Source organism: Saccostrea echinata, unplaced genomic scaffold (assembly GCF_033153115.1).
Source record: "Saccostrea echinata isolate AGI-Se365-2 ecotype Australia unplaced genomic scaffold, CSIRO_AGI_Sech_v1 ptg000034l, whole genome shotgun sequence".
Classification (NCBI taxonomy): Eukaryota; Metazoa; Mollusca; class Bivalvia; order Ostreida; family Ostreidae; genus Saccostrea; species Saccostrea echinata.
The window spans coordinates 4901880-4973968 of NW_026889783.1; the positions used below are offsets into that span (position 1 = coordinate 4901880).

General features: G+C 34.0%; 5 protein-coding genes across 7 annotated transcripts; 3 read left to right on the forward strand and 2 right to left on the reverse strand.

The window, feature by feature from the left end:
* Positions 1-945: 945 nt before the first annotated feature.
* Positions 946-13321, reverse strand: LOC133199712 (MAM and LDL-receptor class A domain-containing protein 1-like). Its single transcript, XM_061335581.1, has 18 exons — positions 13219-13321; positions 13021-13103; positions 12559-12661; positions 12347-12470; positions 12011-12189; positions 11569-11817; positions 10875-11078; positions 10607-10762; positions 10376-10481; positions 10081-10243; positions 9764-9875; positions 7198-7332; positions 6965-7041; positions 6691-6867; positions 4953-5040; positions 4396-4530; positions 1554-1816; positions 946-1029 (listed from the first exon to the last, which is right to left on the reverse strand). The coding sequence occupies exons 1-18, from the start codon at positions 13319-13321 to the stop codon at positions 946-948; spliced, it is 2541 nt and encodes an 846-aa protein (XP_061191565.1).
* An 11787-nt stretch (positions 13322-25108) lies between these two features.
* LOC133199420 (NFU1 iron-sulfur cluster scaffold homolog, mitochondrial-like) lies at positions 25109-39037 on the reverse strand. Its single transcript, XM_061335226.1, has 8 exons — positions 38956-39037; positions 38786-38868; positions 36323-36458; positions 27761-27827; positions 27569-27683; positions 26863-26966; positions 25813-25947; positions 25109-25618 (listed from the first exon to the last, which is right to left on the reverse strand). The coding sequence occupies exons 1-8, from the start codon at positions 39018-39020 to the stop codon at positions 25526-25528; spliced, it is 798 nt and encodes a 265-aa protein (XP_061191210.1). The 5' UTR covers positions 39021-39037; the 3' UTR covers positions 25109-25525.
* Positions 39038-39362: 325 nt separating this feature from the next.
* LOC133199421 (UPF0728 protein-like) lies at positions 39363-43010 on the forward strand. Its single transcript, XM_061335227.1, has 3 exons — positions 39363-39463; positions 40764-40883; positions 42811-43010. The coding sequence occupies exons 1-3, from the start codon at positions 39370-39372 to the stop codon at positions 42873-42875; spliced, it is 279 nt and encodes a 92-aa protein (XP_061191211.1). The 5' UTR covers positions 39363-39369; the 3' UTR covers positions 42876-43010.
* A 4039-nt stretch (positions 43011-47049) lies between these two features.
* Positions 47050-54503, forward strand: LOC133199422 (FAD-dependent oxidoreductase domain-containing protein 2-like). The gene is made up of 10 exons (XM_061335228.1): positions 47050-47484; positions 48055-48238; positions 49008-49145; positions 49232-49362; positions 49445-49565; positions 49881-50111; positions 50246-50406; positions 50500-50665; positions 50782-51023; positions 53992-54503. Exons 1-10 carry the CDS (start codon positions 47289-47291, stop codon positions 54228-54230), a joined length of 1809 nt encoding a protein of 602 aa, XP_061191212.1. The 5' UTR covers positions 47050-47288; the 3' UTR covers positions 54231-54503.
* A 4077-nt stretch (positions 54504-58580) lies between these two features.
* On the forward strand, positions 58581-70177 carry LOC133199609 (glucosidase 2 subunit beta-like). Of its 3 annotated transcripts, XM_061335453.1 has the most exons (17): positions 58581-58708; positions 61293-61415; positions 61797-61892; positions 61995-62052; positions 62192-62309; positions 62398-62461; positions 62936-63001; positions 64005-64089; positions 64181-64259; positions 64365-64538; positions 64853-64927; positions 65692-65766; positions 67528-67594; positions 68118-68187; positions 69239-69403; positions 69595-69685; positions 69848-70177. In XM_061335453.1, the coding sequence occupies exons 1-17, from the start codon at positions 58624-58626 to the stop codon at positions 69989-69991; spliced, it is 1635 nt and encodes a 544-aa protein (XP_061191437.1). In that variant the 5' UTR covers positions 58581-58623; the 3' UTR covers positions 69992-70177. The 3 variants fall into 3 exon arrangements, with proteins under 3 accessions (XP_061191437.1, XP_061191438.1, XP_061191439.1); XM_061335454.1 differs by lacking the exon at positions 65692-65766 and having other exon boundaries at positions 58582-58708; XM_061335455.1 differs by lacking the exons at positions 64853-64927; positions 65692-65766 and having other exon boundaries at positions 58582-58708.
* Positions 70178-72089: the final 1912 nt, after the last annotated feature.

Genomic DNA, 72089 nt, shown 5'->3' on the forward strand with positions numbered 1-72089 from the left:
CGTAACCTTCCTTATATTTCGATAAGGAAAAAGTTTAGAAAGCCTATACGGATCTCTTTTTTCTTACGAAAGTTACATAGTGATTTTGGGGAAAAAATTAAATCTTGGATTCCATGGGATATGAAGGATATATAGAATTTGATAAATCTAAGAATTTTTATGAGCAAAGTACGGTTTACAGAAAAAGATCCTAGTAACAATAGAGTTAAAACGGTTCATAATCTGACGCAAAAGTGTGGTCCTCTCAGTAAAATCTGGCCATTCTATTTCTTTTAATAATTTTTTAATATGTCAATGGGTTTTCTTGAAAAGGTCATTTAGATGGACTTCGAAGAAGCAAGTCCACTACATCCTTCTACTACAGATTACAGGCTAGTGTTTGTGATTTTGTGATTTAAGCCACCACATGTTACGGATAATAATTCCGGATCAACCCGTCGGTACAAGCATTATATTAACAAAATGTTCAGTCCTGCATTCCAATGTATTTTAAGTTGAAGTCTAAACGTGAACCTTGCATTTCCTACAGAAACTCCCCAAACCTGGCAGGCAATTTTCAATTATAAACAAGCCTTACATTTCCTAGATATTGAGCATCTAGAGCAACAAGAGGCCCATGACCATACCGCTCACCTGAGCACATTTGCTAAGAAATCAGTTCAGTATAGAAAAGATTAAATATATAAGTGGTTTAAAATATCCCCCTCCCCAACATATAGATGTGGGAAGCTGATTTAGGAAAGTTCTAAGAGTATTTGAAAAGAAAATCTTAACGAGGTTGAAATCTTAATTCTTGGGAGTAGTTGGGAAGGGTTCTGTCTTGAAAACCAAGGGGTTACAATCCCGTGGATCTGGATACTGGAACGTTTTTCCTCCAAGATATTCTTTGTTATGTTGGATTCAAAGATTATAAGAGAAATAAGTGTTTTCCGAAAAAGATATTCATTAAAAACAAGATTGGAACATTATAATGTCATCCACTGCAATATCACCGGTATAAGAATTACCAACGACACCCTCGATCACAATCTGAAACAGCAAAGACAAGAATTATTTGTAGGATATAGTAGTGCCATTACCATTCATGGAAGTACATGCAATTAGTTGAATTCAAAGTACTGTGTTCATATATGAGAAATGTAAGAAATACTAAAGCATGATCGTTGTGTATTTTGATTTTTTTTTTCTTTCACCAAGGTTAAAGCGATTTTGAAAGAAAACAAATTTGCCTTCCGTGTATAAAAAAAAAAAAAGATATGTGCAATTTGACATCTTCGACATCTACTAGAATCTAACTGAGTGTGCTTTAGAAGCTTGGTAAGGATAGAATGAAAAAAAGGTTCCATGCGGCACTAAAGAGTGTTCATAGCTAGTTTTCAACTCAACAACTCAAGTGTGGCCAAACTTTCTTCAGTCTTATTTTGAATTTGTATTACGTCAATAATGTGAAATATTGGCATCAGTTTTGTTGTTGCTTGTAAACTTTATCGTCCTACCATTTTACCAGATTTTCAGTGTACACAACCAGCTACGGAAACCTAAGTCTCGAGTACCTGATAATCTGTTTGCATTGGAGGAAGATGGACGGTGGCTTTGTGCCACACATCGCCATGATTTCCGAAAAGCTTCCATACACTTTGTTCATGCCCCTCAATGGTTACTAGGAGTACTTGTAAATGTGCCACGTGCTCTCCAAACATATGATAATGGAAGATCAGACAGGACACTGGGTTGTAGCTACTGATGAAGGGAGAGTAAATACGGGCTGTGTCCCCCATCACTCTAGGCGCCGAGCTCTCTATGTAAAGGTAATAACCTGTGGAAAAGAAATGAGACAAATGCTACAAACTCTTTTTTTTTTTCCAAAACCATGACAATAACAGCTAAATACATGTGTATGTTTATATAATGAAATGTGAAGATAACAAACAGTAATCAAGCTCAAAAGTCCAATAAAACAATATAAATAGTAAGCAGAACAAACCCTTATTCAGATTCCAGTTTTTCTGCAGTGTGCAATCTGACTCCCTGTGTATTCCGAAACAAATTTGTCTAGCTCCCAGTGCATGTCGGATTATACAGGTTTCACTGTATCATCGACTTATTTTTCAGTAGTATAAGTAAAAGGAGGGGGAGGGTAAATGTACTAATTTCCTATCTAGCTTGTAACACGAGATATGATTGGTTAGTAAGCCGGGTGTAAATTTCCGTAAACCAGGCTTGAGCCGGGTTTAGATAACATGAAAAGTTTCTCTATCACAAAAAGCAAATAATATGACGTCATGAAGCATTGTATCGTGTAATAATGAAGCACCATTGAGTTTACGAAGAATTTATTTGGTTACATAGGTCCAATCAAGGATGTACAGGGATTTATCCCAGGTTGTATTCCAGAGAAATAATGTGCAGTTTATTCATGAGAATCTGTGGTGTCTACTATTTAGAGTTCAATGGTATACAACGAATTAAGGAAGGAATAAAAATAAATGTTGTCAGTTGATAAAACGCGTCGTCGATATATCAATGTGTTGAATTGAAGACCACAGCAAAAGACTTCCTCTTTTCATGTAGAAGTTTTTGAATAAATTCTGCTTCATATGAATGCAAAAACATGTAGATTGCTAATAATTGGGACAAAATTAGTACCCATGGAAATTCCAAAAGAAGTTGTTGGAAGATCTGGTCTCCGAAATATGCATGGATATTGTCAATGAGAAACTCGAGCATCTTTTTAATATCAACCTCGGAGTACTTGTGTGTATAATCAGAATTATTTTAACAAATTAAGCAAGTCTGCACATGAACAATGACAATGTAAGCAAAGTTCCATTCTTATTGAAAAAGGTGTCTATGATGTCAAAAAGTCTAGTCTTTAATTTATCGTGGGGAATGGTTGTGCAAAGTCGTACCTTTTGATGTTTTTGATTATGGTAAATTTTTGTGCTTTCAGATTTTCCAAAAGTTCCTTGGAGTTTTTTTTTAAAATATCCACATCTGATTAACACCACGTCTTGAATATGTTGTTGTAAAGTACTCCTGAAGTTTCTCCTTCACTGTGTTAATATTTTCGTAAGGAGTAAAGGAGGTGGCTTCGTACCATTTATTTTTATTTTATTTATTTATTTATTTATTTTTTTATTTAGACTGGAAGTATAAAAAAAAATACATGAACAATATGTTAAGCTTCCACCTGACAAAGCTTGTAACAATTAAAAAGCTCGTTCACTGTTATGTTTTGGATCTAGTTCCACAGGCCCGTAGCAACAGTTTCAAAAGTGGGGGGAGGGGGGCAACTCCCCTTACCCCCCTCCCATTCTACGGGCCTGTTTCACACCTTTTAATATAACTTATACTCAACAGTTTCCTTTCAAAAGATGAAATTCTTCCAAATTACGTTTTCATTTGAAATACTTTAACATTTCAGTCAATAAGAAAGTGAATTTGATTTACCGTACCTATACTGAATTTCAAAACTTCAGGAATAACGATATACAAAGAAAGATCCACTGCAGGATCCAGTAAATGTTCTAAAAAGCCTTTTATCCACTCCTCACAAAAATATTAATCCTACATGTTGTGAAGGAGAAACTCCAGATGCATATTCAAAAAGAAGTGTAAATCATATGTGGATTTTTCGAATATTCCAAAGAATTTTTAGAAATTGGAAATCACATTTTTCCGAAAGTCAGAATATTATTATCATCACTCTGTACAACTATTCCTTATGATGAATTAACTTTAGATAAGGCTTTTCGATATTGTATAGACAACTGTTTCTTCAATAAAAATGGAACTCTGGAGTTTTAAAATTTTGTGATGGCCATGTACAAAATTAATTTGATAAATTCATTCTGATTCTATACAAAAGTACTTTGAAGACTATATTAAAAAGATTAAAAGGATGCTTGCGTTCCTCGCTGATAAACTGTTGGAAAGTCGACATGTTTCATATTTTTATGATTCAGAATTTATTTTAAAAAATTGTACATGAAGAAGTAGCATTGCAGCAATTACTGCCAAAAATGCAAGAATTTTCATCCACTATTAAGCCATTGTTTGCCAGCAGAAGACGTATGATCCGCCCTTAGTCCAGTGTTAGGATATACTATCACGCCATTGTTTACCTTCAAAGGATGTGTGATCCGCCCTTGGTCCAGTCTAGGGATGTACTATCACGCCATTATTTACCTTCAGAAGACGTGTGATCCGTTCTTGGTCCGGTGAATGGCCGTAGGAACCGTGGGGAGGGTGGGGGGGATAATTTAGCCTTCATAAGATGTGTGATTCGCCCTTGGTCCAGTGTTAGGATATACTATAACGCCATTGTTTACCTTCATAAAACGTGTGATTCGCCCTTGGTCCAGTGTTAGAATGTACTATCACGCCATTGTTTACCTTCAGAAGACGTGTGATCCGCCCTTGGTCCAGTGTTAGGAGTGGCAGTTGACCCTTTCATTCTTGACCAATCAAAGTCGTCAAACACATCGTTCTGCCATCCACAAAAATCGCTATCAAAGTCGCAGGAGGCATCTGAAAAAAAGTGTTCTAAAAGTCCAACAAAATATGTATTTAAAACTGAATCCAATCCCCTGGAGTCAATTGTATATGACACCATTTATTGATACCTTTATTTCCTTAATTATTTTTTTTCTTGGGGGGGGGGGGTCTTTTTGCTTTGAATATATTGCTTTTTTGTTGTTGTTTAATTTTTTTTTTTTTTTTTGGGGGGGGGTTACTTTGAATATACTTCTTTCACATCATAAATTTACCAAATATCAAAAAAAGATTCCACATGACACTATATTTATGAACTACTTTCATGTTTACTTAACTATCTGTGAGAATGCAGTTTATGAAATAATAACGTTTTATTCCTTCCTACATGTATCTATTCCATCGTACTCATTCCCTGAGTAACTGAGAATTGCTTTGAAAGCAATACAAGTACTCACCAACCTTGCATTCATTTTCTGTAATTGTGACGTCATCTATGGCAATGTCTCCTCGGTACCCAAAGCCTTTCATTCCCACAAATGTCACCTGATAAGTAAAAATAAATTTAAGACCTAGACAGAGATGAGGAATTTGGTATTGCTTTGACAAAGGGGATGCTCCTAAGAGCTGATGTATGTTGATCTAACTGTAAGCATGAGATTCAGACAACATTAAGGATCACATTCTTTTGGAAATAACGTTCATGTGTTATTTGTTGGAATTTCCATGGGTACTTATTGTGCTCCTTTATTAGTCAAGCCCTGATTAAATTCTTATGAAGAATAATTTATTTTAGAAATTCTGCACGAGAAGAACACTTGCTGCAACCTTCAATTTGACATTTAAATATATTGATGACGCTTTCTCAATTATAATAAAAGGTTTTGTTTTTTTTTTTATTTATACGTCGACTAGATATATCACTGTGAACTTTACTTAAAAGACACCAAAGAGTCTGCGACAACTGTTTTGTATTTCGATGATTTACTTACTATAGACGTTAATGGAAAACTTACAGCTAAACTACATGCATATGACAAACCACACTACTTCAACTTTTCCATTGTCGAATTCCCTTTATTTTTGTAGTACTAATATTCCACTTTCATCAACCTATCTCCCAACTGATTAAAAAAGGCATGTTCTGAGTACGATCGAGGCAAGCTATTGTTAAATAGATTGATGTTACATGACTTTCTTCAATCTCATTTAAACTCAACATTTAAGAGGGCTGGGTGGTTGTGGCCATTTTCAGACTATATTTATCTCCTTTAGAAGAACATATAAAGATATACAAAAATGATCAAATTTTAAAACTAAAATGAATGAAATTTTTCTTTGCCATATGATAGTTGACAGATTAAGATATCTTATCTAAAAAAAAAAAAAAAGTTATATCTGCTGGTTAATTTGTTGACCCCCAGCCTCCTTAATAAATTCTTTGGTCGTTAAAATGACATTTATTTGCAAATATAACCTAACCTTGGGTCGTATTTTGACTGACATATCCATACCAATTATTAGGCAATTGAATTATACTAATTTGACATGGATTACTCGGTTTACCTGATCAATACAGAGGGTTCACTGCTGGTGTGAAAGATCGATAGGGGATGCTTACCCCTCTTAGACACCTGATTCAATCTCTGGTGTTTCCAGAGTTTCGTGCTTTTTCCCTATTCCCAATTTGTATTATAAATAGGATTTATGAGATTGATTATGTACAGCCTTTTTCATTATGTACAAAACCCATAAGCCTTTTGTCACAAAGCAATGTTCGATTTCGTCAATTTCAAGATTACAAATACAGTGGACGTACTTTTTTCTGCGTGGGGTTAATTTAAACTTGTATGCGCCACATTCTTTCCGCAAAAATTTGTCACAGCGTATATAAAGTGCATTTAAGACATATAGGCAGTCCAAGAAGTCCCTGCGGATTGAATAGAAATTGTGATTCTATGGAATTATGACCCCATGGAAAAGTGTTACAGTTTTTAGTTATTTTGCAATAGCATCTCTATTGAAAATGAAGAATTTTTCATTCTGTTACATGTATACAATTGAATTTAAAAATGCAGGTTTTACTTGTTAACAACTAAGTGATTAGTTATCATTTCAACCAAAGTAATGAAGGAAATTCATCAAAATCCAAAGCGATTCCATGTGATAATAAGACGGACTGATTGAATGTCCTACCCAGAATGCTCCCTGACCAGATATTGGAACCATCGCACTGTGCCACCCGTTGCCCTGGTCACCCTGTTTCATCCACTGTATAGATTTGTTGACACCTTCTTCTAATTCTACTCTAAGCTCACCAACATCAGCCCCATACATACTGTAGAAAAAGGTAAGGCAGTAGTCTCCGCTCCTCTGTTGAAAATAGCGTATCATTTGAGAGAGTTCGAACATCAAAAGAGACGTGGCTTAATTAAAGCTGTGTTTTGGTACTCTTTGGGGGAGATTTTACCTGGAGTAAAGGGGATCTCAATGTTGCCTCACTTCCTGGTGCACTTGTACCAGACGTTTCTATATAAAGGTATGTTCCTGAAAAAAATTGTTATGCGTGTCATGTTCTTTTTTTCCCTTCACATAGAAAATTCAAATTTGGAATATTTAATTAAGTTAATGATGAATAAAGTAGAATTATTGATGTGTAATGGCATTGTTTCCCAAATTAGCTGAAATTGTTAAGTTTTATACCGTTCTGACAATCGGTGCGGTCACATTCCGGACCGGTAAGGATAGTGGGCGTATCTCCCGTGTTTTTTTGCCAGGCAATGTCCGTCGTCTCCTGTGACCAGCCACAGAACCCAGTGTTAAAATCACACTTGTATACTGTATAAAAATGGACTTTTTATTCATAATCAAGATTACTTAGAGCGATATACGCCAAATTTTGGGTGTAAATGCAATGGACTTTCTTGTGAAAAAAAAGTGTTGGTGATCGAGCGCTTGAAAAATTTCTTCGCAGACTTTTATGAATCTATACTCGGGTTACGGGAATTAACATTGATATATTTTGATTGAAGCACAAACATCAAGAATTTTCATTTTGCTAGTATTTGCTGAAAATTATTTTATGTCGAGAGGTGAATTTTGTGTCACAAGTATACAGAACTGGGTAAAATTTTACTTCTATGAAAAATTTCTATTAAAGAAAGTCCTCATAAGAATTGGCGTGTTAATTTTAAAAAAGAAATCCATAAATTACTATCTTAATTAAAAAAATATCTCAAGAAAAGGCAAATGCTTTGGAAAAAAGGCAAAAACAAATGCTTGTAATGCTCTTGAATAAATGTCATTTATCGTATGATGTTTAATATTAAACAGGGTTTTTTAAATTTCTTTATCTAAACGTTAAAAAAAAGCAATCGCATTTTTTCTCCTTTTGCTACTTTTTAGCAAATCCTTTTCAATTGCTAATGAAACATCAAAATATGAAATTCCTTGTTTTGATTGTTTTACTAGTACATGTATTTGCATTTTAAGGCAACGTTAAATATTACAAAATGTTAGTGAGCCGAGAGCCAAAAATTGAAACTACATATGGGTTTGTTGCATTAAGAAATAAATTGTGGTCGTATTAATTGTTCTTCATATTAATGTTATCATGTTTTAAATGTAATCATGTGACCACTGATGCTTTGAACCACTGTTGTAACAGCATTTTGATCCTTGTCTTTGAACAAACAAAAATGTATAAAATGCATATCAATGCGAATAGTTGTAGAATTTATCAAAGGTTTAATCATAAGATGATTTCTTTCTTTTAATCCCCGTAAGCTTTGGATTTTTACTGTGACTCTATCCGGAACTAGGTTCTGAATGAAGAGTTAATATTTATTTAATAACCGTAATTCGTAAAATTATTTTTTTTTCTTTCATCCTGTTATTCTACGGGCCCGGCTCTATCTTGCAGAAATGTCATGATTTCATCAAAATAGACCCATATATGAATAAACTCTAACCTTACAAAAAAATATTCAATTTTACAGCCATTAATTTGTCAATTTAAAAAGAAAGCAAAACCCAAAATGTTTTAAAGTCTATAATGCGCATGCTAATTGATACCCGACACAGGCCCTTAGATCGCTTTAAAAAAATTAAGGTGTTGTCTTTTATATACATCCAATTTTTTTAAAGTCGGATTTAAGCGATCCAAAGGCCTGTGATACCCGACATTCAGATTTTGGTTGGCTGTTGTAAATACTCCATAAAATGCATTTTGAAAATGGGGGGGGGGGGGTAAAATTAACAATCTACTAGCTTTGCCCACTAATGGCGCAAGTAAAATTAGAACCGTAAATGTAGGAAGGTCTGCTTTTCCGAATCTTGTATATAACAGAACTCCCTCCATAGGGGAAGATTTCATATGTACAGCAATTTATCCGGCAAGAATCTTTGTTATGGGGGGAAGTTTTGCTCTACCCCCTCACTTCTGTTACACTGACTAAGAGAGTCAAGATGGGAACAAACTGGCTTTTAAGCTACAATTTAGGTTATTTCTCGAATTCCCTGTATAGTTTTTGAGTAAAAAGACGCAAAACCAAGTTTTGTTGAAAATGATGTAAATACATGTAGTGCAAAGAAATGGCTGATATTTAAATTACTTGTGGATGTGTCCAAGAAACGAAATAAAACAATTCAAAATTTTTTGTCCTGATTCTAAGTACCTAAAAAGAGGGATGTAGTTCTCAATAAATGGTCGATTAGCAATCCTTGTAAGTAGGATCTCTATTTGCTAGAATCCCGTTATTGACTACCGACTTTTCATTTCACATACTGGAGGTAAGATAAACCCCACCCCCATCCTCACCCAACACATATAGATGTACGTGTTGATAGATAAAGAAAAAAGATAATTGATTTAAACTCACGAGGTCATACTAGCAAAGCGCTAATAAATTGGAGCGTAACTTAGAGATAGCTATTAAATTTTATTTGATAAAAAGTCAAAGCATAAAACAACAACAGCAACATCGGTAACAACAAAGCACATTATGTACAATATATAAACATGCAAGGCACTTATAGGCCAATAAAAATAATCTTAATTTGTAAAATGGAAATATGGCACCATGTAAAATATCAGCTTCAACAAACGCTTAGAAATATTTTCGAAAAATATTTTTTGTCTGAAATATCGGATGTAAAATCTTAAGTCCCGGATGGTAAGGATAATTGTAGATAGGATTTGGGCTCAAAATTTTTTGAAGTGCGGTTTTTCTTAAAGGATATTGATTAGGGAAAATTTGAATTTCTTGACCTCCTTGTTTCTCGGTTTGATCTCCTGGTCCAAGACTACAGTCCTTGATGATGACGTCATCAATCCCAATGTCACTCAGGAAGTTTGGTCCCACGACTCCCTCCAGTACAACCTGTCAAAAAAAAAGGATGGAATTTATTAGACACTGACCATCTAAGAGTTATCCCTTAAATGATTAGTACATTTACACAAACTCTTACGTACATCTCTATTACTGTAAACTTGAAGGACGGTATACAAAATTTTCTAACAATTCCAAGTTTTATTCAATAACGCCAGTGGTACAAATCAAGCGCTATTAGGTGGGGTTTATTTACTTTGAAAGGAACGTTTGGATTCGTGAAGTTCACTTCCAGGTGGTTCCACTGAGATCCGTGGTCTCCAGAGATCGGAAAAGTTTGGAACGTCTGGGTAAGCCCCTCATTTTGTATGAAAACATTGAGTGAACCCATCGTTTCTCCGTGCATATGGTAGTATAACCTGTAAAGTAGATGTCAAATTTATATTCCTTGGTTTCTCCATCACTAGTAAGAACAAAAATTTAGTTCAGATCGAGAGCTTGGCTTGAGCTTATGAGCAGGTGCTCGCCTTGGTATACAAAGTACAGCTTACTCTAAACACATGCGTCCTGTGCTGTTCATTATGTGGAAAAGTGGGGATAGTAATCTGGTCTTATCTCCCTTTGTTCTATAAGAGGACTCCATGTAAATGTAGTATCCTGAAAGATCAACCATTTATTAGAAGTAACTGTCTGTATTCTACACTGTTCTATATCGAAATAGCATAGAAACGATACACCTGCAATAAGATACGTTATTTGTCTACCCTAGTGTGTAAACTGACCTGTATGATCCTCTGACGTGTGGTCTAGATTCGGACCAGTATTTTCTGTGTCCGTCTCTTTGTTATTTAGAATCCAGTTTCCTACAACAGAGTTTTGTGGATCCTGTGTCCAGCCACAGAAATTTTTGGAATCAAAGGAGCAAAAATGTATGAAGCCTGCAATTAAAGTTTGATACTATTCACTAAAAAAAGAAAAAAAAAACAGACTCAATTTTGTCTCGGCAAAATAACATGTCGCAACTTTAATTTTAATTCTATATGATAATACCTTCTTTTGGGTTAAGACACTGGGGTTGAAATCCAGACCAATCACCGTCCATTTTACAAAATCTCTTCCGGGGCCCGACCAACATGGCGCCGGGATCGTTACAGGAGTAGGCAATGGTGACGCCAACCCCGGTGTTTCCGGTCTCTGCGAGGCCCACTATTTTACCATTTCTGAGTGGCCCGGGATTGCTGCACTGTTTGATACCTAGAGAGTAAAATGAGTTATCTATTTAGATAGACTTAGAGAATTACAGTTACAAATAGTTTATGAAAATTGATTGATTGTATGATGTTTTACGTCCCGTTCGAGAATTTTTCACGTCACCATATACCGGTGAAGGTCTTCAAATTTAGAGCTTTACTCGGCACTCAGGGCTATTGAGCAGTGAGGGTTCTATATCGTGCCACGGCCTACCGTGACACGGAGCCTCCGTTTTTAAGGTCTCATCCGAAAGACCCAAACTTTCACTTTAAAGTGCCGAGCGCTTGAAGGAAGGAACAGTAATGGGTTGCTACCTATTTTTTTTATCGACATAGGTCAGTCCTGGCCGCTATTCGAACACACGACCTTCCGATCACGGAGCGAGCGCTCTACCGACTGAGCAACCGTGACGGTTATGAAAATTGAAGATGATATTCTATAAAGAATGTACTTGAAAGATAGAAGATAGCAAAGTACATGTATAATTTCTTACTGCATTGGTACATTTTCCTGATTTTTTGTATGTCCAGCGTACTGAGACCATCCCTCTGTCCAATCCTGTATTCCTGGTTCTCTGGGAACGGATTGTTCCAAGTTCTGTTGACAGTAAACGCTCTCCCCTTAGGGTCCACTTTGTCTTTGGCGAAGGTTTTAGGAGAATAATGCATGACAGATGTGTAGTCGTAGTCTCCCAAAATAGTCACCTCGTCTTCTTTCATTTTTTCAAAATCAGATACATGGGCTGAAATCAGATTGATGTGTGAATTTACAACAATGGATAGAATAAAAGCTTTTTATTTACTAAATGTCCCTCACAAATTATTAGTTTTGCTGACACTGTGAGAATTAATCATATTGGTTAGAAAATATTTTATTTCATTGAATAATTATTCAAATAGAACAACAGACAGAGTTCTTCCCTACGCTTTTCTTACAGTGAATGATGTTGGTGTAGTTGACCACGATATATTTATCCCTATCAGGCCGTGTGTGTTCGTGCCAGAATCCCAGAGCGTGCATCAGTTCGTGGTATACGGTTCCAGTTCGCTCGGTACAACCGGGGCCCAGGGACACCTTCTGTTCCCCTCCTTGTCTCCCCACAGAACTGTAACAGCTGTAAATTAGAGGACAACTATCAGGAGGGTCCTGGTTATAAAAGCTGTCCCATAAATAAGATTGACAGATCTCTAATATCCTTAATTCCTCCCCCCCCCCTTCTCCCTTTACATATACATATATACATAACGTAGTATAGGTAAAACTTCTCTTACCCGTGACCCTTTTGAATCTTAATGTAATCGTTCTCTTTAAGCCTTGGTTTGAATGTTATGCAGTCTTGAAGAAGTGCTGTCATTTTGCCCAATGCACTTTTTATAGCTGTGAGCTCTGTAACCGCTGTAATAGCAAAAGTAATAGATAAATGATATGACAAGTTTAAAAGTATATGTTTGAATGTAATATCTGTTTTTATTTAAGGACATACAATATCCTGTGGTATCGATGATGTATGGAATTATCCGCCCTGTCCACGCTAAATCGCTGTCTGTTGCCGCCATTCTCATTTCAAAATGATGAACTGCTGATTTCTAAAAAGAAAAAAATGCGAAGATTTATAAAAAGACGAGAAACGAACACATTGGATAAAAGGTTTGGTTTTTCATGTTTAACTGAGCTACATAGAGAACACGACAATTTTATTTCTACACATCACATCAACACATATAAAATCTGTGTCAATGTGTCCCCTACTTGAACAGGTGAACATTTCTCACTTAATTTACAATGTTTGCTGAAAGTACATCACAATTCTGATTTAGTTTTCTTAAAGATTTTTTTTAAATGTTGCCACCGTGCAATGTTGTGCAACAACAGTGAACAAATTTTCCCAAAATTTCGCATAGGCCGTATAGTTCAAAGGTTTTTGCTAATAAAACACAGTACATACTCGGCGATTTTTAATGATGTCCCCTTCAACTAATGTCTCCCCATCCATCAGATGTTCGAAATGTCCGTTTGTCTGAATTTGTACTGTAGAAAGCAGGGTAGATCATTTCAATTATTCATTCCTTCATTTCAATATTGTTACAAAATCATGTTAAAAATTAATTATGATTTTAAAATTTGATACTTCGGATCAACATACCTGCACCTAGGTTTTGTTCAGGTGCTGTGACATCGTAATCCACAGGTAGCAGAAAACATGATCGGACCAGCAGAATCAGGACTACTTCTCTCAGATGAAACATGGCAGCTAAATATCAACAACTGCAAAAGAACACGCAAATTTATACTTCATCGTAACATAAAAATGAATATATAAATTAAAAAAAAAATAAATAAATGAAGACAGAACCTCAGGTGAGTCATAGAAAGCCAATCTTTTTTCGTTTATTTACCAACAAAATTATTTTCTAAGTTCCTCCATAATATCAGTACTGACCCAATAAACCCTGTAATAGGAACTACACTAAAGAAAACATGGGAAATGATAAGAAAATCCATAGTCTATCTAGAACACGTGGACAGCAAAACACGCTCCCATGTTCACGGAAATCACTCTCTTGTCGCCCAGATGTGAATTTAATTAATAACTGCGTGGAAGACGGATAGATGTAACTACGGCATAAATCGCCACTAAGTACACGCACATATAGCTCTGAAATGTATTGTAGAAATTCGAACGAAATGGGTTTAAAGTTATATTGTTTTGAGTAATTCATTGTTTTCTTATGTAAGTTGTTCTTTATTCACTTAAAAATATATATACAACTTGCACATAATCTATAGGAACAATTTCTAAAAAAAAAAATTAAAAATCTAACTAAGATGTTGTTACCTAATTCTGTGCCAATATAAGAAATAAGAAAACTAAAGAAGTAAGTGAAACCAACTTTAAAAAAATAAATAAATTGACAAGTGGAGTTTGTTTCAAATATTGATTTTTATAATATTTCGTTACAAAGAAGAATTTAAGTCCTAGTAAATAAGATATTCAAAGTTAGAGTACACCAATCGATTTAAAGTATGAATGAAGTTGAACTATTGATATATCTCGAACATTAGAAATTTCCTTTTTCAGTGTTCATGTGATATATTACATAAACTCACATGCAATATATATATATTACTTTCTGTTAATATTAATAAGGATAATTTATGCATTATACGAATATAAATTAAATGAGAAGTGTGCAAATAATTTATTTTGCTGTTTCACTTCCTTTAATTTATATATTTGAGTTAAAGGTAAATTAATTTTTAAATTAATGACTTTACTGATCAGCAGAACATTTTCTACATTAAATATCTTACCTCTCAGAACACGGCAGAAAATATGACAAATCGTGAGTGCACTTGTAACTTTATAGGATTTTCGGGAGGAAAAACAATTAGATATTTTCAAAAGTAAACAAAAGTTGCAGATATCATGGGCGTGGAAAAATTGTCGAAAGCCCAATGAAAGTGACATATATTTGTGATCGAGTCATGCGCTAACAATATAAACAAAAATTCTGGGTCCGACCAATGGCAAGGTATATTCCCATATTGGGTATATTTTGCACCATTTCTCACGTGCTCTACACACTGTGAGACAGACATACAATTATCACACGTTTGACAGACAACAATGCTGTCGTTTTTGTCATGCTGGGGTCCTAGGATTGAGGACCGAGCATAGAATTACGTTTTAAAGCATGCTATATTACGACTAATTGGGAGTTAGGACAGAATGCAATCAAATTTACTGAAGGTTTGAAACTGTATATGTTCGTCCGCAAACATAATGTCAAGCTCAGCATGCAGTGGTGGGTGTGTTCGCTGTGAATCCAAGACGATATAAAACCTTCATGAAGCCGTTTTAACACCTAAAAATTGTACCGAATGACACAGAAAATGAGGAAAAGACATTTGGTCTCTAACTGCAACAGGCCATCGTTCCCGATCACAACCTTTAATGAATCACAAAAGTATTAATTCCTCTTTTCATTAATGCATACTCTATAACCACACAGGCAAAGTATTAGGATTTGAAAAAAATTAATATTGTCTTTTATTTATTTGTTTGGCTATTTGATTATTCTATTATTTATTTAACCATTCATTTATTTATTTTTTTGCACCTGGTTTTGTTTAATTGAGGGTATCGTTTAACTGTATAAAGTAATAAGAGAATGACATATGGCTTCTTTAGTTAAAGAAAAGAAATATTCTTTTTAATTGGAACTGAAAAGGACAATTTTCGTTGCACGATAATTGGATAATGCACTTTAGAATTTTTATATTCATTACTAATGGACTTAAAACCAGTGGCAAAATCTTATATATTTTGAACATAAATGCAAATTCGTTAATGAATGCTTGCTTCAAAATCTCAAGTTTTTTTTTAAATATTTGAGTTACCATTCTAAGTTAATCTATACCGAAATGTTGTAATGGGTTTAAAAATTTAAAACCACGAGATTTAAGAACCACAACTTTATATAATAGTTTTTCTTGACCTTCGTGTAATACTTGTCTCGAAAAACTTTGTCATGCAGTCATTCTTCTACATATATTAATGAGACGCAATTGTGTAATTAAACTATTAAAATAGTAAGATATTCTTGTCTTCTTTTTAACTTAAGCCAAAAACAAAACGGATGTAAAAGGTATCTATGGATAACGAGACATTTTTATTTTCAATAACTTCGACACAGGACTGTCTCGGGAAGGCATAGAACAAACTATGGACAGGTAAAAAAAGAATTGAGAATTTATAGCCTTTATATTTTAACATGTAAATTTGTCATGTTTCCTCCTCTCAGTTACTTCAAAATGTTTTTCTCACATTTACAGAGTTAACTTACCATAGCTAGGTATGTTTATCTCACATTTACAGAGTTAACTTACCGTAGCTAGGTATGTTTATCTCACAGTTACAGAGTTAACTTACCATAGCTAGGTATGTTTATCTCACAGTTACAAAGTTAACTTACCATAGCTAGGTATGTTTATATATGTTTATCTCACTTTTACAGAGTTAACTTACCATAGCTAGGTATGTTTATCTCACAGTTACAGAGTTAACTTACCATAGCTAGGTATGTTTATATATGTTTATCTCACATTTACAGAGTTAACTTACCATAGCTAGGTATCTTTATATATGTTTATCTCACATTTACAGAGTTAACTTACTATAGCTAGGTATGTTTATCTCACATTTACAGAGTTAACTTACCATAGCTAGGTATGTTTATGTATGTTAGTTAGTTTAACTACAAATTAAGATACTGTTTCTACACGCCAATGTTGTATAAAGTTCCCAATGACCAAAGACCAAGAACTGAATTAGCATGGAATATGCAATTCTGTATAAAGTTCTTAATGACCAAAGACCAAGAACTGAATTAGAATGGAATATGCAATTCTGTGTTAAGTTCCCAATGACCAAAGACCAAGAACTGAATTAGAATGGAATATGCAATTCTGTGTTAAGTTCCCAATGACCAAAGACCAAGAACTGAATTAGAATGGAAGATGCAATTCTGTATAAAGTTCCCATGACCAAAGACCAAGAACTGAATTAGAATGGAAGATGCAATTCTGTATAAAGTTCCCATGACCAAAGACCAAGAACTGAATTAGAATGGAAGATGCAATTCTGTATAAAGTTCCAAATGACCAAAGACCAAGAACTTAATTAGAATGGAAGATCCAGTTCTGTTTTATTCTGATTGGGGGGGGGGGTCTGTAAGAAGACACTGTGTAAACTGAAGCCGGAAAACTACTTGAAGATTGTATTGTAAAACATGTAAAGGACTGTGACAACATCCACCAAGTAAGAAAAACTTTGTTATATCCGTAAATTCGTTGTATCCATGTATGTACTAAACACATTTTACTGTATATTTATCTGACCTTTCTGGAATGCTTTATGCCATGGACTCGGACGAAGTTCTGAATAGACAGTAAGTAATTTAAAAATAACTATTTTGACCAACCTATGAAAAGAAGAGGAAAAAATTGAAATATGGTGCATAGGGTTCAAATCATTTATTTAGAAAAATGCATTCCTGTATATTCATAAAATTAGATAATCTGTATTTGACTATTTACTTAAACGCACAAAAATTTCATTGATGATTGTTTATAAAAGACAGTCAAATATTGTGTTGACTACTTTGTGATATATCCTGCCAAATAGATGCAGCTGTAAGTCACCTGAATCCCAAACATGAAAAGTCTTCAGATTCAACTTTTTTTTTTAAATGTTCCGATGTCTGATGACACTAATCAACATCTGGGTTTGCTTCCTGAAAAAGTTTTGTTAAAGGATATTTCCCTCGATTTTTTATCTTCATTTATGCAGTAGGCGGAATCATACTTAATTACCTGGCACAGGGGGCGCCCATTTTATGAAATGAGGAAATTCGAGCTGGCCCTGAGGGGTGTGTCTGAGGAAGAATCTCGTATAGATTCTGACATGTCGTTTGTCATTGTTATTATGTAGTTATTAGCTGAGCCATTAAATGACCTTTGTTTAAACATCTAAGGGTCATTCCAGTAAATTACCACCAAAGAATTAAAGCGAAATGCCCCGATTACCATTATTTTCTGCAGACTTTATAAATTTGATACATGTTGAATGAGATATACTAGGAGTAATATGGCCTCTGTTTCAAAAGTTACTAACAGAATGTTCCTCTGACTGTGATGTCTAATATCTTCATTAAAATGAAATGAATCCAATTTCTGTAACAATTATCATTCCAAACGTCTCCTGATTTTAACTAGACTCCTTTGTACTAAGAGATGAGCTTTTGTAAAGTAGACAAGATACTGCCATGTCTTATCTTTCTCATCAATGATCTAAGCTTAATATATAAATATCAGAAAAGATAGAATTATTCTCAAGATGGAGAGAAGAAAAAGGTAACAGGATCGGGGACAGTAAATTTTAATTACATATACATCAGAAGACAGGGAGAATTAATGTATGATTCAATATCCATGTCTTAAATTTTATAAAAAGTAATTGCAATAAATTAATCATTTCTAGCGATGTTTACTATTAGTTAAGAAAATGTCATACTTCTATCGACCTTGATACCAAAATGATAGTTCATTCATTTTTTTTAAAACCCTGCTGCTCTTCGAACTAACTATAAGTGTGAATAGATAAATCAAGGAACCGGACCGCGGGGCAAGTATGAGATCATAGCTCTATAAAGAGTAAAAACCCGGAGAAGTCGAGACCAGTGGGACAGTATGAGGGGTTGTATAGAACAGAGGTATAGCTTGTTGTCCAACACAGAGAGGGTGTCGTATGTCAGTCCCTGATTTGGAGGATCTGAATTTTCAGAGATCACGTTTCGATTTTAAATACATATAACTCAAAGGAAGGTGACAGTTTAACACTTTCTGTGTAATGTTTACCATTATTTATAAATCAAAATCGCATTTAGATTTCATATATGATTATGTAAAATAAAAATTATATATTTGATGCGGTAATTACATTATCAAGTTTCCCGTCTTTTCCTTTTCAAACATAATGAAAAGAATTTGACAGTCAATTTATTTTTTAAATATGTAATCACTTGATGTATTTGCGAGAACACGCTGCTTTTCTTGGGCCTTTACAGCTTTCAATTTTTATGATTCTGTTAACATAACGATTTATTCATGTTTATTTAAATTGTTATAAACAAATAATGCGTTAAAGATATGAAAATATTTTGCTAATCTTATTCATAATATCTTGTTGGCTGTGACATGTTTGAATGAAAGTGTTTGTGAGAAAGGTTAAGACGATAAACTTTCATGTCCATTTGATGGGAGCTCAATATTTAAATAAACATTTATGGATATCTATTTAATTACAGGAAACTGACACTGCAAGTGCCCTGTTAAGGTTAACCACATTTGTATCAGTTGTACATCTTCTGGACATATTGGTGGGGTTTCTTTAGGAATTGTTTCTCCACAAACAGCACATTGTTCTTAATTTCTGATTCTGGAGAAATAAAAAATAAATCAAAATGACTGTTTCGATCTTTAATTAAGAATTACTGAAGATTAGCGACAAATCTTTACAACATTCGATTTGTATGTTATAATTAGTTTTAATGATAAGAATCCGGTTAGACAGTGATGTGTTAATCAATACCCAAAATGTAATAATGATCTAAAATATCAGAAATGACTAACTAATGTTTATATTGTAATCATTCCATTTCATGGCATTTTGATCTTTCTAACATATTGTTTGGAAACAATACAGCAATATTGTGTGATTTTGTAATGAAATAATAGAGTGATGTCTTGTGATTTTGTATTGGAATCAATACAGCAATATCGTGTAAATTTGTATTGAAGCAATACAGCAATATTGTATGCTTTTGTATTGAAGAATTACAACAATATCCTGTGCTTTCTCTCTGAAACTGATCGTAAATCAGGTTTTTGTTGTTTGTGATTATTTGTAAAGAATAACAGTGATTTGAAATAATGTGTTGATAATTCAGAAGGGGGAAGGTAGGCTCCAAGTATTTGGTTACTTTTCAAACAACTTTTTAAATATAGAAAAGACATTCATACCCAGAGAAAAATAAATTGGCATGTTGAAATATCGGAGAGAATAATTTGATATGATTTGTAATAAGGACCTAACCGACTGATTTGATAGCCGTCTCGCGGTACCATGCACGATCTCCCGACATTGAACCATCTGAGATCTCGTACCCGGGGTTTATGGTACTATTCCTCTCTCCGGCCTATAAAACCCAGAGGATAAACTCAAATTTATTTTCTTTGCTTAAACAGACATGGAGAATCTTATCCTTCATACAACATTATCTTCTGTTGAGAATTTTTAGCATTTCTACATTATCTCTTGGATATAACCGGAGATTTTTTCGGCCAAAACTGTGCGTATGGAGGCTTTAGGATGAGGATTGATCGGTTGAGCAATAGGTTTGTTTTTTCTTTGTTGCTAAAAAGTAAATGAGAAAATGAAGGAAAGACATGACCGTCGAGCTTTTGAATCAGACACGATCGGCACCAACTGAACCTGGAGAGAGTAACGCGGAGTTAATATAGACACATTGTGCAAGCCCTATAAGACAAACAGAGGAAAATATTTTTGGAATTTATTCTCAGTGGAAACCTTCGTTTGTGATTCACTTTTGTACAATATATCATCAACAACATATTCACTATTTAGTAAATGAATGGAGATTAAAATCTCATTTTCGAAGTTTAGATCAATTTACAAATGTGTTAATTAAGGCACCACTTTGAAGTCCCAGACTTGTGGTGCTCCCATGCAAAGTTTTGTATTTCTTTCTCATTTCTTTGCAAACAAATACTTCATTTTTCATCACAGAAGATGACATACTTAATCAACCAAGTGGCCACTAGAATTACAGTAGGAAATGTGATAATTTTACCAAAAAAATCTTCAGTCCGATTAACCAAAGAAAAGCTCCCTATATACCATGACAAGAAAAACCGATTAGGTGGGGTCAAAATGACAAAATAAATTTCATCTTTTGGGATATCAAATATATTTTTTTAAATCTTTGGTCGATTTATGGATATGATAAGAAATTCACCAACGGTTTCACCTGATCTAAGGATTTCATTCATAAATCTTAAAAAAATTCAGTACATCTTATCTTCTGAAAACCTTAAAATTCAGACTTAAGAACGAAAAATTAAACGTAATAAATGTTCTCCCTTTTAGGTCTCTTTACTATATCCGGTTTCAATAGGACTTTTTTTTTTCTAATTATCTATAAATAGTTGCTAAATGTTACTGTTCTCTAGACAGTTGTCATAAAAATGATAAATTTTTAACTACATGTATGTACAAAAGTGAATCTTGTAAATTTAAACGAGAAAATAAAGAAAGTGTAATAACTATTATTGGATTAAATATTTGTATAAGAGAAAGAGAAAATAATATATTAAACATTATTTTATCAAATATAAATCCCTATTGTATAAACGGCGTTTGCTTGTAAAAGAAAAGATGAACATTTAAAATTCCGTAACGATTCCCTTTAATGGCAATGAACGCTCTGTGGCGGGGTGTGGAATTTCTCCCATTATTCGACCGTTTTATCCTCGGAGGAGGCGAACAGCAAGACAATTTGTCAGCAGTGACAATTTCAGAAGAAAAAACACAACTTTTATTGTCAAGGACCTTTGGCAGCCACTCATTTAATAGTAACAATGCGCTCTATTAAGAGATGGAACGTTTTTTTGTAATACTTAAATGACAAAGTTTTCGCCGTTTAAATGGAAGGATGATTTGACAAAAAAATACTTCGTCGAAGAAGACTGTGTTTTGATCACACACGACGTCGGACAGTGCATGGAAAAATGAAAACTTTTCTATCTATATGTTTTACTTAGTATTCGCATTAATTGACATGAAAATGCTTCTCATGCCCCCAAAGTTGTTAAAATATTTCATGTTGCAATCAACACAGCAAAAATGCTTTTTATTTAATGTATTACTCAATCTGTACAAAGCTTATAAGCTTTTAAATAACCTCGTTATAATGATTTTGATAAATCCATTTTATATCATACGTTTATTGACCAAAATATTTACTGAAACGCAAAAGCCGAGATTTTGAGGAACCCGGAAAAAGGCCTGTTATCTATAGGCCAGACCTTATACGGGGTATAAACTTAAGGAATGTTGGAGGCACCAAGGTAGTCAAACAAAAGTGAAGTTAATAAGTCTGTCGAACTAAATCTTAATTGTCACAACCTCCCACTGAACTCAAAGTCAATATCACCAGACAAAAACAAACACACCACCATAGCTATAATCACCCATAGCTGGGGGATTCCGGAGGATTTCTCATTTTCTGCGGGAGGCATTAATCAGAAAAGACAGTCGATGGGGTCTTGTGTAGAATTAATGTAAAATGCATACCCTTAGTTTTTCACTATTTATTCTAACTGAAACCCCAAGCAAGGGACACTTTTCATCTCTCGTTTTCGTGGAACAAAAATTAAACATTTCTCAAAGGTGAAAGTTTCGTTCATTTTCCTTGTCAGCTCTGTGAATCAGCAAAATAATTATTTACAATTTCATATTGACATACATTTAAGAAAAAAAGACTTCATAAAAACATCATAAAAACTATATTTCCTTTGAATATTGATGCACTTGGTTACCATAACAGGAGGCTTTTGATTACGTAGTAGGACCAAGTTTGATCCCAAAACGGAAAGTGGGGATTCGGGTATATAACGGCCTGAAGTACACGTCAAGCTGGGCCCATGCGGTTATACAAAAAGCCTGCTGAGACCACACTCTCAATATACCCAGCGCCAATCGAAGACCCCAACTTCTGCCTATTTTATGATGTTTGTACTTTTAATTGTTTGTACAACAAATGTATATTTAACCCAATCAATACAATACTGCTTATTTTAATCTTCGGTCAATTGTTAATCAATGTCAATCAGCTGATTTGGCATACAGTTTATGATAGATAAAGAGAAATGCAACGATGACTGTACCCTGAAATTCTTAGATTCTAATTTTTGATACCAATCTCTACTCCCTCTAAATAGCGGAGACACGTTGAATGTTAACGCTTTCAGGACAGGAAACTGATGCTTCTCTTTTTCAAAGGAAACCATTCTTTACAAATCTCAATATTACACGTAGACACAATTTTTCTGGTATATCTACTTAGTTATCTTCAATATCTTGAAAATCAAAAGAAAATAGTTGTCACCGTCCACAGCATGTCACAGGAAATTCGGACATGAGTACGGGAAGTATAAGGCTTGATAATTTGTCTTAATCACTTGGATGGGTTGAGTGTGGGGTTTTTTTTTAACCCCGGTTAGCCTTGTTGTCTTTTTGTGCGTCACTGTAAAAGTAAATATTTACAATGACAAAATTCTAAGATTTAAAACAGTAGGATTCATTAGCCTATGGACATAGAGTCAATTCTTACATGTGGTAACTGATAGCTGTTTAAATCATGTATCAACGAAAATTTCAGTTTCTTGCATATATTCAGAACTTATGTATGTAAGAATAGTATGCAGCAGTATGTCAAATTAGGATCTTTTTATCATTTCGTTAAATACATGACTACGCTAGTATTTCTTTCCTTTTTTTACAATTAAGGAATTTTTTTACTATCGTGTCAGAATGTGACTAGATCTACATAACTTAAAATAATCTCAATATTTGCATTTCTATATCGACCTCATATATCCCAGTGAACTCGAAATAAAAGACTTCACAGAATCTGCCATGTTTCATACTTGGATGTTTTACTGACTAATATTAATGGACAACAAACAACTAAATAGCTTTTCCATTTTCACCTCTCCTTGTTTATGTAGTAATATCCTATCATCTGCAATTGTTTATTGCTCCAAACTGATTCTGGTATACGCAAAAGCTTGTTCTGGGTACAATAAAATTTAAACCAAAACAGGTTACTGATAAATAAATTGATGTGATAGGGTTTTCAACTACTGTAAACCAACTTTTATTCGCATGCGAGAAATATCCGCGAGTTTCGCAACCGACTTTAAATCGCGAATATTAATTGCCGCGAAACTTTATTTTGCTTCATATTTGTAGATTTCAAACTGACGAATCGCGAATAAGAAATGAGGCGAATAATAGTTGGTTTACAGTATCTCGTTTAAAGTCAGCATTTCACCAATTCTGTGGTCTTTATATTGACCTTGTTTGCAAATACAGCCTTTTGTTGGGTTATATCATGACTGAAGTTTCCCACAAATTAAGTCGTTGTTTTTATACTAAATTGAAAATGGATTGCTCCGTTTACCAGATCAATACAGAAGGTTCAAGGCGGGCGTGACAGGTCAACAGGGGATGCTTCCACCTCCTAGGCACCTGATCCCATCCTGATCTGGTGTTTCCAGGGCCGTCCACTATTAGTATTCCTGACTGGATTTATGACATTAGCTTCACCTTTAACATTAAGACCTCTTGAATGACACTTTTCTAGCTTGTGATTCTCCATTGTTAACTAAAGTCTTCTTTTATAATATTTTGACTGACGTTTTCCTAGCTGGTGATTCTCTAAGGTTAACTTGCGTCTACTTTTATGATATTTTGACTGACATTTTTTTTAGCTGGTGATTCTCAAGGGTCAACTAATCTCTATATTTAAGATCTCTTGACTGACACTTTTAGCTGCTTATTCTAAACGGTTAACAATCTCAACTTTTAGGACAGTCTAGCTGGCGATTCAAAAGGTTAACAAATCTCTACTTTTAGGACCATCTAGCTGGCGATTCTGTTAACAAATCTCTACTTTTAGGACAGTCTAGCTGGCGATTCTAAACGGCTTACTAATCTCTACTTTTAGGACAGTCTAGCTGGCGATTCTAAACGGTTAACAAATCTCTACTTTTAGGACAGTCTAGCTGGCGATTCTAAACGGTTGACTAATGTATACTTTTAGGACAGTTGAACTGGTGATTCTAAACGGCTAACTAATCTCTACTTTAAGGAAAGTCTAGCTGGCGATTCTAATCTGTTAACAAATCTTTACTTTTAGGACATTCTAGCTGGCGATTCTAAACGGTTAACAAATCTCTACTTTTAGGACAGTCTAGCTGGCGATTCTAAACGGTTAACAAATCTCTACTTTTAGGACAGTCTAGCTGGCGATTCTAAACGGTTAACAAATCTACATGTATACTTTTAGGACAGTCTAGCTGGCGATTCTAAACGGTTAACTAATGTATACTTTTAGGACAGTTGAACTGGTGATTCTAAACCGCTAACTACTCTATACTTTTAGGACAGTTTAGATTGCGATTCTAAACGGTTAACTAATGTATACTTTTAGGACATTTGAACTGGCGATTCTAAACGACTAACAAATCTCTACTTTTAGGACAGTTTAGATGGCGATTCTAAACGGTTAACTAATCTATACCTTTATGACCTTTTGATATTTTCTAATATGAAGTTTAACCATAGACCTGAAGCAACTAAGGTTGAGTAATCTACAATGTCTAGATCATTTGTTTATGTTTCATGAACATTCTTTATTAAATAATAAAAATCAACAAAACATACATACATACATACATACACAGTACATATATAGGTCTAAGATTTAGTAAACATTGACACTAAGTTTCAAGCTGTAAAACTTTAGTATTTACACTACTAGTAATTAAAGTATCAAAACCTGAAAGGTATCCTTTGTTTTAAGATATGACAGTTTATTTATCACACCTTAACATTTGGATTACAGACAAGGTGTATAAAAAATCCACAAGGAATAAATGGCATAAAGAAATGGCAGCATTACCTACACCAAGCAATGTACATGTGTCCACACAAGTTATAACACTTATCATTCATTGACAACTTAACAGAAAGTCATAATGACTTAGAATCATAGAATTTTGAAATACATCACGTGACTCCATTATGTGTCATGTGACTTTCCTGCCTTTTCCTCCAATGCTTTCTCTAACTTTTCAAACTCTGCCTTGTTTACATCATCCACTTCATCCTCAATCTACAAAATTAAAGTATGAAACAACCATTATAATGTATTTAAATGCAATTTACCGGCATCTATTTTACAGGTAAATTTACTACTGGAATGAAATAGTGTTCAAGGTTGCACTGATGCAAGAATATCGATTGCTCTTGAAAAATCAGTATTGTCTGTTAATAGATTTCCTTTAGGTAGTAAAATTGATTGTTTACCTGTTCGACCCCCAGGACCTCTGGGATGTAGAATTGGAGCATGTTTTGTACACCACTCTTCAGAGTAACCACAGAACTAGGACAGCTGGTACAGGACCCCTGCATCTTCAGTTTAACGATGCCATCCTCAAAACCCTGAATTATCACAATGATTTACCTTAATGTATCATGGTTCAGCTTAACGATGCCATCCTCAAAACCCTGAATTATCACAATGATTTACCTTAATGTATCATGGTTCAGCTTAACGATGCCATCCTCAAAACCCTGAATTATCACAATGATTTACTTTAATGTATCATGGTTCAGCTTAACGATGCCATCCTCAAAACCCTGAATTATTACAATGATTTACCTTAATGTATCATGGTTCAGCTTAACGATGCCATCCTCAAAACCCTGAATTATCACAATGATTTACCTTAATGTATCATGGTTCAGCTTAACGATGCCATCCTCAAAACCCTGAATTATCACAATGATTTACCTTAATGTATCATGGTTCAGCTCAACGATGCCATCCTCAAAACCCTGAATTATCACAATGATTTACCTTAATGTATCATGGTTCAGTTTAACGATGCCATCCTCAAAACCCTGAATTATCACAATGATTTACCTTAATGTATCATGGTTCAGCTTAACGATGCCATCCTCAAAACCCTGAATTATCACAATGATTTACCTTATTGAATAGCAGAGAATGTCATCTATAGTTTTATTAACTTATTATTAATCAATCTTTGAAAAAAAGTCTAATTAGTTTAATACTTGATTGAAGCTGAACTCATAAGATATTTTTCTTGATGATGATCTTTAACTTTTAAAAAAAGTAAAGAACACAAGATCAATGCAACAAATAAAAATTTGTCTTTTTTCCATATCAAAACTGTGACATATTTTAGTCCAATCACAAAAAAAAATTGCAGTTACATTACAATTTTTGCGATGCATCGCTTTTTGGTAACGCATAGTACATGTATTAAGGAATATTATCATAATCAAAAACTTTTATGACAAAATTTCCTTCATTAGTACTTTAATCCGTACCATGTATACAATGTCTCCTCCGTCCTCCTGTACTGTCGGTCTGATCCGGGTGTCCAGTAGTTCTTTAATCATCAACACAGTCTCGTCATCATCTGGGTCAATTGCTTAATAAATAGATATCATTTCTACATTTCCATTGCAAATTTCAGTGCCAATTAAAATTGTCTTACACTGTGTTTACATAGGGGATTAAACTTCTTTTATTCCAGTTGAGAAATATATATTTATTACTTATGTTGATACACCTTTTCTCTAAAAAAAAATAATTTGTCAACAACAATCTAAATTGAATCTCTAAAAATGTTGTAAATATTTGTAATTAAATAAGCTGTAGATGTCAGGCTGATATTTGATAAATAAATGACGTTACAAAAGCAGATTGATTTAATAGCTGTGAACATTATCTGAGAGAATTTAATCTCTAGTAGTTGAAAGAATTACACATCCACATAAAAGCTGTGTTCATATTTCAATATTAATAGAACATTATACTACACACTAGTTTTACATTAGCTAAAGCAATTAAGAGATTAAACTGGCTTTCCCTTGTGAAAAGATTTTTAATTTAATCTTATCTACTGAAATTTGATAAAGCATCTTTTTAAGTCTCCCACTTGTGATCGAGTCCTTGGATAAAATGAGACTTTCACATAAGAAAGACAGACGAGATTAAGATCTCACAATCAAAAGGTAGTGGGGTGTTTACCTGTATCTGTGGAGGGCTGCTCGTCCGTTAGAATGGGCAAATTACTGGCAAAGAAATCCATGATTGTGGCGTAAATGTCTGGCTTCATCAACTGCCAGTCCAAATCATCATCCGCCTGTACAAAACATAAGCTCTTGTTGGAGCACTTACAGATTGGTTTATCACGACATTATTCAAATATCAACTACTCACCTTTGTAACAGTGATAAAATCTGGACCAAAGAATACACCTTTTACTCCATCAATTCTAAAGAGCATCCTAAAAACAACAAATATCTTTTGCAATATATAATAAATTTAATCTATTTTAATTTGAGAGAAAGAGACAGAGCAATGTAAAAACAGGAAATTGGGGGGGGGGGGGAGGGGTTTTTTTCATAACTCTTGCAAATTTTCAAATTCTTCAAAGTACTGTAATGTATTTAATTTTAAGTTTCAGAAGCTAAAAAAAAACTACGTTTACGCCAAAAAAAGTTTGCCCCAACACAAAAATATCACGTGTTACTGGCTGTACACATGCACAAAAATTGATACTATCAACATGGACTCCAATCTAAAGGGCTGGAATGTCGATAGACCTAGGGTTTTGACAGACACGGTGAAGAATAAAATTAGAACATATTCTTTGCTTCCACGTCTTTAGCTTTGTTTTTTTCAGCACAAACTAGGCATATATTAAGTTTATCAAATCTTTCTTCTGCTTTTTTTTTTTTTTTACAAATCTGCCGATTTATTATACAAATTTATGAACAAAATACATGTATGTAATAATGACTCACTTTGTCAAAGAATTTTGAACATCAAGTCCAATGTTAAAAACCTTGAGAGAAGAAGGGGGAATTTTCATTAAATTAACCAGTTAATCAGTTATCTTTCTATTACTAGTTAACTAGTTATCTTTCTAATCAATTATCTTTACCAGATAACAATTACCTTTCTATTACCAGTTAATCAGTTAGCTTTCTATTATTTGAATTAGACGGTAAAAGCATAATAATTTAACACATTTCTTAAAATCTATAATAATATACAAATAATATACAAAAATGTTTTCTTCACAGAAATTATTATTATCATCATCATCATCAGTCATCACTATTAGCTGCAGAACTGTAGCTCTCCGATTAAAATACATGTGTATATTGATAGACCGGAGAGCTACAGTGCCACTAGATAGAACGTTCAATGATATTGTCCTACGGACCCAGTTTAACGATACAATTCGTTTCGTGTATTAGCCTGCAGTTACATCAACATCCTCATTATTATATATTAAGAAAATATGTTAATACTTTGAATAAACAGGTAACCTTAAATTATACATGAATAATATTGAAATAAAATAAAGAATTCTAACATTTTCTGGTCGACATTTTTACACTGCCTGTGAACTTTTTTCCTCTGCTTCAAGGTATGGTCAGGCAAGAATCCTATATTTTTAAATCCATTAACCCCCTGGGTTAAGATAAGCAACTACTTCTCAAATCGTAAGAAACAGAAAAAAATTATCAGAATTCATTTTATATGATCAGGCACAAACTACGTCTCATTAACAAATTTGACCTAGAAACTAAGTATCTGATGGAATGTCATATTCGATACAACTTGGTTTCCATAGTTACTAGTTACTAGGCAGTACAGTAGGTAAAGTAAATTTCCATATTTGTTCGTGTCTTCTTCCTTTCTGAACTGAACCTTATTAGTACGTGGCAGTGGCAGGAATATTACTGAATTATTTTAGGAATGACTCTAATTCTTGGCCAAATTATTCGAGGATAACCTGGTTTGGGTCAGTTTACGCTTTATAATCCGCGAAGCGGCCAAGAATTAGAGTCATTCCTTATAATTTAATTTTAAAATCATTAAATAAATATGGGTGTAAAATTTCGTTGCTTTTTATTAGTTCAAATTTGCCGCTCAATAATACAACCGTAGTAACGGAAGTGATGGGAAGCGAGGGGAGGTAAAAACTGATACATAGGCCTAGCAGCTTGTTTACATGTGGTAAGATCGAATTATTGTTTGAAGTTAAAGGTATATTTATTAAATCTGGAATTTTCCATGAATCCCGAGGACTGGAAATGAGAGGATTGTATGCATACAGATGATTCAGCTGGTTGTCAGGGGGGGGGGGGTGTCCCCATACCAAACCAGGTTATACAGAAATAATTTGTGTTCCTCTTTGGATATTAACCAGTCAGAGGCTAGAATACAAACAAAATTAAATTATATATTGACATTGAAAAAGTGGATTTCTCTAGGAACAAATGTGATCATATCTAAAACAATGGACTTTTTTATTTAAGCTTATTCCCATAATAACGTTTAGTATTCGTAGTTTTTTACTATGAGTCTTAAATTCCATTATGTACCCCTTTATAAAACAACAAGCATTTTTAGAGAGTCATTTTTAGAGAGTCACGAGTCATTTGTTGATGCTAACCGCTAAATAAGAGTAAAAATATTCTCCATATCTTTTTATGGTTCCATTTCCATCAATTTTATGTACTTATCATCTGTAAAATATTCTAAAATTCTGAAAGGTATTCAATGAAAATCAACGATGTAAAATATGAATTTTTTTTTTTAAATTATTTTATTAATTTTTGTTCCATGGTAACAAATAAGCCATATTTCCAATGGACTTTTTGGCAAATTTGAAACATGAAATCTTATACTTCACGTTTATTTCAAAATGGTCAATAACTTGCCTTTTTCAATCTTCATTTCATCCATAACATTCAAGATTTTTGAAAAAATTCTTTATGTTACACAAAGTTGGGAGGATATCTTTGAACATGCGAGCCACATCCCTTACAAAATAGTGCAAATTTTTATAGAGAATGGCTCGTATTTTATTTTACATCTGCTTTTTCAAAAAGGGACTTAGAATTTACTTGTAATTTTGCAAAAACCGGATCCACTTATACATTTTGCACTAGCGTCTCTGATAATTTGATCATCAAAAACAAAATATAACGATATTCGTCTCCTTTCTCATTTTTACTACAAACTGACATTTTCCGGTTTTTCCCATTCAAAATACACAGGTATTAAGTCTATTGTCAAAAAATGACTATATGTGTTAAAGATTGTTCTATCATACATAATTTCAGCAGGCGATCAATGCTCTTCAACTTCTACGAGCGATTTCAAAAGCAACCAAAAAACTGACGCTGAATTTAGAATCAAAAATACAGGGACACCAGAGGGTTTTGTGGCTAAAAATTGTTATAGTAAATAAAATCATTAGGACTCAAAATTCATAAATATCAATAAGACAACGTTACAATAGCTGTTAACATTTTGGGGTGTGGCAAAGGATTTTGACTGAAATTCTTGTGCTCGTACCTTTTTGGTAATTTATTTGCAATCAAATGACTAGAATACGGATGTTTTTATTCTTGATGTTATCTAACGTTTATAATTTTAATGCCTGTTTTTTTTTTTTTGTTTTTTTTTTAATTTTTTTTCTGCAATAATCAGCAACCATGCCCCCCTTATTTACAAGCTTACAATCCACTGGTCCGAAGGTTCTGGGACACTAACCAGAGAAAGTTAAGAGTACATTCGAGTACTCTACAGTGCGCTGGTTGTACTTCATCATTTCAGCAATAAAATTGTTTATTAGTGTTCAGGCTACTTAAATATACATCTCTATGTAAATATACCAACTCGTATTAGGTAGTTGGTTTTTTTTCTTGCGATCGTTTGATGTTACAACTATTATGTTCATAATTCATTGTCTATTTATGGTAACTAGATCCCGGTAATATCAATGATATCCCGACTATACATCGTGATATGCAATCATTCTCTGATATTGCACTATATCAAAATAATCATGAATTAAATTCACAATAAGAACTGGAGAATATATGTCCAATAAATCAATAACTAACCTAATTCTAAATATATTTAGATTTATATTGAATATTTTCATGAAAGATACTCATATTCAGCTGATAATCAGCAAAACGAAATATCGGTCACGGTATCCCAGTGGTAGGGCGTTCATATAAAAGGCGTTGGCTTCGTGATCAAAAGGGCCGGGGTTTGATTCTCGTTAGCTGCAGAACTGTAGCTTTCCGAAGAACATTGACAGACCGGTCTGTGAAGAACATTGACAGACCGGTCTGTCAATTTTCTTCGGAGAGCTACAGCTAGATTCTCGTTCGCCGCGCCGCGTTAACCCTAAGACGTAAACATATAGCTATTGACTGTCCCTTGGCCAAGCGCCCGCATTAGAAGTGAAAATCACGGGTCTTTAGGAGGAGACCTTACAAACCTTAAAAACCGAGAAAAAAAGGTCCCGTGCCACAGTACGTGTTGACACGATGAAGAACCTTCACTGCTCTATGGCCTTGGTCCTAAAGGTCTAAATTTGAAAGCCGTCACCGGTATAAGTGACTTCTTTATATGAGTGAAAAATTCTCAAACAGGACGTTAAACAACGTACAATCAATCAATCAAAACAACATAAATGCGTTTCTTTAAATGATTTTTCATTGGCAATTGGAGAATATCTAGGAAAATACTTGGTTACACTGAAGTGTAAACGCCAACAAAGTACTCATCAATTGCACAGGTGCTTGAGGACAGCACCCACCCACCCCCACCCCCCATTTAGACCCCGGACCGTTTCGACCTCTCTTTCAATGTCAAATCTGTGATATAATCCATACCATCATACCTTCAATTCGAAAATTTACCTAAAACAAATATTTTATATAAAAAAAATTCTACCAAGTACAAGTAGTTTATTTATATGTATCGAATTTTTCAGAAAATGTTTGTTGTAGGCAATCTTTTAAATACGGATTATATCACAAATATGACATTGAAAAACAATTTATGTGAAAGAAGTTGAAATTACCCGGGGTCTTTATGAGGGGGGGGGGGGGGTCCTGTCCTCAATCACCCCTGATCAATTGTCAGTATTGATGAAATATGACCAGCGTGCGCTAACGTATTCTAGCATTCTCTATTTAGTAAAACCGTGTCCGAAGACCCACTAGTTCCAAAGGTCCACTATGCTAATAATCCGATGGTCCGAAGTTCATTGAAATATATTAATTGAAATTACCTAAACCTACATAATATGTAGATAGATAAAGAAAGCGCTTGTTCGCTTCAACTGATTGTGTCCTCCGCTATCAAACAAAAGGCCCATGAGCCACAACGCTCACCTGAGTCACTTTGGCCCTATTCTGCATCAGATTTTTTCCCCAAAATACATGTTTTCCTCTGTATTTTTGCTCTTTTTGTGGCCCCACTCTATACACAGGGGCCGAGACTTGAACAAAAATGAACTTACACTACCAGCAGATGCTTCCATATTAATATGACTCATCATGGATTTGCTCTTGAGAAGATGAGTTTTAAAGATATTTTCCTATATAATCCGTATTGTGCCCTACCCCGGTGACCATGATCTGAACAATATATGATCTACATTACCTCAGGGAGCTTTCAACTAAATTTAATTCTTTTCTGGTCCAGCGATTCTAGAGAAGAAGATTTTTAAAAGTTTTTCTTATTTATTTCATTGTAAAAAATTGATTCCCTTGTGTGGTCCCACCCGATCCCCTGGGGCCATGATTTGAATAATTTAGAATCTACACTATACCTCAGGAAGCTTTCATCTAAATTTAATCTTTCTGATGCAGTGGTTTTTGAGATTTTCCTATATATTTCAATGTAAAACTTTGATCCCTTATAATGGACCAACCCTACCCCCAGGGGACATGATTTGAACAATTTCCAATCTTAACTACTTCAGAAAGTTTTCTCATAAGTTTCAGCTATTCTGGTCCAGTGTTTTTTCAAATAAGACTTTTTAAAGATATTTTTCCAATATATTGCAATGTAAAATTTTGATTCCCTATTGTGGCTCCACCCTACTCCCAGGGGACATGATCTGAACAATTTAGAATTAATACTACCTTAAAGGCTTTCACAAGTTTCATTTTTTTTTTCTGGCCCAGTGGTTCTTGAGGATTTTTCCAGATTCTTCCTATATATTTCAAAATAAAACTTTGATACCCTATTGTGGCCCAACCCTATCCCCAGGGGACATAATTTGAAGAACTTAGAATTAAGAAGCCTCCATATAAGTTTCAACTTTTCTAGTCAAGTGGTTCTACAGAAGAAGATTTTTTAATGACCCTGTCCTATTTTTGCTTTTTCTTGATTATCTCCCCTTGAAATGGAATTTGGCCCTTCATTTTAACAATAATGAATCCCCTTTAGCCAGGGTTTGTACCATCTTTGGTTAAAATTGGTCCAAAGGTTATTGAGAAGAAGTTGAAAATGTGTAAACTTACAGACAGACAGACAGATGGATGATAAACAATGGGTGATCAGAAAAACTCACTTGAGCTTTCAGCTTAGGTGAGCTAAAAAGGAGGTTGTATCATTCTCCTTCTCAACCCACCCCATCCCACACACTTTGGCACATAGTGTAATAAATTCAAAAAAGTACAAAATTTAAAAATACTTCTAACTTTTAAAACAAATTATATATTTAGCATTCTGATAAGAATCTCTTTAATGCACAAACAAATTATGATAATTTAAAAACTTGTAATATCAACAGTTTTCAGTTTAAAATTTAATCACCTTATTCAATCAGACATCAAAGAATACAAAGTACACTAAATAAACCATCCTGAAACTAAGCCCCTGTGCCTTTTTAGTTGAATTTTTTTTTAAAAGTGCAAACACAAATAAATTATTTACTCCTGGTTGTTTCCCTCACCCAACAGAAATTATACAATATCACCATTAACTTATAACATTCCAAGTTCTGTCTTCATAAACAGGGAAATGAAAGTTCCACCACATATGAGAACTAAGAACACGTGAACTAACAACTCAAACATGGAACCGTTTTCTTTAGAAAGGTTATGATAACCATAGCAAAATCTCAAAATTAACATTTTAAGTATATATTTAAATACAATGATCACAAAAACAAAAGTAAATATTGGGGGTTTTTTTTCAACAAAATCAGATATTTCCCCATCCTAAAACTATAACCCAAAGAATATTACTACATGTCATTAACAATAAACGGAACATCTGGGATATCCTACCAACAAAATAAATACAAATGAAGGGCTCTTAAGTTATGGCCAAGACATGATTTCACTTTCTCTGAGACTAACCTGTGCCAATGATCTTTATGATATGATCTCGAGGCTAAATCATGATGTGTACCTTTAGCTCACAGGTAATAACATACTAAAATTTGAACCATCTAAGGATACAGGAGTTTTGGTTAGGACAAGATTTTGTAACAGAAAAATAAAACCACCAGACAAGACAGACAACCAAAACCAATATATTTCCAACTCGTGAAGAGACAGAATTAAAGTTCTTGTTTCTTTGTGTGTAAGAAATAAATGGGTGACATATGGTTATGGCTCCATGCAATAATTACTATAGATTAATTAAGAAGCAAAGTATAACCCCCCCCCCCCCTTTTTACACTTCCAATAGCTCAACATTAAAAATATGCAAGGGCAATTAACTTACAGATTTCATCAAAAAGGTTTATGGAAAACACAACTACCCATTCCTTGACTTAACATGTACAACATACATGTAATGTTTTTATATAGATTGATTTTTTTTAAATGCCATATAGAAATATCTTCTTTACCAAAACAGTAATTAAACGTACATGATTTTTTTTCTGTCTCTTTGTCTAATAATTAGTGAAAATCTATACTAGTAAATGATATAAAATGTAGAATTTATATTGTAACAGCCTATTTTTTAATTATTAATAACCATAAGCTGGAAGATAGAACAGATGGTTTGTTCTGTAATACCATATGCAAATTACTGTAGATTCATGCTTGTTCATTTGGGACCAATGTACCGGTACATGAATTTTATTTATATCCCCACATACAACTATTTAGTCAACATACTGATTCACTAAATTCATAAACAAACAAGTTGTTATTAATGAATTAACATCCTAAATAACCATTAAAACTTGCTTACCTACGAATATTGAACCCCATGAATATTGCAATGATTTCACAGTGTAGTTAGTTTTCATATGACATATTTTCTCTCCAAGTTATTTCCCTTGGCCGCCATCTGGTGATCAACCTGGTAATTTTTCCTCTTTGTCTTACCAATTTTAAGAGAATGTAGCAAAAATATTTGGGAAAAAAATCTTAATAGAATGAAAACTATGAAATAAAGGAGGCTTTAACAAATGTATATTTTTCAGAAAAGCAATGCTTCCTACACCACAATGGCCAGTATAAAAAGTATGAAGGAATATGGGCATGTTGACCTCCAATATGGCGACCAACGGGAAATAACTCTTGCTAATTTAGGTCTACTGAAAACTATCTATTTTTCACACTCAGAACTCAGAACAAACATTGCTAAATTAAAACTAAACATATGTCATAAATTGTGAAAAAAATATCAATGATGAAAATAAACACATTTCACTAAACAGCAGTAATAAAACTAATCAATAAAGACTGTGATAATAAAGTTCCCAAAATAATCATTAAACAAAATGCATGTCAACAGTGCTCAAAACTGTTTTCACCCACATGTAATTTAGTATATGTACAGTCACTAATTGTAGTCCTGGAATACTTCCAAATTGACTGTTAAGTAGGTTTTGGAAAGATAACTCATAAAAAAAATTACTCATTGCTCACACTCACATGCATAATATATATCCAATTCATTTAATTTATCAAATAATTAGCTTACTTGGCCAATGGAGAGCACGCTGATGACTGGGGATTGGGAAAGTCTATGGTGCCACTCTCTAGAACCTGGACGCCAGGAATAAACTTCACACTGTTTGGATTGGGTGTTTCTTGTGTCTGAATAAACATTGTCCTCACTACAAGTAAAACCAATGACAAAACTCTAGGTAGTCAGAAACTTAAAATTACTGTGAAATCATTTTAATTTGGGGGGTGGGGTCAATGCTCATGGGGAAAAAATTTTACTTGTTCATAGGGATGTTGTTTCATGGGTTAATCATTTATACACTAGATTCAATGAATTACCCGTAATACGTTTACAAGAAAAACGTTCATAAGGATGTTAATATCATTGCAATGGGTGACCCAAAATCCATGAACATTGGTCCCCGACAAACAATGATGATTTTACTGTACTGTACTTCTTTTGTAAATTGATAATATATACATACTTCTATGCTCTTACCAATGAACTACAAAGGCTGATATATATAGCCTAAACTGACTATACAAATCTGGGACAATCTCTTGAATTAGCTATATAGCTTAAATTAGCCATATAACTTAATTTAGCTGTTTAAAATAGCTTGATTTAAGTATTTTATCATACTTTTTTTTAAATGTTCATTTTTTTCAGCATGTTAAAAAAATTGCACTTAAATGCAGTGATGATTTTCAACTTCATATTGTTTTGAAAACAATGCATAAAAAAATTATTTATCAAACCACATCTCCTTCATAGACTTTGCACTCTAATTTCTAAAAGTTTTTGGGCTATATATAACAATTGGTTTGTGACCACACAGTGACTTCTTGAATGAAATTAAAAATCATGACAATTCTGGTCAACAGGATATTTAATTGGTAATAATTCACACAATGTGAAGTAATCAAACTTATCCAACCTCACAACACATGAGTATAAATTTACCCAAAAAATGGAAATACATCTCTTGTTCATAGTACAAATATGAGTAGTCATAAACATGCAACATTTTGTCTATTTCTTATTAAAAAGAATTTGAAAAACTGTATTTCAATACCTTCATCAAGCTATTTTGAATAGCATGATAAAGCTACATACCATATGCATTCACCTATAAGAGTTAAGTTTTGGTCCAAAACTCTATGACTGACTTATAGGTGATTTCTAGAAACACTCATATTTTCTGGACAGGAAAATGTAGTGAAAATTTAAGGAATATAAGTCTTTGACAAATAAAATGGTCGAAATAAACAAAATGGTAGGTACTTGATTTGTTTAGAATATAAGGTTAATAAGTATCTATGTCATATCCATAGGGGTGCAACGATACACTAACCTCACGATACAATACGTATCACGGTATTCAGTTCACGATACGATACGTATCATGATACATGACAAGGTTAAAAAGTCTTTCAAGTTTGTATCATATTTTTTTTTAAACCTTGACAGGGTTATATAAAATGTTCATATTTTTTTAATAATGATTAAAATAAAATTTTGTTAACTTGAATTGGATTGTTAGGTAGATCTTTGAGTTTTGACAATTTTCTAAACCAATGATGAACATTTACAGGGAACTACGGGGACCTTTCCTAATAATCTTCCTTTTAAATTGGAATGAAAAAGGAGTTGTCATATTTCTCATGTTAACACGTTTTAGTCAACAAGACAGAGAATTTTCATCGAAATACACAGGTGATGAAATATTGTGTATTACCAAAGAATACGTTTAGATCTAAAGGGTTTATCATTAGTCTTAACATCTATAACTTATAATCACATTAAGTCCTTCTCCGTGTTAAATCTGAGGTCTGTAAGATGCTGGAGATGAGTTTAACTTCCGTTAATGCGTTATCGGCGACCTCACGTTTTGCGCGGAAGCCATTTTGAAATTGTAAAAAAGGAAACAAAACGGACGATTCGGATAATTCTGGACCGATTGAACCGAACCGCGATATCATTTTAGCGTATCGTGAATTGAACCGTGGAAAAATATACCACGATATACCGTCAAACGGTTTATCGTTGCACCCTTACATATCCAAGATTATTTTTTTACACACTCAGGTAAATACATTACAGCATTAATATGAAATTGATTTGTTGAGAGTAAAAGATTAAATATCGGTGCTAATTTCCAAGGATTTCTTAGAAAATTGAAACACAGGCAAAAACACACTTAGGCCATTTACCTAGCTGAAATTATCAAACAATTCTGTCAAAAAGTTGTAATGATTTATATCAAAGAGGGTCAATGGCAAATCTCTCCAAAATAACCTAAAAGAATACAATCGACTTATAAGCGGACCGACATATAGGCGAGTATATATGGTAACTGTTTCAAGCTAAATCAAGAAATTGTGAGTGCTATAGACATAGAAAAAAATTTCTTTATCATCCTTGTTTTCTCCTGATAATTAACACAATCTTTTTTTAGATTAATTTTCAAAATACATAAAAGAAATTAATACTTACTAAGTGTCAGTCGAGGCTTCCATTTTAACAAGTTTTTTCTTTGATTCTGAAATGTTGCAATATTTCTCGAATAAGAAAACACCCTGCCAAAGAAGGAGAAGAAAATTGTATGTATTCATCACTAAAATTCTTTCACAATTGGGAAAATAAAGCCTTCTTGACATGTTTACCTTTGAAATCCTTCTTTTCGAAAAACACAGACAGAGAAGGGTCGCAGAATTTGTCTACACGCCATTTTGAATGGCGTGAAGGTGCTTGCTAAATCGTACATAAATATCTCGAAATTGCTTCATGTAATTGTCTTTAATTGTTTAAATAATTCAAACTAAGTATGATAATACAATGTATAGATATAAATAATTTGAGTCCAAATATTCATTTTAGATAAAAGGAAGTTTCAATAATTTTTTCAGTATTCCGGATAATTTTTAAGTACGGCTCTATATTTACCGTCCTCTCCTTATTTCCTGGATACACAACGCTTTCAAGAGACAGGTTTGAACACTAATTTTATGTATAAGAATTGTTTTGTGAAATTATAGAATAGTCATTGTATTACAATATTTTCCCTTCACAGGTCCAAGATGCCTCAGAATGCCAGGGCACTGATAGCGTACGGACCATACGAAGCATGTTATTTGGTAGATCACAGAAAAAGTCGGTTACAAGGATTAGAGAGTAAGTAGAACACCCTTAATTCTATCATACCCTTATGTAATTAAAAATACACATCATGACAGAAGAAGGCTCTGTCTCTGAATCAGGTCACTAATCACCTGAGCTCTACTCTGTCACCACTTTCGTAGTGTAAAGCAGTCTCCCATACAAGGACTCTGGGCTATATACACAGCTGATACAGGCTCACCGTAGCTTGACTTTCTTGAAATCAAGGGAGACTCTTTTGCATCACCAGAAAAGCTAGCTCACTAGCAAGGCAGTATGTTTCTCATATAGAGTGCACCACACTTTCCACGCTCAGAGAAACCTTGCATGAGTACTCTCTGAGTGTCTGGGGCCTCTTCTGAGTAGCAACAACCTCTGTCGTCCAAGGATTACTAAGTCCCTAAATGGACACAGAGTCATAGCCTTGGAGCTTCCTGAAGCAGGCCATGAATCACTGAGTCAATATGCTGCCACCAATTTCGTAGTAATGTGAAGCAGTCATCCATCCAAAAGCTCATCAGGCTTGCAGCAGCATTACTTGCCTGAAATAGAGAGAGGCTCTACAGCATTACCAGAAAAGTTAGCTCAATAGTGAGACATTATAAATTCCCTATATATTGTTATATTTATTTATTTATTGTTGTCTTGGAGAGAGGATATATATGGTTGTGATATTATCTGGATAAACATGTACATGTGCAAGTTTATCAGTATAAATTAATTTAACATATTAATTTTACAACTCTTTACCATGATGCATACAAATGGAACCATTACAATACATAACACATGAAAGGGATGTCAGCAATCTTTATGAAATAGTTTTTTTCAATTTATTAATAAATCAAAAGTTTTAAACCATTCCAAATTGAAGTCAGATGTTCACAATCTTCACAATCACAATTTCATAATAAATATAATTAGTGAAAACAAATCATACTTTACAAAAAGAGAGAACTTTCTCGAAATTTTCGGCACATATCTAGAGAACATATACATGGATACCCTGTATATCTATATTCTGTATGCCTCAAGTTTAATCCAAGTTTTAAAGAAATATTGTATACAGTATAAAGGACTATCTTTGAAATTTTTGGATATTTTTTTCTTTTTTATGGGGGGGGGGGGGGGATCAGAGGTGTGTGGTGAATTTGATAGAATTTCTAACAAATACATGTACAAATCATTATGACTTTGATTGAAATAAGTTTTTATCTAAAAATGCATACCACAATTGCACAATCCAATTCATGAAAAACTATTAATCATACCCTTGGGTGATGAAAATGTAACATATCATGTTTTTCTTTTTTAGCTGTCCTGTTTAAAGATGGGCATTCTGTAGAGTTTGAGGAAATAGAAGACTGGAATATGGTGGAGATCTGGGTCAATGGAGAGTGTGTGTTCAAGTGTGACATCAGGGAGCTAGATTATGGTATGACAACATTTTTATTTCTTAAAGGTCAAGGGGTGGGGGGGGGGGGATATTCACACCTGAAAATTCAAACGGGGAGGTATAATGTGTTGAGATTGTGAATATCCTTTTCATTAGTTGAAGGTCATTGGCAAGTACATGTATGTTCATGGTAGGACAGTTTATACCTCTGAGTTAGCGGAGAGCATGTTCATGGTAGGACTTGTGTTCATGGAAGGATTGTTTATAATATCTCTTAGTCAATTTTTATATCTCAGTATATTATACACTTATTTACTGGTTATGAGGACAATAGCAAGTTTATAGCAACTATTTCCTTATATAGCCTTAGACATTTATATTTCATAATCTATTTTATATTATATACTGTAGATCACAATAATTTCATGACACCTTATTTTCACGAGTTATAAATTTGGTATATGTAAGGGAAACAAAATTTTTAGGAATGCTGGTTTTTTGCTGTATATATTCCATGCTAATAAATATACGCAAGAATAATTTTTTCGTGAGCAGACTGTTTTGCATGATTACGCGAAAATAAAGTTCTCGGGAATAAAAACTGATTCACAGTATAATATTATACTCTAAATATATTTACAGTTTAAAATATTTACGGTATTATATACTATAAATCACCTTTTATTATCGCGTAATCACACAAGAAAGGTCTGGTCACAAAAAATTCATTCCTGCATATATTTGTACATATTGGTAAAGCTTATATAGTCTTAGAAAATAACCTGAATTTGCTAAAATTTTGTTTCATGTATATATTAAATCAGGCCCTTAGGAAGCAATTTCAGTGGGGGGGGGGGGGGGGGGGGGCACGGCCATACATTTTCAGTTGGGCACTATCAACAACCAAAAATTCCTTGACAAGCAAATTAAAAAAAAAAAAAAAGGTCATCAGACGTATTTATTGAGAGGGCCCAAGCATATAGTAACTATGTTTTCTATCTATATACATGTATAGATAAAAATTATTGGAGGGGGCATCCCCCCCCTCCCCTGGGTCTTATGGCCATGAAAATACATATCTAATGAAAATAAAGTGTCATGAAAATTTGGTGATATACAGTACATAAAGATTTGAGTCAATGGAGAAGGTATTCGTGGTAGGACTGTATATATATCTAGGTCAATTGACAGTGTGTTCATTGAGGATTGTATCTCCGAATCAGTAGAGAGTGTGTTCATGGTAGGACTGTTTATATCCCTGAATCAGTAGAGAGTGTTCTGTTCATGGTAGAACTGTTATATCCCTGAATCAGTAGAGTGTGTTCTGTTCATGGTAGAACTGTTATATCCCTGAATCAGTAGAGTGTGTTCTGTTCATGGTAGAACTGTTTATATCCCTGAATCAGTAGAGAGTGTTCTGTTCATGGTAGAACTGTTTATATCACTGAATCAGTAGAGTGTGATCTGTTCATGGTAGAACTGTTATATCCCTGAATCAGTAGAGAGTGTTTTGTTCATGGCAGAACTGTTTATATCCCTGAATCAGTAGAGTGTGATCTGTTCAGGATAGAACTGTTTATATCCCTGAGTCAGTAGAGAGTGTTCTGTTCATGGTAGTACTGTTATATCCCTGAATCAGTAGAGTGTTCTGTTCATGACAGGACTGTCTGTCTCTCTATCTGTTAGTCTGTACCTATGCCCAGCTGTCTGTCCCTTTGTTATCAGTCTGCCTTTCCCTCTTACTAACAGTTTGTCATTCTGTCAGTCAGTCTGTCCATCTGTCAGTCTCACTTGTTTCCCCCCCCCCCATTTTTTCTGCATTCTTGCACATACTGAGTTGAATTTAGTATAAGAATCTTTCTTGGTGAGTTACAAATTAAGTTTGCTAATCGTTCTGCTTCAATGATTTTTTACCATATTGTTGCCCTTTTTAGTTCGATACAGTTGTGTCTTTATTTTCTTGCAGGAGGTGATGGAGAACTGGATCCCCTCTGTAAGAAGGCACTAGAGGCTGTCCAAAGTGCTTTTTAATTTAAGTCACACATGATTTTTGTAACAGAAGTGAGTTAGTAATGTCAGAATGTATGCAAGCTTTTCACACGTATGGATGTTTGTGATGTTAAGAATTGTTACATTATACAAATTAAAACATATTTTCTATAGAAAGCTTCAGCTTTATATTTTAACAGTTTTATGATTTCGGAATCTGTTTATGCTTTTTCAATAGAAGGTGGTGATTTTTCAGCAATTTAAAAGTCGTTGAATGATATTTACTGTAAATTAGTGTGAATTTCAACCAAAAAATGCTGATTTTGAAATTCTATAACAAAAAGAAAAAAAAAACACCTTCTGTTTTATATTTGTTTTTATCCAATGAATCGAGAGTTCTCTATCCTAAACTCTCTTTATATATACATGTAATTGTAAAATAGATATTGCTACATACACGTACATGTATTATGTATCTAAAATGATTTGTATTTACAGCTCCGCTAATTTAGTGTTCCACATACATTCACAAGGTAGTGGAGACTGAAAACATAATTATATATGTTTACATTAAAGTTATACATGTATTTATTGTTAAAAATATCAAAACATCTTGATCGTTTTAACAAAAAGAAAAGCAAGTCTTCTTTTTTTAAATTTAATTCAATGTTTCCTTTTTTTTTTTTACATGCAAGTCTTTAAACGTTTTTGCATTGATATAATCTTTAAGAAGTCATTTAGATTAAAAAAAAAATACCACCCACAAATAACCCCATTTCAAGTACTCCATTGCGAAGAAAACAAGAATTCTGGATCAGAAAACGGGGCACTGCGTTCCCCTATGATTACAAGTGTCATTTACTTATTATTGAATTAGAAATTCATATAAATAGTACATCATGTACTCATATGAATTTCTAATTGAATAATTAGTAAACGACACAAGGACCACTTTAATAATGTGGGATATCTTTCAACTAACAATGTGCCAATGTATGTGTGTTTAAACTTTTTTAAAAATACACCATGACGAAGGCGTAGACTAGTGGACATGGATCATACAATAGACCAGACGTCAAAACAATTAAGTCTGCATTACAGGCGTAGTAGTCTTTACTTTGTTCCCCCTGAAATTTTATTTTAGATGAACCATTCGAAGCTAAATCAAGTTCATGCTTGGATTCTTCAACACTAGAATACATGCTAGTGTTTGTAGTCATCATAGTCTCTAAGCTACCACGTGATGGAAGATAATAATCTCGACTTCCTGTATTTCCTTCAGATACCTGGTATTCTCCAACCGTTGCATCCAAACTTTTCAATTATTTATAAACTCTACAGTACCTAGATATTGACCATTTAAAACAAAGTGTTCTTTCAAGATCAACTATAGCCCTACTGGATACATTATTTCTGTTGATGTAAATAATGACGATCTGAAAGCAATCATCTTAAAATTATAGAAATTCAGGGAACCCCGATCTTTCAAAAGGAGACAATATTTCATTTCTATTATGAATTTCGTCTAGGAGTATGCCGGAAGATGTTCTAAATATGAAGGGGAAGACCTCGACAGAAGTATATTTATCTAGAAGCAAAGTATACGTACTTACCATCTATAATTCAGTTTTTAGTAAACTGGAAGTCATAAAAGAATTAGAAAGACTACAAGAACAATATGTTATGGTCCAGCTAACAAGGCTTGTAACAATATAGTCTTTGTTTGTAAGGATTATTATTACATTTGCATTTTAGAACTTTGCTTTTATTCCACATCTGGAAATCCATCTTAATATACTCGCTCTACTTTCGAATCACGTTCAGTTTTAAATTTTTTTAACATTCCAGTCAACAGAAGTGAAATTGATTTAGTAAATTTTAACTTTAAATGTTATTAGAATTCTTGCAATATTTATCTCAGGTATTGAACTGGTATAAATGGGACAATAACTTTTTCTTCAGAAGCAACTTATGGAAAAAAAAAACATCATTTATTTTAAATTATGCACCATGGGACAAGCATTTTCAACATATAAGCTCACCTGAACCGAAGCGAGCTTCTCTGATTACCTGTTGTCCATCATTTGTATGTCCGTTAACTGTTTACATCCTTATTTATGTAGTAATATTCCACTATCACCTGCATACATGATGTTTATGTCGGTTTGCAAGAATATGTTATGAATACGATCAATTTTTAAAATAGAGGCAGGCTACTAGCAAATAAGTTGATGTTGGACTTCCTACATCTCGTTTAAAGTAACCTTTTCGCAAATTCTGATGTCGTTGACCTTGTTTGCAAAATATAGCTTATCCTTGGGTCGTATTTTGGCTGACATACTTTACATTAATTGTTATGTCATTGCTTTTATACTAATCTTGACTACGGATTCCTTGTCGCCCGCGTGGCGCAGTGGTTAGAGCTTCTAGAGTCGCGAAGTAAGGAGTTGATCCTTACGTCGCGGGTTCGAATCCCACTGTGGGACGTGGAGACCGGTCCTTCGGATGAGACCGTATAAACCGAGGTCCCGTGTCACAGTAGGTGCTGGCACGAAAAAGATCCCTCACTGCTCAATGGCCGTAAGTGCCGAGTATAGGACAAAATTTGCAGCTCTCCACCGGCAAGTGGTGGCGTCTCCATATGAGTGAAAAATTCTCGAGAGGGACGTTAAACAATAAACAAACAAACTACGGATTCCTCTGTTTACCTGATTAATACAGAGGCTCACCGGGGGGGGGGGGGGGGTGTCAACAGGGGATGCCTAGTCCTCTGGTGTTCACGTTTCGTATTGTTTACATGATTTATGAGATGTATCACAGTTTCTTATCTACACCTTATTTAATTTATTTTATTTTTTTTCCATGAAAATTATGTGGATTCACTTGTGTACGCTTATAGCTACGCCCCTATTGCAACACTCGAAGTTATAAAAGCCGATTGTTCATAACCAAAAAAGTGAAAAAATTAATAAATTCAGGGAAAATTACTAAAGCCATTGGTTATCTTGTATCCTGCATGTAATCTTTTGTTGCTTATTATAAAAACTTTCTGTGGAACTTAATTAATAAAGTCCCTTTCCTGAAGGTGACAAACAGACAAATGTATGTCCTTTACAAACATGAATCTTCATTATAGACCTGTCAGTGTGGAGAATCGGTGCCGAGGGAATCAGTTGTGATTCACTGATCTATGTTCAGTCCTCTTTTTCTGATAACTCATTATATTTTACTCATTGATCTTGTAAATTAATAGAATTCCTGTTTTGTGATTCTTTAAAGACTTAAATTATTTTTTTCAAGAGGCAATTACTAGTATAAAATGAAATTGTTCACCAGATATCCAACAGAATATTAGACAACTTCTCCGCATGGAACACTTTATTTTTTTTTTTTCAAAAGTGTGTGCAATTGAGCTGGCCTCTATTCTGTTAAAAATATGATCATCAATAAAGAGCCTTTGTCCGTGAACAGCTAATCAATAGTTAAAAATGAGAGGACCTCATTAAATTGCTAAGTTCTATACATATATCTCAATCTGTGGTGTTTAATTTTAACGAAAGTATTTTTTTTCTTTATTCTTACATGAAGCATGAAGATGGGAAAATTCCATGAAATATTTCATTAACTTTTTTCATTTATTTACTTTTATTTGGAAATTGGAATGTATTTCCTCAGTGTAAATGTAATTGTTTAGATACCACCAAAGTACTGTAGTTGTACATTTCACAAGGGCCTGAGTATTTAAGTCTCTGATGTAAATAAAAGAGGAACATTCTACATTTGAACTTCCTTGAAACTGTGTTCAAAAAGACAAAATTTGAACAACTTCTTTTATCTACTTATGATCTGGGTATTTTGAAATAATACAGTTAGGCCTAATCAGAAAAACAAATGTTCCGTGTGTTTGGATCGAATAGCAATTATTCGTGAATCCTTATAATGTCAGAGCAATTGTGTTCTGATCAATCTACACATCGTAAGAGTATCATTATTAGAAAATAATTTCTCTGGTGACGGAAATTGCCGACTGCAGTATTTAATGCCACGACAGCTGTGTGTTGGTTCCTGAAGGTTGCCCCACAAAAAATATCGACAAAGTTTAAACCCACATCTGACGCCCCAACAAGCCATTAGGATAATTAGTTTGGGGGATATTGTATAGAACAAATTACACGATGATGGTTGGATTGTGTTAATAATTTGTTAGCATCAAACATGCCGACAAATTTAGGAGTTTGTTATGTATCCATCTTCTTTAGTTTCCAAAGAGAAAACTTAAAATTATTCAAACAAGAGTGAGTGAGATACAGGAAAAGTGAACACGGATTTACACGGATTTAAGTCTTTTTTAAAATAAAAGTTCAGAGAATACGGAAAGCTTGCATCAAATAAAAGTTCAGAGAATACGGAAAGCTTCACATCAAATAAGAGCCTCCAAATTAAGACACTTCCACAATGGAATCCACAATGCAACCATCTGATTCATTTGTGATAGGAGTGGTGCTGCTCTGTTTGTGTTGGACTGTTAGTGCGGCCCCCACATACCATGACTACTGTGTGATAGGCGCCGGACCCGCGGGCTTACAAATTGGATACTTCCTGCAAAGGTCACAGAGAAATTACGTTATCTTCGAGAAATCAAATTCTGGAGGTATTCTGCAATTCATTTAATTTTAATGTTCTGCGTTTTCATGACTTCCTCCACTGGATATGTGAATGGCAAGGATCCTTTCAAAGAAAAAAAAATAATGATTTTCTTTAGATATCGTTTAAATAACAAGACCATGTTTTAAATATAGTTATTTTTTTAAAACTAGGTTCCTTCCCTCATGTACTAATGATACAGTTGGTGAAAAAGCAAACATGGCTTGATCCTGTTTAATCAGCAATCTTAAAGTCACTTAAAAAACAAGTAAAAAAAAACATTAAAAAAAAAAATTTTTGCAATATATTATCTTAATAAAATTGTGCAACTTGGGGATGACTCTATATTAATTCCAACGAACTTCTGAAAAAAGTTCCCATTCACAATAATTCGTTTTATCTTTTTCGTAACCCTACCCCCCCCCCCCCCCAAGCCATCCAACAAATTTTGCCCATTCGTTTTCATCGGAGTCGGGCATTTGCATATATGCTTTGAAATCAAACGTAGAACATAAATTTCAATACAAAATATGTAGTGCTTTCTGATAATTTTTTATATTGACTTTTGATATATAAGGTTCATTTTTCACCAAATATCCCATTCATCGGAAGTTGATTAGCATCAATAAGATCTACACAGGGAAAATAAACAAAGAATACAACCTTCGTCATGACTGGAACTCACTTCTTAGTGACGATGATCGCATGCTCTTCAAGCATTTTTCACGTCAAATGTTCCCGTCGGCAGATGTCATGGTCACGTGAGTATTTGTGATTAAAAATCATATATCATACAAATACATGTATAGCCCTTTTATGAGGTCGATCCATAGATGTTTCAACCGAGCACGAATTGCGAGTTTGATATCCCTTTTGTGAAGTTGATATATCTATGGATTGACCGAATTAAAGGCTGCAATTTGTTTTTTTTTTTAATTTTTTAAAAGAAAGATTGACAATGAAAATAATGGGGACATAATTCTCTTTTTTTTTTAACTTACGGAGATATGGATCAAAATAGAGTAAACATGTTTAATTTCAGAGTGTTTCCTCAAAAAAAGGCTACATTTGTACAATACAATTTTTCTTTATCATTCCCTGATCTCTGATTGGCTCAAACTACATCATATGATCAAGTTTAAAACAACTTATCATCTTATGAATCCATTTTAAGATTTCAAAGAAGCAAATCGACTCGATGGTTTAAAAATAGAAGAAAAAAAATCTTCTGTACAACAATAATGGTGATGATATCACAATGGTTAACATCGTCTTGATGTTCTAAAACAGATACTTAAAGACCGAGTATGAAATGCGAGGTCAGTTCTTTTCTTCTGTGAAGTTCATTCATAATTGTGATGTCGTTTTTACCGAAGACATAATTTTATGAATTCATAAAAGAGAAACACAAAGTCGATTCCTTTTTACATAGTGCTTGATCATGTTATCTAGTTTGAGCCAATCCGAAAGCTTGAAATGATAGAAAAACTAAGTATATTGGATAGGAAATTGTAGAAATTCAATATTTAGGTACCTGCAATCATTTGCTGACCATTTTAACCTAACCATTCACTACAACACGGAAATATCAGACATACATTCCGTATATGGAGACAACACTACTAAGATCAGTATGAAGGACCAACACGACAATCAATACGTATGTAGGTAAGTAAAGACCTGCTTATGTATTTTTTTTCTCTTTCCGCGTGAATTATGACTTGTTAACTTCTCTAGCATGCTTTTCCTTATAGAATTGCTATTGTTGCCACTGGAATATGGCAGCCCCGCATCCCCGATATCCCTGGACAGGAACTTATGGACGGTTACGAGAGTTTGTCACTGAACGCATCGGACTACGAGGGCAAATCCGTTATGATTCTGGGTAACTGTAGTAAATTAGAGTAATTCTAAGTTTTAAATACCTGTATGTGTTGAAATTTATTCATCATGTTCTATCTTACTAGGTCGTGGGAACTCTGCTTTTGAAACCGCCACTGCCATCTATGACAAAACGAACTTCGTCCACATGGTCGGTCGACACCGCATCCGTCTGGCCTGGGAGACTCATTATGTGGGCGATCTCAGGTAATACTCATGGACATCAGGTGAAACTCATTTGAGGAAACTTCCAAATACAGAACGTTTAAACAATATTCAAACAGGACTTTTCCTTCTTTCCTTTATTTCATGAAGACAAAAGTATGTTTGAAATAAAAGTTTGTTAAGATATTTGAACATTTAGTGTGTAAAAATGTCCCGGAACTATTTACGATATATATATGCTATACACGTTCCAGAATCTTTCCTTATGGATATAGAGCACGGTAATTAATCGAATGAGACGATAAAGAACTTGTTTTATAACTTAACTTGCTATATTGTGATCTTTTCCCCACACAGGGCTGTAAACAACGAGCTGTTGGACACCTATCAGTTGAAATCCTTGGATGGTCTTCTAGAGTATGATATAAACGATTACAAGGTTGTTAAGGAGGGGGAAAAGTTGTACCTACGGGAGAACCATGCCCTGGGCCAACAGTGGACGGAGTATGACAATGACCCGCTCCTCACCCCATACGATATGATCATCCGCTGCCTTGGGTTCAAATTTGATCCGTCGATCTTTAGAAAGTAAGGATAATTAGTAAATCGACAGTTCCCGTCAATATTTATACAAGCATACTTGTTAATGATATTTTCACTAATCAAATACGCTTAATTTCGGTAAATTAAAAGATCACTTTATTATTTTTAACCACTCTCAGAATTTCAGACGTCGCGGCAAGGCCATCACAGAAGTATCCAGTAATAGATTACGATTACCGATCCTCTGTTGTGGATGGTATTTACTTCACAGGAGCAATAGCACACTCTTTGGACTTCAGACAATCGGCAGGGGGGTTCATTCACGGCTTCCGTTACTCCGGTAGGAAGATAATCAAAATGTTTATGATCAATGTTTTAGCCCAAGGGAAAATGTGTGGCATACGTTATGATCTTCTAATCTATTTGGTTGTAGCACGCATTCTTTCAAAGATTCTAAACTGGCGTTACCATCAAGAGATATGGCCGTCAGAAATTCTCCCAGTCTACAACCTGTCGTCTGCCATTATCAAAAGAGTGAACGAGGCTTCAGGACTCTATCAAATGTTCACATATCTGGGAGATGTCGTTCTGGTAGACAAGTTGGTATCATCTACATCTACTTGTAGTTCCTATTTTGACTCATCTCTTTATGTGTTGCAATTAATATTTTAATTTTCTATCTGAAAAGATTTGATTTTGGAATTTTAATTGATAGAGATGGAATGTGTGAGTATGTTGAGGAATATCCAGTAAAGCTGATACATAAGTTTGGTGAAGTAACAGGAATTAAAACAGCAAACAGAATGGTTCTGGTGGTGGTTTTACAATACGGTGAGGGGTTTCACGGACCGGAAGAAGACGTGTTCCGAGTGGACAGAGCCGCCACTGATCCGGAATTTGCAGATTATTCCAATTTCTTACATCCTGTCATTCATTACTTTTCAGAAGTTCCAAAAGGTAGACAATATATTGTATTTGTTATACCTTTTATTTATTTATTTTATTTATAATATTTATTAATTCATTCATTCCATGATGTAAATTTCCTTTACCCGCACTGTGGCTAAACTTGGTCGTTTCTGTCACTTTCGAACGCCAACGAATGGACAGAGCCACCACTGATCCGGAAATTAACATCATGAAAGCCAGCTCAAGATACATGTATGTAAAAAATAAATAAATAAATATGTATGTATGTAAAAAAATAAATAAATATGTATGTATGCAAAAAATAAAGAAACAAATAAACGGTATAACAAAACATCTATTGACTGTGTTCTCGGGCAAAATGCATTTTGTCGACCCCTCGAACCAAACTGTTTGCATATTCTACCCAACGGCCTCAGGCAAAGAGTTGATTCTTGGATCCGACAAGCGCATGTTGTCCTCGAACCCAGTCAATAAATGTATATTGTTTTTATGAGGACCATCTACATCTTTATAAACATTACAGTTCCCCTGACCGCATTCTATCCTTTCAGTGAGGGTAAGAACTTAGGGGGAAAAATTACCTTTCCACAAATAGCCCTACTTAAAGTACTACATTTCGTATACAACGAGAATAATTATGGATTAGGAAACAAGGCACTACATTTCCATATGGTTGCAATGACCACATCAATGATGCAGGAATTCTTCCAATCCCACAGGATGCTGAAGCGTATGTGATAAGACCTTAACAGTACTCCAAGACGTATGCATACATAGTCATGGACATCTTCACAATAAACTAAATACTAGCATACACGATGTTTCATTTCATTCACTGTTACCTTTCTTCAATAAACCATTAGATCTACATCACAATCGAAATGAACTTTATTTGGTTTGCTTGAAATTTTTAAAATGGACTGTTTCAAAAAGCTAAAAGCAAGTCCATTCTTGGATTCTTCAAAACTAGAGCACAGACTAGTATTTGTGATTATGGATGTTGCCCAACACAGGCTCTGAAAACCTGCACATGTTACTTACGATAATGATACCGAATCAACCTTAAATTTGGCAACATATATAGGTATAGATGCATCAATTTTTACCAACAAAGGTGGAAATGCTGTAAACACTTGCAACATTCTTTATCATAGAAATGTGCATTTCCTACAGATATTCCTAAATTGCGCATACTATAAGTCTGTTTGATTATAAACAAAAGACATTAACCATCCAGAACAAAATCCTCTTAAGTGTTCTTGTTCTTCTTCTTTCAACTACAGTCCAACTGGAAACATCATAACTAGCGATGTAAGTATATAGTTCAAAATGACGACCTTAAAGTAATCATTTTGAAAGGCCCTAAATTCAGGGAGATCAGATATTTCAAATGGCGATAGAACTTCATTAAATTTTCTATTATGAATTCTGTCGAGGAGTGTAAGTATGCTAGACGATGGGCTAAACATGAAGGGGAAGACCTTGACACTCTGTCAAAAAAGATAAAGTTTCGTGAGTTTTAGAATTACTGTGCACAGTTATTCTCGTCCCCTGTATTTTCATCCGTTCACAATTCAAAAAATTTTGCACCATCTTATATTCAGCTAGACACAGTTGTATATAACAGATTATGTTGTTTCTTTAAATTCACTCGGTTTCAATTCACCTAATATCGACGAGAGCGAAAGGAATGAAAATAAAACGGGGGGGGGGGGGGGGGTTCCTGTATACGGTATACCAAAGAACATCGTTATGATCGAAGAATCGCATTAGAAAATTATATAACAAAATGCGAATTATCTTTACATCTGTTTTCAGTAGACCGGAAGTGATATAGGATAAGGAATTATGAATATGATCTGATTCTAGCTGAGAAAGCTTTTAACTATATACAGCTGCAGTTTTTTTTTTGTAAGGCTCATTATTACAAAGTGCATTTTAAAAGGACTTGCATGATTTTAACTCAACATTAGGTAATCCAATTTAAACTCATAATTCCCTTTCAAAAGATGATATTCTTCAAATTCATGGTTCAGTTTCATACTCAAGAGCATGAGTACGGTCAATTTTTAAACAGGGTCATGCTACGGACAAATACGTTGATGTTAAAAGGTTTTCATCTTTCTCGTTTAAAGTCAACATTTCGCAAATTCCAAGGTCTTTATAATGATTTTTTTTTGCAAAAACAACCATCATTGGGTTGTATTTTGAGTGACATGTTTCCCACCAATTGTTAGACCATTATTTTTATACCTGTCCAGTTTGACTACGGATTACCCCGTTTACCTGATCAATACAGAGGGCTCACGTAGATGTGACCAGTCGACAGGGGATGTTTACTCCTTCTAGGCACCTTATCCCACCTCTGGTTTTTCGGGGATCCGTGTTTTAGCCCTGTTCACGATTTGTATCCTTTATATAATTACTGGATTTATGAAATTGATCACAGTGACTGATTTATGAGATTGATAACCGTTCTTCACCTTATACATTAATTTCTCCTCCTTTTTAGCTTTACTGGTCAGAGACCAAAAGAGCTTAAGCGATATTCAGGTGTCCATCGTTTGTTCATCCCTCTGTCTCTTTGTCTGTAAACATTTTTTAGAATCTACTGCTCATACAGTTTTGGTTCGATTTCAATATTCTGTGTATCGGTTTTTGATTTCGATGAACGGTGTTGCCATGGTGTTACTAAAAATAGAAATTTTGTGAAATTCTTCCAAAACGCCACTTCTCCTACAGTTTTTGTCTGACTGCAATTATACTTGCATCAAAACGAAACTAAACCAAGGATCATTATTCTATTTATGGCTGTTATAGTTTCAAGTCCAAGTACTACTGTTCTCTTCCTTTGTTACAAGTATAAACCCTTAAGGCTACAGTCTCGTCACGGTCAGTCTTCCTCTTCCGTTATTACAAAATATAGATCCACGTGTTCTTGTGGATAAAAAAGGATATCTTAAATTTTATTACTAAAGACTTGTTTTGTTGACAGAGGAAGACATAAAGAGAAGAAAGCGAGGGCAGCCATTACCTCCTGCAGAAAGGATTCACCATGTTCTGGAGGATTTCTCGGCTAACTGGGACAGACCCCACGCCCACATCAAACCTCTCAACAAGTTCCTACAACGTATACTGAAAACCAGCAATAAATGCAGATCACCAACAAACAGTTTCTCAAAGTACTTGGCCTTAACAGAACCTTTAAACACACAATCTTGTGTTGTTTCTTAAGTTAGGATTGAATTTATTAAAACAACTGATAACATTAAAAAGGAGGGCTGTAGATGTTTTGATTTTCAATGATGCACCCTTCTTGATATACGGAGTCTGTACATTTGGATTGGAGCACCACATTTCTCTGACATCCTAAAAACCACAGCGTCGGTTATATTGAGAGTGTTTTTGTTTTTTTAATTGGGGAGTTGCAGCCATTGGTGGGATTCTAAATCCTGTTATATATTAATAGTACTGGTTTACTGTTGTAAATAAATACTTTACGAAGATGATGGATGGTCGATTGTAGATCTAAAGCCAGTTTATCCCCATCCTTTCTTTGAAAGAATTTTACCGCTGTCTTAACTTGTTCACTTTAAATTGTGTGTTTGAAACTCTCCTTTCAGGAAAATTCATTAACCCGATCTGATATACTTAGACTAGTATTCATATTATTCGAAACGTGTCATTTTTCAAATAAAAGTGCAGATGGAGGTTTTATCAAAGCTGCAAAGTATATGAATAGTAATGTAAGGTAATAAAATTACAATTCCTCCACTTACTGGTAGGTACACACGTAGAACGGGTGCATTGGTTATCTCGGTCCCAATGAGTTCGAGATAATGAAGTTTTACTGTATTTGATTTGATTATATGCAACACGAGTGAACGACGACAGACAATATGTATTCAGGCTAATTGCTAAAGCTGAATGGGTAATATTAATACACATGAGGTATTTTGGAATTGTTCACAGCACTATGTATACTTGTATCAACAGCAATATCATGTAGAACCGTATATAAATAGTAAATGGGGAATAATGAGTCTCCACCAATTTGTTTAAAGACGTTCAAAATCTGTGGAATGTGAGTCAAATGTAATTGGTTTACCACCCTTCTCCTTTTTGAAATGACGCTCTCACTTCCGATGAAACGGGCCTGATATTAATGTTTATAAAATCTTTGTATGTCTTCGCCCTCCCTCTTCTATATCACCTCGCATAGTTTGAATAGGGAAAGTTCTGGATCCCCCCGTCTTGTGTGGCGGTCAGGCAGGTTTGTTTGCCGGTGACAAGATAGCTCAGTTGTTGGAACCTCCGTCTGGAGATCAGGGACCCGGGTTCGAATCCTGGTCTGGTTTGTCGCAGTTCCCTATTAAATGTGCTGTGACATGCCCTGGAATAGTCCGAAATATCTGAAATTTTCCAGACATTCTTTCACGATTTGATACTTGAAGTGCCAGGACGTCAATTATCAAAATCGTGAATGTCAGATATTTCGGACTAGCCCTGGAAGTGACAAGTGAACGGCCTGGTAGGGAAGAGTCTGGGTTGGTGTCTTCGGGGCCGGGCGGTATCAAATGTGGCGGTCAACAAATCGTCAAGCATGTTCGATCGCCACTGGTATTTGGCTTCAAAGCTCAGTCTAGGTTTGAGACGCTCTATACCATCGACTTGCATTCACTGTGTGAAATATGAAGATAACGAAACAGCATTCAATCTCGAAAGTCCAGTGAAACGATACACATTTGGAGCAGAGCAAACACGGACCTCAGAATTAGAGGTGGGATCAGGTGCCATGGAGGAGTGAGCATCCCCTGCCGACCGGTCACACCTGCCGTGTGCTCCTTGTCATGATCGGGAAACAAAACCCGGAAAAATCCGTAGACAGTTCAGTGTATAAATAATGGCCTAACAATTTGTATAAAAAAGTCAGTCAGCATTTGACTCAATGATAGGTTGTATCATAGGTTGTATGTGCTGACAAGGTCATTGTATCGACCGAAAAACTTACCAAAAGCTAGATGACTTCAAACGAGACTGTTGATATCCTTGTTTCGTCAGCTTGTTTGTCAATAGCTTGCCTCGTTTTAGAAATTGTTAATACGTAGAGCATGCTCTTGCGTATCGAATCAACTGAGAGACATAAACCCCATATGCAGGTGATAAGGGTATATTGCTACTTAAAGGGTTTTTATCACGATTCAAAATTTTTTGATATGACAAAGTTTACATGCTATTAAAATCATATATTTAATAATCTTTGCTAGAAAATTAATATTTTTGATGTTTCAGCGATTCAAAGTTTGAATTTCTCAATATGCATATTTTGATCGCCGATGTTACGCGCCATTGCTCTGACGTCATAGGTGTCAATCCTGGTCAAGCGAAGTACTTATTGTGTATACAAAAGGGCTCATTTGTTGTGTCTTTTAAACCTGTTAGAAAATAATTAAGTGATAATTGAATATTTGACAACTTGTAAGGTATAATTTATGGCTTTATGGTGCACAAATGTGCACAAAAAGGTTTTAGGAAGAATTTTTTCCCCACATTTCCTGGACTTGGTCGAGAGATAAAAGGGGGGCCTTTCTCTGCAAATGCGATGGTATTTATCTCCATTCAGAACAATCGTTTATGCCCGATCGATCACGATTATTTTTCTTCTGTCCTATAAAATATTTTAAGGAAAGATACTTTTTAAAAAAAAAAAAATAAATGACAAACATGCACTTTTTAAAAGTCGCACAGAATCTAGTAGGAATGTTGTGAACTTCGTAATGGCGTACGGCGCCATTGAAGAAGTGTCATTTCTAGTACATGATATGCACTGCTAGAACAGATAGAAGATATACAGGATTTATTTATTTATAATTAATCAAAATAATAATGAAGAGGAATTTAAAATTCCCGTATTTATAAATGTTTACGAAGTTAAACTTTAGAAATTCGTTCTATTTAGTTGAAGCCCCGAGTTGTCAACGGCTTCGTCTTCGGTGACCTCTCTCCAATTGGTGGCATATTTTAGGGTTATTTCTCTCTGCTAGACGTTCATACCTAAAAGATTGACCGTCCATAACCAAAGGAATTAGTCTATGTCAAAATTTCAACCGGCCATACTGTATATTCTATTTATTTAGCGTAAAAATCTATTCAATATATTTTTTTCTTACGATAAGCTTTACGAGTTCTATTGACCATTGACACCTATGACGTTTCAGTACCACGTGACCACTATCTAATTAGTGGAGATTTATACTTCGAGGACCCTATATTACGGGCGTTTTATCGTCTAATTACGGCCGTTTTCAACATTATTTCATAATTAAACGATAATAATATGTTTCAAGAATATAAAAGTGTTTCATTTTTAAGAAATTTAGATACGTGATAAAAACCCTTTAAGGTAAAGGAAGTTGACGATTGAAAAGTTGAAGTCATCATGTTTATCATAAAGCTTTGTTGTTAGGTTACCATTAACGTTTTTTCTAGTAAAATATCTAAATAAAACAGATGTGTCAGAATGTGTAGTATCTTTTATTTCAAGCTCACTGGGATATATCGAGTCGACATATGAATGAAAGTAACTATTGTCGTCGATATATCGAATTATTATACTACCCTCAAAAACGTGCACTATTTATATAATGTCGAGTTGAAGGCCACTGTAGCAAGTGTTTTCTTCTCATGTAGAAGTTTTTGAATAAATTCTGCTTCATATGAATACAAAAATAGGTCTGCTAATAAGGGGGCGCAATTGGTACCCATGGGAATTCCAACAGATTGTTTGAAGACCTGATCTCCAAAAACTACATCTAGATATTGTCAATCAGAAACTCAAGCATCTTTTTTTTAATATAACTTCAGAGTACTTGTGTGTACAATCAGAGTGTTTTTTTAACAAAATAATTTTGTAAATGACCAATGACAATGTAAGTATATTTACGAGTTCCATTTTTATTGAAAAAGAGTGAGAGAGGAACGAACGACAACTCTGCATAGGAAATTGGGTTTGAGGGTTCGAATCCTGTTTTTCTGTCGTATTTTTTTTCCTTTTTGGTTACATTCATTGGTGTCATTGATCACCCTAGATCTGTAGGTGAAAGTCCTGTCAAAAGAAACTAGGGATGTATGTATTTGACCCGGGACGAAAACATTAAAGAAGGGAGGAATGTAGTGGTCAGGCGGATTCGTTTGTCGGGGCCAACAGCTGACCTGGTAAAGCACCTGTTAAGAGTTTGGAATCCTCGTCTGGTTATCATGTTCATCGCATTTTCTCCCTTCACATGTTCATGTTACATTTGCGAAGAGAGTCAGAATTAATACTAAAATAGGAAAAAAAAATATCATCAGATGTTTCTTTTCTATAGATGTTCCCTATCTTAGTTGGCAACGAAAAAATAAATATATTTTTTTTAAAGCAAGATAAAAATATTCTGAATAGGATATGTAGATATTTGAAACAAGAAATGGATAAATGAAATCGGATTGGGGAAAAAAAATAATAAATGCTTGAAATCTGTTTATTGAATCATTTTATGTTCGAGTTATCTATTCATATAAGATCGACCAATCGGAAGTCTCCACCTCTTCCACTCTGCTCAATCAGTAAAACTTCTAGTCTTCAAAGATGAATGTCTTCTATTTGATATGTTTATTTGTAACAATATGTGTAGTAAACGGGAAAATGAGACCACGTGGCGTCTCAATTTCAAGTAAGTTTGTCAGCTCTGGGACACTTGCGCAGTTCGAATTTCCTCGTATTTCTTGTATGCCTATTCAAGCTATTTAGTATTACTATAACACCAAATTTATAAAGTATTATTCCTTGCATAAGTATTCTTTGTTGTGAAATAATGTTACTTAAAGTAATAATCCCATTGAATTCTACTGTTACAGTCGGGCAGGTTCGGTGCGTTGGCCAGATACTGAAATGGCTCATACATTTAGTTTGCTCACTTTTGAATTAGTATCTTTGGTATATGAATAATTAATAATATAATAATGATATAATAAAATAATTATTAATAATTTCGGTGCATCATGAAGTGGAAAATTGCTCCATTGGCAATGATGATAGAATTATTCAGGGTACATAACAATCCCCTCCAAATTTTTCTACTTTCAATTTTCATGGATTTGTGCTGTGCCAATTATCCTTTTTGTAAACTTTATTATCAGGTTTACTTGGCCTCCATTTTGGAGGATAACCAAAATTCCACATATGGCAGTCAAATTTTTACCATATCAGTGTTTGACACTTGGCAAAATCTGGTCTCATCATTAAGGATTACCTAATTAATGATCTCAGGTTGCTGGATTGGGTTTCAGATTGTCCAAACAAAAATTTCAAATGTGCTTACAACTTCATTTAGTATGTATCTAAATTTACCTTCTATTCTCTTACATCTGAAAGGGGAGGTAACACTTATTACTTGTATAAACTTGTGTTACTTGAAATAACACTTTCATATGACTTATCAATTTCCTATTTTGTTTGATTTATTGGATTCAATAACTGCACAGTGGAGTGTTGGTGGCATTTTGAATTTTTTGTTTCTTGACTGTCTATCTGGAATGACATTGACCATATTGACCTCAACAAGGTACCACTTGGATAACCCTCTCTATTTTGCAAAAGTAACAAACATATTTCTGTCCTCATATAGAAGCCATGGATGTCCCTGTTCAAATAAAGGTCTTGATTTTTTCTTCCTAATTTTTCTTAGGTTGTGAATTCAGACATTTCTTCATTCCTGGCAGGAAGGCTCACTTGATTTTTAACTGCACATGATGCTCTTACAATAAAAAGTAAACAAGACATTTCAGGAATATTTTTCAGAAGATTTCAAGATGACTTCGATCAGGTCTTTCAAAAAGATTCAATTATCAGAATAACTTACAAGACTCAAGGTTTAATAACCCTTGCATCCAGGTCTGGTAAAAGGACCTTGTTCCAATTGAAAATTTACTCTTTTTCCTCCAAAGTTAGGGAAATTCCCAAATGACAAGGAGACTGAATTTTTCAATGCTTTTTATAATTAAAAAAAAAAATTGAATTTTGAAATTTTAATGATTCTTAAAGATGTGAATAGGGAATAAGCCTATCAGTATCAATATTAACGAGACAGCAATATTTCCAAATTTTGGCATTTTTTTTTTAAATTCCCAATTGAAAGTGTAAAGGACCCTGCACTAAAAAGGGTCAAGCCCTGAGACTAGACTAGTACTATAACAAATTTATTTAATGAATTTTCTTTTTATATACAGTTAAACTTTGGTGTCTTGAACACTGATATTTCGAATACCATGGATATTTCAAAGTGATTTGTAAGTCCCAACCATTCATTCTTTTAAGTATTTTGCCCTCGATATCTCAAATCCTCGGATATCTTGAAGTCTTTTCATGGTCCCATGGAGTTCGAGATAACAAGGTTTGACTGTATGTTTAAGATTTAATTTATACAAATAATAATGCAAATCTAAGAGGAACAAAGGAAAAGATTTTTTTTATAAGGAATCCAAAACCCTATACATTAAATAAGTAGTTGGATAATGAAGAAAGAAAAGAAATCAATCAAGAAATAAAAAAATAAACTGCACTGATTTGAAAGTGTTTTTTTTAAATGAATACATGTAATTGAATGTAGAAAGCAAACTGATAAATGGTGATGGTAATTGTACAAATTTTGTAATAATGAGTATACTCATATTTATCCAGCAGTATCAATACATGTATTTATATTTTTTTTCTTTGGTTGAAAAATTGGCAATTTAACCAGAAGTATGAGGTTCATAAATCATTTGAATAGATGCCGGAGTTGCAGCCTTTGTTTGACCAAGAGTTCACTACCCTTTGTTTTGAAAAGTCTGGTAGATGGCAAGACTGCTATCCTCCAATTACGGAAGATTAAAAATTATCTAACGAAAGTCGAGGCTGCCTAAACTTGAATACTTATCTTACATAGTGAATGTACCCTTGATACAAAAGTATCACCCTGAAATACAGTCAATCTTTTGATACATGTATGCGTGTGATCATTATTGGCAATGGAGTTGTTTTCTTTCTACTGCAAATATCACTAGTATAAGATATGAAGTATATATATATATATATATATATATATATATATATATATATATATATATATATATATATATATATATATATATATATATTAATTGTAATATGTAAATGTATAATTTATTAGGACTGAATGACCAGTTTTGATTTATGTCATAGGAAAATGTCATATTGTAAGTGATATACTATATGTATGTATCAATGACATGTTTCAGTGGCCTCAAAATATCAGCCAAATGAAAGGAATAAATTCAATTGTATCAATGGATTTGGTGAAATTCCATATGATCACCTGAATGATGATTACTGCGATTGTGATGATGGAACAGATGAACCAGGTAATTAGTATCACCAGAAAGCTGGATTTAAGTCTAGAATAGACAAATTAAGTCACAGGCATTTGTTTCATATACAGAGCACCCCCTACTTGTGGTAAAAATAAGTAGGGGGTGCCCCATATATGAATCAAGTGCCTGTGATTTAAGTGTAGAACGGACAAACCAGGTAATTAGCCTGACTAGAGAGCTTTACAATTTTTTTTTTCTGGAGGGGGCGGTCCCAGGGCATAATTCATGAAACATGTTTTGAAGAATCATTGAGGTTAACATTTTGAAGAATCATTGAGGTTGAAATTTGGTAAAACAGGTGTCCACAAAATTCCAAAAGATATGAACCCATAAGAAATTAATGAAACAGATGTTTTTAAATTACTCTTATAGGGACTTCTGCATGTGCAAATGGAAAATTTCACTGTACAAATGCTGGTTACATCCCCAAGTATATACAGTCATCACGAGTAAATGATGGAGTTTGCGGTAAGTAGGGCAGTGTTGTATAAATGCAAATGAACATTAACACAAGACATATTAAAACATTTGGTTGAGGTAGATGTGACTTGTCAGTGTTTCTAATTACAGACTGCTGTGACGGAACAGATGAATATGGTGGCAAAATTGAATGTGTGAACAACTGCAAGTAAGGAGGAGTTTTATTTTATGATTTACGATCAAGGTGGGAAATTATGAGAGGTGTACCATAACATTTACAGTATACTAGTATTATACAGCTATAAACTGAGAAATTGACCACTACTGACATAATATTTGTTTTCTAGGGAACTTGGAAAGGCAATGCGTGAAGAACAGGACCAGAAGAGAAGATTACACGAGGAAGGATTTAAAAAGAGGGATGGCTTCATCGCTGAAGTTAAAAGAATCATGGAGGAGAAAAATGTAACTATTTGACCTGCTGAATCTTCCCTGGACAATGACATAAAGAAACAATCAAATAAATGTTGATGATGTATGCTTTGTAATACAGGTAAAAATACAAGAACTTGAGAAGGAGAAAGCAGAACTAGAAGTCAGATTGAAGGAACTTGAAGGTATGTATAAAACCTGAAGTAAGTAAGACAGGTGTCTTTCTCTATACTTAAATATTTAAACCCACGTATTTAAAGAAAATACAGTATAGTCTGGATATACTGCATGATTTTGTTTCCAAGCAAGTTGTCCAGATAAATGAAGCATCTAGATGACTGAAACAGACCTCGTATATTGTTAGATATATACATTCATGTATGTTTTGTTTACAACAAATGTTGTCCAGAAGGAGAAGGGTCCACATTATTGACTTGTGGATTAACAAAGCTCCACTTTACAAAGTCACAGTTTCTCACCCAGTACTTTAAGGCAATATATCAATTAGATATTGATGTATTGTTTAATCAACTAGGTATATAATCTACAAATCTCCCCTTGTACTTCAAAGAAATATATCATCAACTATACATAATGAAATACAAAATATTACATAGCAAGATGAAATGTCCCTGAAGTTCAATTTTTTCCTGTAACAGCTCTGAAGGCAGAACACGAGGGACCAGAAAAGGAAGCCAAAGACCGCCATGAACAGGTGTGGAAAGGTGAGTTAAGCTATAATATCATAGACTGCCATGAACAGGTGTGGAAAGGTGAGTTAAAATAAGCTATAATATCAAAGACTGCCATGAACAGGTGTGGAAAGGTGAGTTAAAGTAAGCTATAATATCAAAGACTGCCATGAACAGGTGTGGAAAGGTGAGTTAAGCTATAATATCATAGACTGCCATGAACAGGTGTGGAAAGGTGAGTTAAAATAAGCTATAATATCAAAGACCGCCATGAACAGGTGTGGAAAGGTGAGTTAAAATAAGCTATAATATCATAGACTGCCATGAACAGGTGTGGAAAGGTGAGTTAAGCTATAATATCATAGACTGCCATAAACAGGTGTGGAAAGGTGAGTTAAAATAAGCTATAATATCAAAGACCGCCATGAACAGGTGTGGAAAGGTGAGTTAAAATAAGCTATAATATCATAGACTGCCATGAACAGGTGTGGAAAGGTTAGTTAAAATAAGCTATAATATCAAAGACCGCCATGAACAGGTGTGGAAAGGTGAGTTAAAATAAGCTATAATATCATAGACTGCCATGAACAGGTGTGGAAAGGTGAGTTAAAATAAGCTATAATATCAGAGACTGCCATGAACAGGTGTGGAAAGGTGAGTTAAAATAAGCTATAATATCATAGACTGCCATGAACAGGTGTGGAAAGGTGAGTTAAAATAAGCTATAATATCAAAGATTGCCATGAACAGGTGTGGAAAGGTGAGTTAAAATAAGCTATAATATCATAGACTGCCATGAACAGGTGTGGAAAGGTGAGTTAAAATAAGCTATAATATCATAGACTGCCATGAACAGGTGTGGAAAGGTGAGTTAAAATAAGCTATAATATCAAAGACCGCCATGGACAGGTGTGGAAAGGTGAGTTAAAATAAGCTATAATATGGAAAAAAGTGGAGCAATGTTGACAAATAATGACATACACTAAGTAACAAAATATCTGACCAAACTATTTAAAAACTTTTTTTTTTAAATTAGAACAAAAAGAAGCTAAAGAGAAGGAGAGAAGTGCACTCCGGGCCAGGGAAGCCTTTGATGACCTAGATTTAAATAAAGATGGATTGTAAGTCAGAAAGCATTGTTTGTGAATTTGATGATACGTGTAATTTGTAAAATGATTCTCATATCTTTATTTTTGTGTTATTTAACTTCAGTTGTGATATTTTGGAGATAATACCTCACATGGAGTTTGACATTGATTCTAATGGCATTGTCAGTGAAGAGGAAGCTAAGGTACATAAGAAAGAACTCAACTGCTGGCACCATTTCTCTGAAATCATCAAAAAATTGTCATGATTTTTAAAAAGAAATTTCATGTTTGTTTATTTTTTTTTAAAGGAACATTTAGAAGACCAAGAAAAAGTTGATTTTGATGAATTTAGTTCTAAAATATGGGGAAACATTCAGGGTATTTACAAAAAGCTTGTCCCAGAGGAGGAGAAAAAGGAGACCCCACCCCCTGTAGAGCCTCAGGGTGAAACTGAAACCCTAGTACCACCAGAAGAACCTCAGGTAAAGGAATTCACCCACTCTGTTGTCATTATGTGCATGGTCCCCACTAACTTAACTGAACCTAGAATGCATTTCTGCATTCACTTTTCATGACATCAATGTTAATTGTTTTGGATTTCATTTATGTGGTTTAAGTAGGAAAACCCAAAATGCTGTAAAATTTCGTCCACATATAGCTGTTTTAAGTTTGAAATGGTTTGTGTGGTGTTCACTATGTCAGTGTAGTGTCTGTAGTTCTGGTATATAACCAGTGTCTCTGTTGTATGCATTGTGGTAGGCTAGGCCAGGTAGTGATTTGTCTCCGCCTCTTGTAGGCCACACCCCATGTCACACCCCCTCCTGATGAGGGTGAGGATTATGAGGATGATGACGGAGAGGATGAAGATGAGGTAAGTGTTTGATGTTGTCATTGCTTCGCTGAGGTTGTTACTAGTGCTTGCTTTTACTACGGTATTTATTGTGTGGTTTTTAGACAGGATATATAGGGGGAAGTTGAGGGTTTTTTTGGGTAACAAATAGAGTGTGTTATTTCAAGTACACGTGACCATAGATGTCATTACATTGATGTTCTAACATACTTTTTATAATGAGATTTATAATGTAGAGATCACCTGAATACAATTCAAACAGAATTAGGAGTACATGTATTCTTAATATCAGTATGCTTATTCATTTAAAGAAATGAAGAATAAAGTTATAATCACATGACATTTTTCTTCAGTTTTCTGGATCTTGTGCAAGCAATTCATCTGCATAAATGAGTAGACATGTTAATATCAGTTGACTAGTGAAAGTCAAAGCAGTAATAACCTATGGAGCCTACTATACTTTAATGATTTTTCTGTGATCAAACTTTACTGTCTAGCTACAGAATGAAATTGCTGAATGCAGGATAGAAATTAGGATGACCCATCACAATCTTGTTATCCACCAATCTTTTTAAATTAGAAGGGAAAGTCTGTGTCAGACAGTTTGTAGGTAAATTGTCAAGCATTAGGAAGAGCACTTACTTAGTTTAATGTGTTGATAGTATTTACTGTTGAATGGTTTGACTGCTATGTAGGAGTCCCATTATTAGTTGTATACATGGATCTATGGCTCCTTTTCATTCTTATCTCTCTAATTCCTCCTCACTTTCTACCCTCACAACAAGTCTAAACTACTGGAAACTACCACCAGCATGGAAAATGTGGAATTACCTGAAAATGCTGAACTTTTCCCTCCAGAGGTAAAGCTAGATTGTTCTTAAGAATTTTAGTGCTTAACAGATTGCATGTCAGCATCTTATCCAAATACACACGTGCCACAAATGTCCTGAATCATAGTTTTTTTTCTCCCCCAAATGATGCACATCAGCAAAATTTGTGATGCATGTAGAGTAATATAGGGTAGAAAGAATGATAAACTCCTGGAATACAGGTTTTTTTGTCTTGTCAAAAAGGCAGGGAATATTTGGCTGTGCATGAATGCCTTGCTTTTACCTCCATTTTGCATGCTGATTGAATGTGTGGAATCTAGCTAATGAGCAAAGTAAAAAAGAGATTTAAAATTAAGGGAAAAGATATTATTAAAGATTATATATTTTGATGTTACATGTATTTTTTTTGCCATATGTTGAATATTAATATGAATAATATAGCATAAACCAACTATTATTCGCGTCGTCTTTTATTCGCAATTCGTTTGTTTGAAATCAATTTGCTACGACTATTTTTCGCGACTAAGGAATTATTCTATACAAGTACAAAGCAAAATAAATGGTTCGCAGCGATTAATATTCGCGAGTTAAAGTAGGTCGCGAAACTCACAAATATTTCTCGCATACAAATAAAAGTTGGTTTACAAAATGTAAAAGCGTACTTCGAATGAACTAGCTTTATAATGGAAAGTGAGACATAGTCTGATGTATAGCTGATGTAACATGCTGCATGTGTTTTATGTCGTTTATCTCATGCTGTTTCTAAATCAGTCTTTGATGTGTCAGGGTGATTTGTTCTGTTAAGATGATGTGGTTTAGGCCTGTGTCCTCCAGGGTTGTAACTGTGTAGGGTTTACAGGTGTAAAAGAGGTCAGATTATGTTGGTTGTTGGTTCTAAATGTAAAGAGACTAATTGTAGGCATTAAATCTAATACATCCAAATAAATAACTGAAATTAAGATACTACTTCTAAGTGTTGCAGGTGGTGGTTTCATTGCATTAAACAAAGATCAGCTGTGGTCAGCTTGTGATGCATCAACACTCCACTTGCAAAACACTGTATTCCAAACTTTTACAAACCAGTCTTTCTGCAGCTTGGATTAATCAGGGCTAGACAAATAGCATTGCCCGATGCCCGGGACAACCAATTTTGTTTGGTGGGCAAGTTACTTGATAAGTGGTCCTTTCCACAGACAAGTGCTTTTCCCAATTAACAAAAAATCAATTACTCAAATGTTTGTTTTACTGCTGTTAAAATAGATAATGAATCACAGCAGAGTATCTGTTTTTGATGCAGTTGATTACACACAGTCATGAAGTCGAACCCTCAGTCGACATTCAGGAGTGTTTTTCATAATAAAATAAGTAGATATTTTTTTCATTTAAATAATACCGAGAAATTTATTTGTACGTGTACATGCATACACATTGACATGTATCTAAAATTTTAAGCTTTACAATCAGTGCTTACCGCACATGCTTAGAAGTCTCCCTAGAATTAGAAATTTCACCCTAAATTTCTCCTTGGGAGAGTTAAATGATTTGGGGTCTAGATTAGTCCTAAATTTTAATAATAATGCTTTAATTTTGTGTTATTTAAGTAAAGGTTGGACAAGCATATTTTTTTGGTAGAACAAGTAATTTTTACGATGGTAACCTGCCTGAGGGCAAGTCCTGAAAAATTCTATTTGGCTTCCCCTAATCCCTATATACATGTATATGGTTTATGTGTTGATTTACTTTCTATCATTAAAATGTGATTGGTTAAGTAGACTGTATTTTTAATTGTAGGAAGAAGAACATGTGGATGAAGAAAAAATGCCTGAGTATGACGAAGAAACTAAAGCCCTTATAGCAGGTATATAGTTCTACAGGAATTAGTCAAGTTATATTTACTACATCTGTTGAATAATGCTTTGACCTTCTGTATTGAGGGTATAGTGTTAACATTCAATATAATTGTTTGTATTGAGAATTCAAGAAATGGAGAATATTTCAATGTGTAAATCATTATGTAGATGCAGAAGGTCTAAATATGTGCATGGATTCAAACATTAGTAAAACTCGAAGAAATTTTACACCTAAGTAACATATTGCATGATTATAGATAATATCTATGTATTTATTTTTATCATATCTCAAATTGCAATTCTTATTGACAAAATATCTTTATTACTAAATTTAAATCAATTTTTTTCTTGTTTGAACTGCATCCAAATGGAATACTTCTGAGAGTTTGATAGTGCCAATTTCACTTAATTATTATTTTATTATTTTTCAAGAAAGACGAGTTCATGAGTATCTCACACATTGAAAGCTAATAAAAATCATGAGTATCTCACCCATTGAAAGCTAATAAAAATCAAATCTGGTCATTTCAGCTGCTGATGAAGCACGGAAAAAATATGAGGAAGCAGACAAACGCTCAAAAGACATTGATGGGGAGATTACGTAAGTTTTGTGTAAAATTAATTGTGATACATGTATAAGGCAGATCTCTTTTTCATTCCCCCCTGCAATAAGTTTGCTGTTGAAAATGAAGAATGTGGTCGTCTGTGCAACTTATCCCAATACAAAATGTTCCAAGCTTAATTTGTAATTATTTTAATTGAATGACTGGACAGAAAACATAAGCACTACCGAGGGAGTTCTGTTGTATTGAGGTATTACATTATACATAAAGTCTGCCATTACAAGAACAGCACAAAGGAAGACAGATATCTGACATGTGCAGGAAAATAAACGTTAACGGGCAGTTAGTAGTTAATTATTTATTCCCCAGAGTGTGACTGAAAGCATCATTAATGACATACTGTTGTCAGTTGATTAACATTCTCCTTTACATTGATGTGGGAGGCAAGCTGCAGTTTTAATCATGTAACATTAGATAAAAAAGAACAATTCTTATTTTCGTCACAAACATGGTAATGCCTTAACTAGCCAAACCAAGTACTTTCTATACATATATAGTCATTAAAGCTAGCTATTAAAAATACACCTCATTTTATTTTATCCAAGTGCATTAATGAATGTTTTGGCTGATTTCATCCTTGGCTAATTTGCAACTGTGTATTGTACCTGTTATTTGATTTCTGTATAAAGATGGGGCAATAGAGGAAAGATTTCCTGATCTTTGTAAACTGAAATGTAATCATTTATTACATGTAGTGTAATGTTTTATTATGTATCTACTGTAAAGTACAGTTCTTTACACAAAAAAAGAGTTTCTTGGTTTCATTTTAGTTGAGTACATGTATTGGGCTGAAATTAAAATCTTTTTGTTTGACTTTTTTGAGGGAGCAGACGGAATATTTTTCTGTCCATATCAATTTGTTTTCTACCTCAATTTTTTTTTTTCTAATAGAGCTCTCAAATTTTTGAATTGTAGCAATTCTTTAGGGTTTATCAAATGGGGAGATAAAATTTTTATTTAGGCTCTAAAGCCACAAGTCAGCCTTGTTAAAAGTGGCATTTTTAAAAGTATATTTGTTGTAAATTTCAGGTCTCTGACTTCATATTTAAACACAGACTATGGTAAAGATAAAGAATTTGCAGTTTTACGAGACCAGTGTTATGAGTATACAGACAGAGAATATACATACAAGTTATGTCCCTTTTCTACTGCTTCTCAACGACCCAAGTCAGGAGGCCACGAAACAAATTTAGGGTGGGTATTTACATGTGTGTTTTTCTATATGATACAAAGTTGTTTTATTTTCTTGTAAGAATTCTTTTGGCCCAAAATTGACATTTTTTTCATTTGGTTTATTTTGGTCAAGATGGCTTTTGATTCATTTAATTGTACACATATTGTGTTTTATAAAGTATGTGTTATATGTGTGTATTTGTTATTGGCAGTCGCTGGGGGAGATGGGAGGATGACCATTATAAAACAATGGTCTATGACCACGGACAAAATTGCTGGAATGGACCTGACCGATCCGTCAAGGTATCCATAGAAACGTCTTTTCCTTTCACACACAGAAAATATTTAAATCAAAATAAATGTGTTGTATATGAATTTAATTGTGAAGAAAATGGTACAAAAAAAAAATTGATTTAAATAGAATTTTTGTTCTGTGTTTTCCATGATTACATGTCTTTATTCTAGGTCCATATAACGTGTGGTCCGGAGCACCAGCTGACAAATGCCTATGAGCCGAGTCGCTGTGAATACGCTTTTGACTTTGTTACCCCCTGTGCCTGTAATCAACCTCCTCCAGTCCATGATAAAGACCCTCATGATGAGTTATAGAACACCAGCTCTACTCACACATCAACTGTAGAGTTTTCTGAAGAAAAAAAATTCATGACTTGTCTCCAAGAGAATCTTAATGTGATCTGTTTAAAACACTCTCTAATGACAATTCTTAAAGATTTTTCCTAAATATCATCCATTCATACTCATTTTTTTCAGAATAAAAATAAAATTGAAAGTGCTTTTCCAATTTTTATTGATGAAATGATAGAAAGGTTAGAAATATGCATTTGGCTCAAAATAAAAGACACCACAGAGTCTGCACATCTGTTTCATATTTAGATGTTTTACTGACTATAGACCATAATGGCCAACTAACAACTTAACTGTATGACAAACGATTTTTATTTGATACACAAGAGCATGCTCTGAGTACATGTATGATCAATTTTTAAATCTAGACAGGCTAGTGACAAGTAAGTTGATGTTACAGAGATTTCAACTACAGGTACCTCATTTAAAGTCAGCATTTCAGAAATTCTGATTGTTTGCAAATCTTGTCTATAGATTATTCTGTCTACTTGATCAGTACATAGGGCTCACGACAGGTGTGACCTGTCAACAGGGGATGCTTACTCTTCCTAGGCACCTGATCCCACCTCTGGAATTTCCAGGAGTCCATGCTATGCTCTGTCTGCACTAAAAGCCAGGTTTCAGGTTCTTTTTTGGTAGCCTCTTTTACTTTTATATCTTACATAATTTTACTTCTATTTATTTTTCAAAGAATTTGATCAATTTGGAACCGAAGTTGAATGTCAAAATGGTTTTAGACTGTGATTCATTAAGATAAAAATAAGATTTTTTTTGCCCTTACTGTGCAAATTGGGGGAATTTTCATAACCGGTCCTTGGCTGAAGATCAAGTTATGCATGAGAGGTGGCGCTAATACTGTATAGACATATTCATAAATTTTGTTTTTGTATATTAACTGATTGAGGATTGGGGTGGGGGATATATGTCTTAACTTTTTATTTTAGAAAGAATGGGCCAAAGGAGATAACTCCTAAAAATTCCCTTTTTCAAACTATTAATGGTCTTTTGGATAATCACATGGCGCAGTAGATGCTGTTCACTGTTCAAAGGCAGTCAGTGCTGAGTATAAGTCCAACTTTGAAGTCTTCCACTGGCAATTTGTGAAATACTGTCGAAGGTACGTAAAGCAAACAAACTACTACACAAGGATAACATCTTGCCTGCTGCGTAGATAGTACATGTAGTCATGTTCAATACTGTAAATTAGGTAATATCGAATAGTTGAACGTTTGACGATTTGTTAATTTTTTTTTTAAAATTGCTTAGTGCTTGGAAACTGATAGTTTACTATATCGCTCATATACAAGGATGAAAAAGCTGACACGAGTGGGAACTTGGACAATGATTAGTTATCTACCACAGGAGCGGTCGATCTAGTTACAAAGTGCACATGGGAAAATGTGAGACGTTATTTCTTTATGATTCGTCAATGATATCATGTAGAAAAAAAAATTATGTGTAAAATATTTTTAAAACTTGCTTTAAATTAAGTTTTAATTGTTATTATTTATGTCTCAATTTGATTTTTATTTTTTATCAGATAATTACGGAAGCCCATTTAGGACCTATCAAAAAATATTTTCGAATTCGATATAACGAATTGTAGAATTTGTTATAACAAATTTAATTCGTTATAACAATTTCTTTGAATTCGTTATAACGAATTTAAGGGGGCCGACTGGGGTTTTCATTGCGCAATACTTCGTGCAGCATAGTAAAATAAAGCGTATTTACTCTATTGAAGCATTTATTTTTACATAATTTATAAAAATTAACAAAATTAAGAAATCTCAGGTTAAAAAATCTAATTACGCTTTTAAATAACTGATTTTTTAATCGATTTTTCAAGTGATGGGTAGATAGACGTCGTAATGGTGTGTTTTTGACGTTATGATTAATCGGAGTTCTTAAAGAGGGGTAATAAATTATGTCATAAAATAAAAAGTATAAAATAGATGCTCTTGAAATTTTAAACATAGGAAATTGAGAATCTCACAATCACTTTTATTATTTTTCATATAAATCTGTGGTATCTGTCATGTTTTGTAGTGCTCCATTAAAA

Excerpts from the sequence above, each read along its gene's own strand:
- LOC133199712 (XM_061335581.1), bottom strand. The coding sequence starts at position 13,321 with ATGTTTCATCTGAGAGAAGTAGTCCTGATTCTGCTGGTCCGATCATGT. Across the intron at positions 12,471-12,558 it reads CATCGATACCACAGGATATT|CGGTTACAGAGCTCACAGCT; the intron begins GTATGTCCTTAA and ends TTGCTATTACAG. Across the intron at positions 7,333-9,763 it reads TCAAACCGAGAAACAAGGAG|TATACAAGTGTGATTTTAAC; the intron begins GTCAAGAAATTC and ends ATTTTTATACAG.
- LOC133199420 (XM_061335226.1), bottom strand. The coding sequence starts at position 39,020 with ATGGCGTGTAGACAAATTCTGCGACCCTTCTCTGTCTGTGTTTTTCGA. Across the intron at positions 38,869-38,955 it reads CGAAAAGAAGGATTTCAAAG|GGTGTTTTCTTATTCGAGAA; the intron begins GTAAACATGTCA and ends CTTCTTTGGCAG. Across the intron at positions 27,684-27,760 it reads ATTTTATCACTGTTACAAAG|GCGGATGATGATTTGGACTG; the intron begins GTGAGTAGTTGA and ends TGTTTTGTACAG.
- LOC133199421 (XM_061335227.1), top strand. The coding sequence starts at position 39,370 with ATGCCTCAGAATGCCAGGGCACTGATAGCGTACGGACCATACGAAGCA. Across the intron at positions 39,464-40,763 it reads TCGGTTACAAGGATTAGAGA|CTGTCCTGTTTAAAGATGGG; the intron begins GTAAGTAGAACA and ends TTTCTTTTTTAG. Across the intron at positions 40,884-42,810 it reads CATCAGGGAGCTAGATTATG|GAGGTGATGGAGAACTGGAT; the intron begins GTATGACAACAT and ends ATTTTCTTGCAG.
- LOC133199422 (XM_061335228.1), top strand. The coding sequence starts at position 47,289 with ATGGAATCCACAATGCAACCATCTGATTCATTTGTGATAGGAGTGGTG. Across the intron at positions 48,239-49,007 it reads TCGGCAGATGTCATGGTCAC|GTACCTGCAATCATTTGCTG; the intron begins GTGAGTATTTGT and ends TTCAATATTTAG. Across the intron at positions 51,024-53,991 it reads CTTTTCAGAAGTTCCAAAAG|AGGAAGACATAAAGAGAAGA; the intron begins GTAGACAATATA and ends TTTTGTTGACAG.
- LOC133199609 (XM_061335453.1), top strand. The coding sequence starts at position 58,624 with ATGAATGTCTTCTATTTGATATGTTTATTTGTAACAATATGTGTAGTA. Across the intron at positions 61,893-61,994 it reads AGTAAATGATGGAGTTTGCG|ACTGCTGTGACGGAACAGAT; the intron begins GTAAGTAGGGCA and ends TTCTAATTACAG. Across the intron at positions 69,686-69,847 it reads GACCTGACCGATCCGTCAAG|GTCCATATAACGTGTGGTCC; the intron begins GTATCCATAGAA and ends TCTTTATTCTAG.